The 52,275-nt window shown below is 34.0% G+C and overlaps 6 protein-coding genes across 9 annotated transcripts; 5 read left to right on the forward strand and 1 right to left on the reverse strand.

The window, feature by feature from the left end:
* Positions 1-1,974: 1,974 nt before the first annotated feature.
* On the forward strand, positions 1,975-7,904 carry LOC126697137 (protein GRAVITROPIC IN THE LIGHT 1). 2 transcript variants are annotated; one of them, XM_050394002.1, is made up of 3 exons: positions 1,975-2,142; positions 2,461-2,517; positions 6,330-7,904. In XM_050394002.1, the coding sequence occupies exon 3, from the start codon at positions 6,393-6,395 to the stop codon at positions 7,659-7,661; it is 1,269 nt and encodes a 422-aa protein (XP_050249959.1). In that variant the 5' UTR covers positions 1,975-2,142; positions 2,461-2,517; positions 6,330-6,392; the 3' UTR covers positions 7,662-7,904. The 2 variants fall into 2 exon arrangements, with proteins under 2 accessions (XP_050249959.1, XP_050249960.1); XM_050394003.1 differs by lacking the exon at positions 2,461-2,517 and having other exon boundaries at positions 1,977-2,142.
* A 1,498-nt stretch (positions 7,905-9,402) lies between these two features.
* LOC126696507 (cation/H(+) antiporter 2-like) lies at positions 9,403-12,528 on the reverse strand. Its single transcript, XM_050393233.1, has 4 exons — positions 12,376-12,528; positions 11,238-12,230; positions 9,989-10,929; positions 9,403-9,685 (listed from the first exon to the last, which is right to left on the reverse strand). The coding sequence occupies exons 1-4, from the start codon at positions 12,526-12,528 to the stop codon at positions 9,403-9,405; spliced, it is 2,370 nt and encodes a 789-aa protein (XP_050249190.1).
* Positions 12,529-13,727: 1,199 nt separating this feature from the next.
* LOC126694048 (pectinesterase inhibitor 9-like) lies at positions 13,728-14,661 on the forward strand. Its single transcript, XM_050390072.1, has one exon. It carries the CDS (start codon positions 13,780-13,782, stop codon positions 14,407-14,409), a length of 630 nt encoding a protein of 209 aa, XP_050246029.1. The 5' UTR covers positions 13,728-13,779; the 3' UTR covers positions 14,410-14,661.
* Positions 14,662-16,739: 2,078 nt separating this feature from the next.
* LOC126697139 (phosphoglucan phosphatase DSP4, amyloplastic) lies at positions 16,740-25,468 on the forward strand. The gene is made up of 14 exons (XM_050394004.1): positions 16,740-16,902; positions 17,011-17,080; positions 17,161-17,205; positions 17,971-18,073; positions 18,280-18,356; positions 18,452-18,528; positions 18,701-18,781; positions 19,950-20,082; positions 20,327-20,386; positions 21,069-21,125; positions 22,055-22,150; positions 23,759-23,818; positions 24,449-24,556; positions 25,147-25,468. Exons 1-14 carry the CDS (start codon positions 16,877-16,879, stop codon positions 25,279-25,281), a joined length of 1,128 nt encoding a protein of 375 aa, XP_050249961.1. The 5' UTR covers positions 16,740-16,876; the 3' UTR covers positions 25,282-25,468.
* A 1,712-nt stretch (positions 25,469-27,180) lies between these two features.
* Positions 27,181-36,926, forward strand: LOC126697140 (uncharacterized). Of its 2 annotated transcripts, none has more exons than XM_050394005.1 (14): positions 27,181-27,872; positions 29,304-29,390; positions 29,848-29,951; positions 30,145-30,195; positions 30,692-30,863; positions 30,954-31,274; positions 32,070-32,273; positions 32,379-32,891; positions 33,061-33,270; positions 33,772-33,960; positions 34,248-34,420; positions 34,943-35,095; positions 35,465-35,546; positions 35,632-36,926. In XM_050394005.1, the coding sequence occupies exons 1-14, from the start codon at positions 27,420-27,422 to the stop codon at positions 36,055-36,057; spliced, it is 3,138 nt and encodes a 1,045-aa protein (XP_050249962.1). In that variant the 5' UTR covers positions 27,181-27,419; the 3' UTR covers positions 36,058-36,926. The 2 variants fall into 2 exon arrangements, with proteins under 2 accessions (XP_050249962.1, XP_050249963.1); XM_050394006.1 differs by having other exon boundaries at positions 27,184-27,872; positions 34,251-34,420.
* A 2,795-nt stretch (positions 36,927-39,721) lies between these two features.
* LOC126697141 (uncharacterized) lies at positions 39,722-46,295 on the forward strand. Of its 2 annotated transcripts, none has more exons than XM_050394007.1 (6): positions 39,722-39,875; positions 41,903-42,071; positions 43,227-44,053; positions 44,131-44,336; positions 45,585-45,757; positions 45,890-46,295. In XM_050394007.1, exons 2-6 carry the CDS (start codon positions 41,938-41,940, stop codon positions 45,993-45,995), a joined length of 1,446 nt encoding a protein of 481 aa, XP_050249964.1. In that variant the 5' UTR covers positions 39,722-39,875; positions 41,903-41,937; the 3' UTR covers positions 45,996-46,295. The 2 variants fall into 2 exon arrangements, with proteins under 2 accessions (XP_050249964.1, XP_050249966.1); XM_050394009.1 differs by lacking the exon at positions 39,722-39,875 and adding an exon at positions 40,950-40,972.
* Positions 46,296-52,275: the final 5,980 nt, after the last annotated feature.

Here is a 52,275-nt window from a genome sequence, read left to right on the forward strand (position 1 = left end):
GTGGGTCTTATTGCATTTTTTTGTACTATTTATAAGTTCTATTATATTATTTCAACTAACATTTACCTTTATCTACCATACTTTAAAAAAGAATTTAATTTTAACAAAATAAACAAATCTAAAAAAGACTAATTAATGAAATTACTCTAATAGCCGTAACTCGTAAGATTGCGTGTAAGAACCATGAAGCCACGGTTAGGTGAGTGTTTATATATATATATATATATATATATATATAAATATATTTTTTTTTATTACGTTTTCCCAAAAATAAAGGGGAGATTTTTTACCAAGAAAAAAGAAAAAGAAAAAAAAAGGTTTTACTGCATACTAATATACAATAATTGCTGCATACTTTTTTTTTTTTTTTTTTTTTTTTTTGAGATACTAAGTAATTGTTGCATATTTGTATATAGCAATTGCTTAATATAGGGTTATGTGACAATAAAAAGAAATTGACAAGTGTTTAAGGGATCACATTACCCAGGAACGTTGAACACATGCTAATTTTTTTACTGCCATATAACCTTAAATACAACAATTGCGGTATACAAATATGTGGCAAAACTTTTCAAAAAAAACAATGGGATATACTTATCCACCAGCTACTGTCTAGAAAGAATTTAATGATTAGTAATTATTTGTAAAACCATGCTCTCTTTTTTTTGATTGCTTCTGAAACACATAACATGTTTGTAATGGTGGCAAGATGATGTCTCTCTTTGAGTATGGTGTACAAAATTTTCTCATTCCTCATCTCCTTCTTTGTTTGATATATACGATCTGCTAATGTTTATCTTTTTCGTTTTTTCAAAGGATTATGGCTATATGAGAATCCATAATTTTATGTGAATATTATTCAGCTTGCACACAACTACTACATGGGTGCACCGGTTAATTAAATTAAGATGTAAATAAGATAAAATAAAAATATTCATTTCCTTTTTACACAAACAATAATATTTAAATTAAATAATAATATATTGCACTGATAATAAACCTGGACATAGTTTCAAAAAAAAAAAAAAAAAAAAAACCTGGACAATAAGATAGATAAAAAAAATTAAAGAAAAATTATCATAAGTTACGGGACAGAAACACATTGTGTAAGACAATATGTTTTATTACCCAAATTGTAATGGATTATTTGAACTTTTGAAACCATCGCATTTTCAAAATTAATAAAATAAATTCTAAAATTTTAAAAAGGGTCATGCTAATGAGTGCATTGAGAGTACTCATTAATAATCCATTTTAGGAAAGTTTTGATATCACTTTTATAGGAAATGAAAAAAACTGTCAAAATATTAATTACTTTTTTTTTTTTTTTTTTTTTTCTATAAAAGCTTTTTTTAAATAAATTATTAATCAGTACTCTAAGTGCACTCGTTAACATTTTCCTTTTAAAAAATATCAAATTAAACTCTATAATTTTAAAAGTAATAATAAAGGATATTTGTTGTATCATTAAAAACTTATTAAAAAAATCATTAAATATTAAAAACGTGTTGGCTATTTGATTATCAATGGAGCAATTAGTGCTCTTGAGAAAAAAAGCAAAAAAGGCAGAATAATTAATACTCCTCAACTGCATTTGTTGACAAAGAGAGCCAAATTTATTCGGTCCCAAAAGATCTAGAATATTATTTATAAAAGAAGAAATATCTAAAATACAAATTAAAAAAATTAAAAAAATTAAAGTTTTTTATTTTTATTTTTTTCCTTGGCCAAACTGCTAAAGTGAAAGGACAAAATGAAAAAAAGGGACAAACAGTGTTGTCCTTATTCTTTGATTCCTTTACAATAAAAAATAAAAAATCAGACTTGCCCCAACACTTTATCAGATTTATCAGAAACTAGTAAAAAAAAAAAAATTATATTTTTATTTTATTTTTAAAATTTTTAACTCAGCCAAAAAAAAGAAAAGCAATATGTAGAAAAAGAAAAGCAAAGCCAAGAAGAGTACAGAAAAAGTGAAAAGCAATTCATTATTACAGTTTTCTGTCTGTTTCTTTTATACTATTGTTTTAGGGTTTACTTTTGTTTTTTTATTTTTGTCTAAAAAACCTTAACCAGGTTTGCTTTGATTTTACCTTTGTGTCTTTACCCTGGAGCGAGATCTCCGGCGAAATATCCGACTAGGTAAATAAATACTTCACCTTGTCTCCCTGTTTGTTTTCCTAGAAAATTTCGTTGATTTGTTTGTTTCCTGAAAAAATTTGCGGGAAAAATACTCCAAAGCTAGTATTTTTACTCTTTTTTCCACCATTGGAGAGTTGGGTCTCTGTTGTTCTCTTTTTTTTTTTCTTTTTTTTGTTAATTGCTGGAGTCTATTTGAAAATTCACGATGAGTTATGGAGTAATTGATGTTCGTCTACACTAGAATATGAATGTTTATTCTGTGAATGATTATATTTTATATTTTATTTGTTTCTTCTTGTTCTCTGGGTTACATTTTAGGTCAAAGAGTATTATGTTTGCTGGACAAATTCTGTTCCCGTTTTGCAATCTTTTCAGGTAGGCAGCTCAGCTCATTCCCTTTTTACATTTATTTTTCTTTTGTATAATCGGGCTTTTTTATTGGGCTTTTGTATTATTAGTAAGTGATTAAAAAAAAAAGAGAGGATTTTTTCCATTTTGGGTATTTAGTATTTACTTAACATAAGCTGTTAGTTGTAATTTCCTTCTAAGATTTTATCTTTTACTCACTCATCACAAGGTTCATTTGTATCTGAAAAGTTTTGTGGTTATATCTATGAAAGTTTTACAAATTGCTTCAACTCCTTTAACAGCATTCATAACTTGACTTAGTATCACTATGTATTTTACACAATTTTATGGTTTGAAGTTAATCATTTCCCCTTGTTGCCACTAAATGGTCATTGGTTTCATTAAATGCAATGGCAAGATTGTAGAGTGTCTGAACTTGTTTCAAGGCATTCTCATATGCAAATTCTATTGTGGATCTGGCCAAGTTTACTTTGTAGTTTGTAATAGTACAGAAATCAATCTTCTAAGTTCTATACATGTGATTGTGATTGATACCCTTTTTTATGTAGACCAGCTGTCTCATTGGTCTTGGTTAAACACCTGCATTTGTCGTGCTTTGCGCGGTGTTTAATTTAGCTGCATCATTAGCATCTTGTTCTGATGTGGTCAGTATAAATGCTAGTTTATTATGAAGTTTACTCTTAGCAGTGTTCAGATGATCCAAATACTTATTAGAAAATTTAATTTGTGGTTCAAAAGGAGTCTATCTTTTTGTAGGTAATGTTTGTAATCACAATCTGTTGTGGTATATTATAGCATAAGAGAGGTACTTGCTGAGTAGTGATTTGATTATGAACCTGCTGTGATTTTTGTTTTTTGATAATTAAAGAAAACTTTATGCAAATTCATAAAAAGGAGTCACCCAAGTATACAGGAAGTATACAGTAGGGGACCAAAACAGTCAAATACACAAATTACAAGCATCCATCAAATCATAAACCGAAAAAATAGAATGACTTCCTATGATAGACATCAAATCCAATAGTGTCTTAAAGAAGAAAAGTTTTAAGTCGGCTATAGTTGTTTTAGAATCTTCAAAACACCGGTTGTTTCTCTCCTGCCAAATGCACCACATCAAACAATGAGGGACAACCATCTAGATAAAACACCATTACAATGGTGACCAAATTTTCCTTGCCAACATGCTAGGAGCTCAACCAGTCTTTAGCATTGCCCAATATATACCAAACGAGATGAACACCATAGACCACAACTCAAAAACAATAGGACAATGTAATAAAAGATGATCTATTGACTCTCTATTACTTTTTCACATATAACACCAATCCATAATCAACATCTTCCTCTTACGTAAATTATCAATAGCCAAAATATTTCTCAAAGCCACAGTCCAAATGAACCTGCTGTGATTTAGTTGACAAATTGTGGAGACCATGTACTTAAATCACCGGGAAATTACTGGGAACATAAAGAATTTGATTATCTTAGTTGATTCATGCTGCTCAAATGTTGCCTATGAGATTTGATGAAAATTTGGTGGTGTGGTGTCACAAAGAAAAGAGAGGTGGAGGGGCCATGATGGTTAGAACTTAAGTGATTTGTTGGCCATTCATGGTTACCAAAAACTAAAATGTCTCTTAGGGGGTAGACAACTTATATTATTATGTTTTCAATTTATATCTGGAATAAATTACTAAATAGTATGGTTTCAGTAGAGGCATCTACTTCCTTAAACCTGGAGCATGCATGAAAAGTCATGTGACATCGGTTATTTCTTGTATTTTAGATTTGGTGTTGTTATTCTAGCAATGCCGTCTAAGTAGAGCTTGGCCTTTGCTTGGTACTTGCAACTACATTGGCTGCGTTGAGAATCAAAGGGTGTTGACAAATACTTGTGCTCAAGTGTCCTGATAACACTGTACGGGGTGAACACATGCCAAAGGGGCCGTGTTAGTTTTGGTCATTAAGATTTAACTTGGAGTTTGCATGGTTAGAGACCTCTCTTATGGCATAAGGAATATCTTGAATAGGAATCTTGGACTTGCATTGACAGTCTTACATGGTTTTTATTTATTTATTTATTTTTTATGTCAAATGTAAATTATTTTTAATTTTACGAGGCTTGATTCCCTGTCTCGTTGGGTATGCTTTGCTATTAGAATTGTTCTTGCTGCATCCTCCTTATTTTCCTTATAGCTTTCATTTTTGGGATCCATTACATCCGTATGAGCAATTCAATTCCACTCTTTCCTTTTACATGAGATTTATGTCTTGGAAGATGGGTGCTAAATGTCCTTTGGAAGAAGTTGAAGTGATAATAAGAGATAATATAAATTATGCACTTTGAAATCTGTAGTCTTAGATTTACTTACTCCAAAAAAGGAGAAAAAAGAAAAAGAAAAAAGAGGAGAAATCTGTTAGATTTCACCTTGAGATTCCAAAACCTTGGTCAGTGGTTCTAGGCATTGAGGGCTTCTGTTATGTTGGAAATTAGCATCCTTTGTGGTCACTGTGCTTCTTAAGGATGAGTTCAACACGTGCAAATGCTTCAAGGCCTGAAGTGCCCATTGTACATGAGTATACCTGCATTTTTGAAAAATACCTTAGGCTATGTAGTGAGAGCTTATTTTTTTTTATTGAAATTCTTGCTACATGTTCACCTTTCTTCAATCAAGTTTGATAGGTCTAACCTGTAATGTGTACAGATATATACAGTGGCAATTTCAAGTATATGTTAGTGTTTTGAAGATGTGGAGTGCACATCAAATCAATTGCTAACATCTTTCATTAGTTCTCTTTATGAGTGGTCCTTTGCTTTGGGTCTCACAGATAGTACTTCTATTCAAAATTTCATAGAGTCAATTTATATGTAAATATTTTTCAATTGTAATTCTTTAGGCTACTTCATTTTTTTTTTTTTTTTTTCATGAAGTAGTCTCTTTGCAAGTTATTCTTATGTATATATATATGTTAGTATTTTGGGTCCAAGGTACTTGCTTATTTTTGTAGTTACTACCTCTATATTTCTGTGTATTTTAAATATGGTCTGATACTCTCTTGGCAACTCAGCACAGTAAAATTTTAAAATTTGTTAGTAGTGCTTTAACAATCAATCATCCAAAGTGATTTGTTTTGATCGAGGTCAACTCCCAGTATTCCTAGTTCTGACAATTTCCGAAAAGCATCAAGATGATTAACCGCACCTTGGATTCACACGTATAATCTATGGCGAGCAAATATTGCTGGCTTTGCATGCAATCTGCCAGTTACAGAATTTGGAGTGGTACCTACATTGTCTGAGAACATTCTAAATTTAATTCTGACTTCTGTTTTTACTCCCTTTCCTAGTTTGTGGAGACTGATAGCTGATTCCCACGTAATGCTTTTTTCTGTTCAATAAACCGGATCCTTTAGTAACAATTCAGGAACATGGAATATTATCAGTGACTCAAATAGCAGGAATATTGGGATCTGATTTTGGAACAGTCTTGTCACGTAACAAAAATCACATTTGGTTCATTAGGTTCATGAGATTCTCTGGCAGCTCGTTCAACCGTGAACTGTAACATTTTTTGGATTTTTATTTTACTCTTTCTAAATGAACCAAGCCAACTAGAATCTTTCTTCAGCCATATTGAAGAAATAGAGCTTTGTTCAATGTATTTGTCTATAAGCAGGCTTTTCTGTATTTGTGGCGATCCAAAAGCAGTCCCCTCTTTTTTTTTTTTTTTTTTTTTTGGGAATAACTGCTTTGCTTTTGTTTTATGACACTATCAATTTTCAGCTGATGCCAATACAACTTTTATGGAAATTTGCAGGTTGTGTAACATTGGTGTTTTCTCTGAAGGAAGCCTATTCAATTTACCCTGCTGGAAGTAGCTATGCTACCCACTGGAGCAAAAGACTCCCAACTCCGTGAGAGCAACAGTCAGAAAGTCCACCCACAACCCATGGAAGAGGCCATGAATCAGAAGCCAGAAGCTGTGGAAGCCCTGATATCCAAGATTTTTACGAACATCTCCTCTTTGAAGTCAGCTTACATCCAGCTTCAAGCTGCTCATACTCCCTATGACCCTGAAAAAATCCAAGCTGCTGATAAACAAGTAATTTCTGAGTTGAAGAACCTATCTGAACTCAAGCACTTTTACAGGGAGCACAACCCCAAATCAGTATGTGCTTCTCCACAGGATTCTCGCTTAGCTGCGGAGATCCAAGAACAACAGAGTCTGCTGAAAACCTATGAGGTTATGGTGAAGAAATTTCAGTCTGAAATTCAGAACAAAGATTCTGAGATTAATCAGTTGCAGCAGCAGATTGAGGAGGCATGCCAGAGGCGGGGAAAACTGGAAAAGAATCTTAAGCTGAGGGGCTTGTCAACAAAAGAATCTGAAAGTTCTACAGATGAAAATGGATTTTTCCCTGTAGATCTAACCCCCGATCTGTTTACATCTGCTGTAGAAGCTGCTTTCAAAGCCATTCATGATTTTTCTAAGCCATTGATCAACATGATGAAAGCAGCTGGGTGGGATCTCGATGCTGCAGCTAACTCAATTGAACCTAATGTCGTTTATGCAAAGAGAGCTCATAAAAAGTATGCTTTTGAGTCTCATATATGCCAGAGAATGTTCAGTGGGTTTCAGCAAGAAAGCTTTGCCATCAAATCAGACAATCTAACGGTCACTACAGATGGCTTCTTCAAACAGTTTCTTGCTCTAAGGGAGATGGATCCGTTGGATGTACTAGGGCAAAATCCAGACTCGATTTTTGGGAAATTTTGCAGGAGCAAGTACCTAGTGGTGGTTCACCCAAAAATGGAGGCATCCTTCTTTGGAAATCTTGATCAGCGAAATTACGTAATGGGGGGTGGACATCCAAGGACCCCTTTTTACCAAGCTTTTCTAAAACTGGCAAAATCCATCTGGCTTTTACATAGGCTGGCTTATTCGTTTGAGCCCAATGTCAAGGTATTTCAGGTTAAGAGAGGGAGTGAGTTTTCAGAGGTTTATATGGATAGTGTTGTGAAGAATTTGATAATGGATGAAAGTGATCAAAAGCCCAAGGTTGGACTAATGGTTATGCCTGGTTTTTGGATTGGGGGCAGTGTGATTCAGAGTAGAGTTTATCTCTCAGGCATGAAGGTTGCTGAATAACTCAAGTGTGTCTATGCTAATCTTTGTCCAGATGTGTATGTTGTGTGTTTAATATGGCCTGTTGTCTTTTCCTATTATATTATCTTATGTAATTGTTATTGCTGGTTGTTTGTTGAAAGGAGCTTCCTTTTGTTTATAACGATGTGAGTTATTGTAGAAGTAGATGTAGTAATTTGTTTAGCTAATCTTATAAGTGCTACTTGAACATCACCTTGGGAGAAGGAAATTCCCTTTCACTGTTCAGGTCATATTTGCCAACACTATTTGCTTCAAAAGACCATCTTGACTGGTTAAATAATTTAAACAAATACTAATTTAACTATTAATAATATATTTAGAACTCATTAAATCATTTAAACAAGTAATTTATCTATTAAGTGCCCGTTTGTGATGCACTTTTAAGTTAGTTTATTGCTTTTTTTTTTTTTTTTTTTTTTTTAATTTTTTTTATTTGCTGGTTTTGCGTGAGTTATATGCTTATTTCATTTAACCTTTTTTTATTTGTAATATTTTCAACAAAAAGTTAGATAAATTATTTTTAAATGGACATTTAAGTTATATGATTAAATGCACCTATAATAATAGATTGGAAGATTTTCAAGTTTGGACTGAAATTCAGTCCATAATACAAACAAATAGGATTTGGGCGAATCATGTGGTATTTATCTATTAGAATCCATTGGAAAAAAGGGAGGAAATGGTTCATTATTATACATTACACGAGACCCACATGCAATAGATTGACTTTGAATCTTTGATTGAGTTCGTCGGTGTTTTATGCTGAAAGATCACTCTTAGTTCCTCACGTGATTGTTGAGGTGCCACCACTTGCAATACAGCTTTAAACTACATACTATATTGTTAAGACTTTAAATTCATGTCTCTAGAATCTCTGAACCTTGGTTTCAATACTTTGTTGGCTAAACAAGTTTTATCTATAATACTAGAGGACCATTGCCGTGGGCATCGCGGGCACTCTCAGTTGGGTTTTGACGCAACAACTAGGAATAAATTATAGTGAATGGCCCCAAGTTGTCGTTCTTGGTCAAAGCTTTGTAGAAGAATGGTGATAGATACACACGAAGTTGAAATCGTGTTTTGACTGTTTCATAATTATAACTGAAATCATGTGTACGGTTGTGTGCAACAAGCTGTGTACAACAATAATTAGCATTCATAGAATATACTACTTTCATTAACTCATCATCGATTAGTTTATTATTTGATGATAATAGAATGGACTGAATTTTTCTCTAAATTGGTTTGAAAGAAATTTCCTTCAACCCACTACATGACAATTCATAAAACCTTCCTCATGTACTTTTAATGGCATTAACTATTTTATGGTCATGTGGTTTGTTTAACTGATGTAATGACTCATGTGAGTTAATACACCTAAATGATTTTATGAATCGTCATGTAATGAGTTAGAAGAGATTCTTCTAACCCGATTTGGAGGAAAGCTTTATCAAAAAAAGAATTACGAACTTTATGAGTATTTTTACATTTATAATAAACTTTTACACAAGACTATATTTATAATGCCAAAGTTCAATTTATATACAATATGAAACATGGGTGACATTACATTCCAGTAACTAATCATATACAATATGTTCTTGGCTCCACCCCTTCTGTTTTTTGTGACGTTTTAGCGCTTGAGCAAGCTAGGATTTTGGCTTCTTAGCTGTTGTTTCAGGTTCCTTTGTTAATAAAATTGTTGATTATCAAAAGAAAAAGACTAGTCATCTAAAGCGTCTTTCTTTGCGTGCCTATGTTGTTGAACGACCAAAACTGAGCCGTTGATATTGAAATCTGAAGAAGCCAAGAAATCTCCAATTGTTCCAAGCTCAGGACACTCCTCCCAGTCACAAATACCAGTTGTTAGTGGTGAGTTTCCTCGCCCACCTTTCCCAACTATGAATAATGAATACATATCTCCAATGTCTTTTAGAGCTGCCGCTGTCTGTGCCGCATTGTTCACATACTTCTCCACATATCCAACTTGACCCGATGTCACATACCTTAAAACAACATATTCACAGTCATATAAAACCAAGGAGAAAGTAGTAGGATTAGACAAATAAATCAAGTTAAAAACACATGCAAGCACAAGCATGCATGCTACAAATAAGGAAAATTTCAATTTAAAATGGACCCATTTTATAGTTCAAATTAAATACTACGAATTTAAGAGTTCGTGTTACTCTATAAACTAATTCATCTAGAAATAAAATCATAACTGCAAGATAGACTCTCTCTAAATTCAGTGAAATGGAGTGGATCTGTTTCCTATAGATATTAAATGAAAATGGTTAATGGTGTACCTATTATAGAACTCGGACAAGAAGGCATTGTCAATTTCGTTTACGTCATTCCCCTTCTCTAGTATTGATAGTTTCACAAACATTCCATCATCTTCATCTGATGAATCATCAATCTGGGAATTGCGTACATTTGATGATGATGATGCTGGTAGGAACCTTATGACAGTCAAATTTACGCGGGGATGAGCAGCAATGCGTCTACTCCAAGCAATAGCTTCACGATCATCTGGACCACCAAAGAAAAGAGTTGCCATATGTTGCACAGTGTCAGAGCCAAGTAGTTGTAAGAACCCGGGGACACCATCAATGCCTCGACTCACAATAATACCAACTGAGCATGGAGCATGGCGAAGAACCTTTTGGTTTGTAGTCCTAATCCCTTCCTTCCCAATATCCATTTTTCCATCAATTCTTTGGTGCTTATGAAAAGGGAGAAGAATAATTGATACCCTTAAGTCCTCAGCGCTATTACACACATCCTCGTACAAAGTTGCAATGGATGACACTGCTTTAGTTACGCGGACCAAAATTTTTGTTTCAGAAGTAAAGTTGTCCACGGCTTCATTGATTTCTAGTGCATCATTTCCACCATAGTCTTCATCGTCGCTAAGTTCATCAGCTTCTAGTTCATGATAGGACACATTGGTCCTACGCTTTGGGAGTAGCTCTATTAGCTGCATCAAATAAGGGGTGATAGGTGCTTTCTGAGACCCACTTAATGCTGATACAAGTGAAAGTATGGCTGATAGGGGACGAGGTCCATATACACAAGCTAGCATCCTAAGCTCTTCTTTATCTGGATCATGTATTTCAAGTTCTGTATGAATATTTCCCAACAAGTTTTCTTGTTTTCTCATTAGCAAAGCCACCACCGGCCCTGATATTATTGTGTTAATCACGATTGATATGAGCAACAAATTGTAAGATCTTGGACTCCACGTCTGCAACAATAGCCAAAGCATATCCCACTTAGACTTTGCCAGTCACACACACACACACACACACATATATATATATATATACACACTTGAAAAGACAGACTTAAAGAGATAATGAATGTAAATCCTGTCTCACTTTATACACTGTAGTAAGCCATGTGGCCATGTGTGTGATTTTCTTCCATAAACTATGATTATTTTATGAGAAAAAGAAAAAAAAAAATGTGACAGATAAAGTGGAAGACATAGAGTGGGACAGAGGAATTTTATTTAGAGGTGATGTATAAATGATTTCAATTAAGTAAACTTACCATAAGTATCTTTGAGGAGGACCCTATGAACAGAAGATCAGCATGGCCTTTTAGGTTCATTATGAAACCGAGAAGCACCCCCTTATTCAGTGGAATCTTTAGATAACGGCAAACAATAAGAGTGCCACTAATCTTGCAGCCAATGCTCAACAAAACCATAATGACAACAATAAGTACATTGTTCCAACTATTCAAAAATCTTCCATTAAATTGGAACCCAATGTAGCCAAAGTAAATGGGAAGAATGAAGTTGTGAACTGAAAAGTTGAGTTTGTGTATTAGTGTCCTTGCCGCTTTACCCCGCTTAGGGAACATTAGGCCAATGGCAAAACAACTGACTATGCTGTTAAAACTCGCCCATTCCACATACATCGCGCTACCTATAACAAGTGATAAGATAACGAAGAGCTCGGTATGCTTCAAGTACTTCTGGTTATTGTCCCGTTTATTGAACCAATCAGCTAAGTACTTGTTTATAAAAATGATAACCACATCAAGTAGCACACAATAGATACCATATTTGTACACCTTATTTGCATGGATAGCAAGAACGAGATTAAAAATCGCCAAGCATGTCATTTCAATTATGAGTGAAGAAATTATTGCCAATCGCCCAATGTCTGAGGTATCAAACTTTAACTCTGCAGCCAAACGAATCACAACCGGAGAAGCTGTGTATGCTAAGAGTAAAACGATGATTGCCACGAACATTGTCTTTTGGCCTTGGACTTCTAACTCATGGTGTAAAAAGGCAGAGGTTGCTAGGCCAAAGATCATGCCTATTATGGCACCACCGAATGCAATGGCTGTCACCACAACTACGTTATTGCGCCTTACATAAGGAATGTCAGTCTCCAACCCAATTAGGAACATGAATATGATACGGCAAAAGAGACCAAAAATTTCATAGAAATCTGCACCAGTGCTCTGATAAAAGAACCTGTTCACTAGAGGAATATTTGACAACCCTGTAGGACCTAGCACCAATCCAGCCTATATCATATAAAACAAAACCAACATGTGTCAACTGGTTGTGACACATTTTATAACCTTAAAAACTATTCACATTGAAAGTTGCAGATTCATAAACATGCATGTTAATTTGTGTGTGTTAATGTGTATGTGTTGTGAAACTTACGAAAATTTGAGCAATGGGTCCAGGTTGACCCAAGCCCTTGAGCAATAGGTGGAAGAAGTGTGAGATGACAAGAATGCCAGACACTTGCATGCCCATTGAGGTGAGAGGATTGAACAAATTTTCTTGACAAGCTATGCGGTGGGTAGCGTCCATTGTGTTAAGATTGCAAGAGGAACAAGAATTAAGGAAGACAAAGAAAAATGAAAAAAATTACATGCAATTGGTAAATATTGTCATGGTTTATGACACAGGCTTTTATATGTTGTGATACTCTGTTACATGGTTCAGATCCTCTTTTTACTGATGGAGGATCGGTAGAAATCTAAGGTCTTTGACCTTTTCTTAGCTTACTCATCAAGTCCATGTATTAATGCTCCTTTTTATTTTTAAGTGAAAATATTTTTAGGCAAAACTGTTTTCAGCAGTAAACATTTTCAAAGAATATGAATTATTTAATTATGTTTGGTTGTGCTCCTAGAAATGATTTGAAAACGTTTTCCTTTATTCGACTTACCCAAAAAAATCTTTTTAAAAAGGGTTAAATTTGATAATTTCTTTGGCTAAATTGCAAACTACACCCCTAAAGTTTAGGGAGTGTTTGAATTTTATACCTTAAAGTTTCAAAATTGGATTTTGATCCCTGAAGTTTTATTCCGTTTACCTCCTCCATCCACATTTTCTGTTAAGTGCCACATAAATCTGTCACACGTGTTTAATTTGTCCAATAAAATAATACCACATCATTTTTGTAGCATAAAAAAATTAAAAATGACATGACATAATAAAAATGACATCACATCATTTTATTGAATGAATTAAACACGCATGACAGACTTATGCGACACTTAACGGAAAATATGAATTGAGAGGCTACTGGTGTAACATCAATTTCTTATAAGACACTATTGATTACTTATTCAGCCAAAAAAAAAAAAAAAGACACTACTGATTACTTTTATTGTACACTCACCAATTGCAACTTCCCACCTCAACATTTCTGAAATAAAAAAATTGTGTATCTAAATTGATTGAAACGCAAAATAGAATCATTGACCAGCATTTTTGCACGTGCTGTGTTCCTAGAAGTTTTTAATTTTAGTAATCTAGGTAAGCCTGTTCCATGAAGGATTTGTTACTTCCTTGTTAGGGTTCTAAGATACTAAGCAAAAGCAATACTTATCCTGAATGCCAATCCATTTTATTTGACCAACCAGTTGCAAATATAATACTCTTTTATTTGGTTTGCCCTCAACTCAATACACCATTATTTTTGCTTAATTTAAGCACGTAAAGAGCAAGTTAAATCATAGTAGAACATGTTACAACCCCTATATAAGCCCCCTCAAACCATGACATTTTTCTCAAGGAGAATTATTAATCTTTTGTGTTGAGATTGCAAAAAAAATGGCACAACTTAGCCTTTACTTGCTAGTCATCATGGTCTCTCTCTTTTGCAATTCAAGCTTAGCTGAACCAGCCTTTGCTAGACATTCTCAATCAAATGGCTACATCAAGGATTCATGTCGTATCACCCGCTATCCATCTCTGTGTCTCCAATGCCTCTCTAGCTATGGCAACAGTACTACTATCCAAAGCCCGGAACAACTTGCTCAAGTCGCCTTGTCTGTGAGCCTATACAGAGCACAATACACAAGAGCATACATGCTTAAAGTTGCTAAGGAACTTGAGTCAAGCAAGGCCAAGGGGTACTACCAAACTGTGAAAGATTGCTTGGCAGAAATCAATGATAGTGTAGACCAACTTAGCCAATCGATTAGGGAGCTACGTCGCTTGGGGCAAGAAACTGTGGCAAATGACATCTTTTGGCACATAAGTAACGTTGAGACATGGGTTAGTGCTGCCCTTACTGATGCAAGTACTTGTTTGGATGAGTTTCCGGGGCATAACATGGGAAAATTGAAGGCTACGATTAAGGGAAAGGTGTTGAATGTAGCACAAGTCACAAGCAATGCATTAGCTTTGTTTCATAGATATGCTGCTGCAAAGTATAGAGAAGCTAATAAGAAGCCATAAGGGCTAGCCTTGCTGCCTTTTGAGGCTATGTGTTTCCCTCTTGTAATGGATCAATCTTGTTCTATGTTTCATTTGCTTTGTTGTTGTAATTAATATGTAGTTATGAAATATACTTAATCAAGAAATGTGAATATGAAGTTTTGTTTGTCCTCGAGTTTGTCTCTATGTTTACCAAGCTATATGTATGTACTTATGGGAAATTTAATAAAAGTTTAAAGATCTATATCAAGAAATTCATTCCTCAACTTTAAAGATCTGTATTTATGAGGTCACATGATTGAAGATCCAGTACTTGAGGCGAAAAGATAGGTGAAAGACTTCAAATTGTGAAACAGTTTTTATGAGTTTCTAGTTTGTCAGAAATTTATGAATTGTATAATATTTTTGGCATATATTTATGAATAAATTAAATTACTTCAAGGGCTGAAATCCGAATAGTTCTCAACACCTCAGTTCAATTTTTTTTCCTGGACCAATGACCATATCAGTAATTCCCTTAATAATTGAAGGTGGATGGTGTTATTTCAAAATTGTCCTCAACAGTGCCAAATGTTAAATTTAGGATAATGGGGCTCATTTATTAAGTCCAAATAATTGAATTTTTTTTTTGGGTGACCAGAATTGAATTACTTATTAGTTTGTCTAAGTCTAACTTGATCCCAAGTTGTTGATAACAATGCAAACTCAAGAGTAAGTTGTGGTATATCCATTATTGTACACGAGACTTTGAGTTTAAGCCACCCCTTGAATTCAAACTTCAAAGTTCACATGCAGTCTTCAGTCTTCACCAATATTCGATTGTCCAGCTGAATAGGCTTACATTAGCTGGTGCCTTGGGAGAGCTTTGCTTTAGTTATCAGCTATTAAATTCAGCCATTATTGGTGCCAAGTCTTGCGTTTTCCACCTTCCTTTTTCACAGTATTCTCTTAGATTCGATAGAATTCCAATCTGTTATATTGTATTTACTTTATATTATCAGATCTAATACACCAATTAATTTTTGGTGTAGGTCGGGATTGACCCCATATCTCTTATCCAACAAGAAAGACATCTAAGTATAATCCAATATTTTTTGCACATTTTAAGCCAAAGATAAAAACAAATTTTATAAAAGGAAGCACTGGTTGGGACTATAGAGCTTTAGACAAAATACCATCACGCAAGCATTCCTGTAGCCATGCTTCCAAACAATAGTGCAGCATGATGGTTATTCAAAATTGAAATCTGCATAAAAATCTCATAACATGCCAATTTTCATTTTCTTTTTGTTTGTAACCAAGTATGATCACATGACAGTAGCTTATACCCCTTTATATGCTTAGAAGTTATTGTTATTATTATATCCGAAAAATGTTAAGAATGTCACTCTTTGGCTGACCATCGAAACAAAATATCAAAAACCACTTGAATATGATATTTCATAATTTCATTTCTTTAATCCATCTTTTGAAAATATCATAAACGAATGATTCACAATTCTTGTACATTGGCAATCAAAGATAGCTGGACTTGAACAGTAAAACTTTTTTTTTGGGGGACTAAGTTTAAATTGAGGCAATTAATCATTGAATTTAATCCCAAAATTAGGTTTGGTGACACAACTTAATCAATTGGTTTGATCTAAACTTGGTTTTAAACATCATGGATGTGATTAGTAATTTAGTATATTAGAGGTGATAACAAGTTCATTGATCTCAAGCTTTATTGTCAACCCACCAATTGATTTGATAGTATCTAGTTTGAAATTCTTCAAACCACTACCAACCAGACACATGTAGGTTGTCGACCATATGATCCATATGGTAAGATTAAATTGGTGATTGGAATAGTTGAACCTGCAAGTCTCTTGTCAATTTTGGTGACAGCACGTGAGGATAGGAACAACAACATGGTTGTGACTAAGGAAGCACAAAAGTGGGCAAAGCGCTTCAAACAAGTCAGGTTTATTAGATTTTCATACAACAAACCCAATACTAGGCTCAATTTGATTTGGTTTTAGACCAATGCCAACTTGATTCTGATTAAACTAGCTTCTACAGCTAACTTCATACTAGGTGCTTCTAGGCCGGACAGGTTTTATTTCACAAGGTAAATAAAAAATAAATAAATAAATTCTAGATTTACATTTCTAAATTCCCATGATTTCAGTATTTCACCTCAAAGTCCAATATACAATCAACATCATCTACATAACTTTATTATATAGGCAACAAAATAAATAAATAAATATATTTGTGATATTTTATTATGTACAAAAAGAAACGAAAAGGGAATGAATGGCATTTTGGCGAATCTCTAAAAAGACGATCCCTTTTTTCTATTCCACGACCCGACGCCTATAAATAAAGAAAATATCACAGTTCAAAATAATGCAATATCTTATTACACTCTCATCTCCTCTACTCTCTCTCTCGCTAGATATTTTCCACTCACTCTCACTCTCCGATCAGATATCACAGAGACACGATGTTTTGTCTTCAGAATCTTCCAAGGTCATCTTCTACTTTTTCTTCAATCTTTGCCCTAAATAATCATCTTTACTAGTATTTTTTTTTCTTCTTCTCAAAATCTCTCTGATTTTCTTCTTCTCCAAATCTCAGATCCTCTGCTTTGCCTTTGCAAAGCTCCAAAAGTCATCAGAGAAAACCTCCCTGCTCAGTCAATACACTGGTAACCTTCGTCTTCTACAACCTATGTGTATGTATGCGTTAAAATGTAACTTTGACAAATTTTTGAATGATTTAATGCAGGGAGTGATGAGTAATGTTAATCTACATCGAAGTATGGCGGTTAAGGTAACTTCAGAAACCTCAGATTCAGAAAATTTTATAATTATATTATGTTTTGTTTGGTTATCTCTGTAATTAGCATTGAATTTTTGTTACATATGATTTATAGCTTTGGCTTTTACTGTTTTACAGTTTTTGTTTTTGGGTGGTTTTGAGATATTGACGATGTTGTTCAAACGTGGTGTTACATGTTTTTGTGGGCTGATTTTCTTGTCTGAAATATCTTGGGATTTTTGTTTTTGTCGAATATATATATATATATATATATATAGTCTTCTATTGTAAATGATATCATGATATGTGCTATGTATGTGTGTGTGTGTGTAGCTAATGATTTTTAGCTCAAATGACATCTCCTTGCCTTGTAAGGGCAACGTGATGAGGTCCTGGGTTCAATACTCACTGATTGTGTGTGTGTGTGTGTGTTGTGTTGAGGTCCATTTTGATGAAGCCAAAATTTGACATTTTCATGGAGAGTGTGATTAAAGTTGTTGTTGGTAGATACTTGTCCATCATATATGGAGAATCTAAAGTTGTTTGCTGTCTTCGTGATGTAGTAGTTTTTATGTGCAAGAGAGGACAATCCATTAAAATCCATGTTTGCTTTGAAATCTGCCACCCTATGGATGGGACTAGCCATGTTAAACTTACTAGTGTTCATTTTCCCTTATGTAACTTTGGACATGTATTCTTTAGATGGATTATTTACAGTTGTAACGATTGCATTTAAAGGTTTCATGTAGAAGAATATTGGATATATTTTTTTTGTAGGCAATTTTGGGTCCTACGTCCAGTGCTGAGGCAAGCGATGCTAATTTAGAGGAGGAAAAATCGGAAACATATAGTAGCAACATGACAGAAGCTATGGGTGCTGGTAAGTTGTCACTCTGTGTTTCTAGTTTGATCATTAGGAAGTATAGGAGACAACTTGCATATGAGTGAATTTATCAACGAGTAGTTTTTAGCTATTTTGGCGGTCTATCTGCATATGATCTTAATGGCTTCCGGGGGGGGGGGGGGGGTCTTTGTTTTGTGTCTCTAGTTCATCTCATTATTCCTTTCTGACATGGTCTGTTACAGTCTTGACCTATAGGCATGAACTAGGAATAAACTACAACTTCATTCGTCCAGACTTGATTGTGGGATCATGCCTACAGGTGATCCTTGTTCCCAAATTTAATAATGTGGATCAGTTCTGCCATTTTTCATGTGACTATATGATTGTTGTCTTTTCCACACTGCCGATTGCCAGACTCCTGAAGATGTTGACAAGCTTCGTAGTATTGGAGTGAAAACGATTTTTTGCTTGCAGCAGAATTCAGACTTGGAGTATCCAAAACAATTTTCTCATTAAAGTGCCATTTGAGCTTATGATTAATAATATGCCATTGTCTTCTTTTTATAATTGCTAAATATGTAACTATTGATTATTTGAAATAGCTACTGGCAAGTTTGATTGAGCAAGAAAGTGTACTTTGAATTCCTTCACTAGTGTATCCAGATATTTTGGGGTTGACATCAATGGCATACGAGAATATGCTAAGACATATGATGACATTCAACACTTGCGTGCTGAGATAAGGTTAGTTATGGAAAGATTTTAGTTATACCTTAAGAAAAAAGATAGTAGTTGTGTTGATATTTTGAATTCCTATACTGAAAAGTGGTAATTTTGTCAACACTACTGAATTGTCCTGATAGATGTTGATTTTGACTTTTCACAGTTTCTTATGCAAACATGCCTTTTTTACAGCTTGAAGTTTATGTTGATTTGTTGAGTTTTCTGAAATGTTTATAGTGTAATGTGTCTTCTTGGTGTTAAAATCTGATGCAGGACAATGAACTCTCAAAAGGGGACTTGGTGTTTGAGTAAACAAAAATAACAAAGGATAGGAACTAGGAATTATCACCTAGGGTTTGCTTGGAATCACCACCAAGCATGTGATAAAGATAGGAACCCAGGAATCACCACCTAGGCTTGCTTGGAATCACCACAAAGCACTATAAGAAAACTTCAACCCAAATTTTAGAAATCCATGATCAACTGTTTACAAGAGTGAGACCAAAAGCCTTTTAATAGGCTTTGCAAATTACATCCAACATGGAAAGAAAATAAACTCAATGAGAATACATTATATAAGGAAATAAAAATAAAATAGCAATCAAATCTCTCTAATATCGTCAATCAATGTCAATCAGCATCATTCACAATCAACATTAATGGGTCCAATTTGGTGTCTGCAACAAAATCACTTTACTTAAGAACATGGAAGATGACAAATTATAGTAGACAAAATTCACTAGTTATTCTTGGATAAATGAATTTAAAGAGAAGGATTTGGATTAATATATTTAATTTAAAGGGCTTGATAAAGTGTGAAACTATAAAATTTTTTCTCTTGGTGAAATTTATGTAGGTGTTTGAACTTTGTTAATATATGGATTTGAAATGACTAGGTGTATGATGTCGCAAAAGCTTCAAAACTCACATCATCATGTGTTGTTAAATTTATATCAATCAATTTATATAAGCAATTTTTATTCAAATATCTTGATTTTAAATCCTCAAATCCAAATGCAAACTAGTTTATTTTGTTTCCATACACATTATTTGTTTGGGTCTTTACTTTATGCTATGCAGGGGTGCACGTTTTAAATTATCATGCTATATGTTTGTGCTGTATGTGTGCGAGTGAACATCATCTCTAGTACAATTCTTTACTACTGCAGCCTAACGTTTGATGTGGCAGGGACTTTGATGCATTTGATTTACGAGTAAGGCTTCCAGCTGTCGTTAGCAAATTACACAAGACCATAAATCGAAATGGAGGTGTGACATATGTACATTGCACTGCTGGACTTGGAAGAGCTCCTGCAGTTACGGTATGCATGTCAGTTTCATTCCTTAGATGTGATTTTATTCTAACCAAATTTCCTTCTTTAGCTGTATTCTCTGTCATATTTATGCAAGGATTGTGGATATTAGGCGGTGCCTGTAACGTTAAATTTTAGATACCTGCAATCACATTCATTAAAGGATACACATTTATCTCTCGACCACATTCATACTGGTCTGGTGATTTTATTCACTATTACAGATGTTTTGAAAGATTTTTTTGAATTTCAGTTGGCCTACATGTTCTGGGTTCAGGGCTATAAACTTATCGAAGCTTACAATTTGCTAATGGTAAACACTCCTTATCTAATGTTTTTTTAAAGGTTTGTGTGTATCTCCTTCTTAGATTATATGCTGCATGCTTTTATGTATTTCTGTCAAGGATATATAACAAAAATCAAGTTAATAAGTTCAATTATGGACTTTTGAAGACATGACAAGAAGTCCATGCATGCTCTGTTTCATGACCAAATTCAGTAACTTTTGAGTTTAATAAATTTTTTATATTGAATTGCTGTCACTAATTTCTCATTCAATAATAGCAGGGGGTAATTTTCATATTACTAATCATGGCATTCTATTTTTCTGGTATCTTGTTTTAAAAAATTATGGACTTTTAAAGGCATGACAAGAAGTCCATGCATGCTAAAGTTTCATGACCAAATTTAATAAATTTTAAGCTGATAATTTTTATTTTTTCTTTTTATTGAAGTGAAGTCATTAACTTCTCTCTCTCTCTCTCTCTGTGGATAAATTCTCACATGGGAGGGGGATTTGAATCCTGATTCTCCTTATAAAGGAGAACAATCAATACCACTAAGCTACAACGCTCTTGGTGATGTCATTAACTTCACTAACTAAGTTTTTATATTAAGAACTATATTAGATTATTGATAAAAAAGGCCAAAGAATGTTTTGGAAGCCTCAAATCTTCACAATGTTTCTGAAATATCTCATTGTTTCTTTCTTGTAGGGCAAACGCTCAAGCTTCCCTAAATTGGATGCTATAAAAAGTGCAACTGCTGATATTGTGAGTCACTTTACCTTTCTCTTATATTATTGGTGTAATGGTAGTCTAAAATACTAGTTTCTGGTTTTCTTCTCATTTATCTGAACTTTTCTAGTTATCACTCTTCTTGATCAGCTCACATATTATGATTAACACAATTTTAAGTAGAATTCTCACTTGATACTATGTATTGTGCTCTGGCCAATGAATACAAATAATGAATTATGCACTATATTTTATGCGAGGATTTTATTCGGCACACTGTCCTTGTTTTCCCTAAATTCTCTGGAAACAATTCTAACAGATTGTATCTTTGTTTTATCATGACATTAACATTTAATTATTTATATTTAAAAAAAGAAATCAAAATTAGTTTTCTTGTGCAAGTTAGGTATCCATTTGGAGTGTAGCTAGACACTTTTATTGAAATCAATCACTAGTCATCTACTGCTACTTGCTTAAAGGTCCTTTTATCCCCAACCCTTATGGTGTTGTACTTCTTTACTTTTTCCATCTTGATGACATCTTTTCACATTGGCTTCTTTGTTTAAGAATTTGGGACCATTTGTCACTGATTTCTTGTTTCTTTGCTTTTACAATAGTGGCTTTCAATTGCAAATGTTCATTAAGATAAAATCCTGATTATCAGTCCTGTCTTTGGAGTGACAACTAGTTCCTGTAGTTTGATTTAATATTTGCCAATTCTTACATTTATGGGGATAATCACATTAAGATTTTTGGCAAGAAACCCAAGAAGGGTGGAGATGTAAAGCTTTAGTTTATCCAATACAACATTTATTCTAGTCATTGATTACTATGGAATGACCTAGATAAGTAGCAGTGATTTTAAATTTATGAAAAAAAAATTTGTGTGTTTTCAGCAGCACTATTCTTTAGTTTTGTTTTCTTATGTTTAATTACATTCTCATTCATCATAAATCTTCTTAAAGCTTACAGGCCTCAGGAAGAAGGTGGTCACTTTGACATGGAAAAATCTTAATTGCTCAACGGTGGAAATTTCTGGACTTGATATTGGATGGGGTCAGGTAATGATCATTTATGTAAAACCAGCTTCTTGACTTCATCTTGGATGCATAATTAAAGCTTGCAAAAATGACTTGCGTAGCTTCTGTTACTCATAAAAATATGGAAGATCTGGAGTTTGTTATGACACCTGTCGCTCTTTTTAAAACATATAATGCTATTCGGTTTCATTGCAATTCCATGCAATTTTTGGACACTACTACTTGGAAGTATTGGTTTTATTTGCACACACACACACAAGAATGTTTTGAGTTAGATAAGTTGATACATGTTATAATTGGTGCTCTGACCTTAGAAAACATTTGGCTCTTCACATTGGGGCAACTAGTAAAGCTATTCTGGAATTACATCTGTGTTTGGTAAGACAGTTGAGAATCCATTTTTTTTTCCCCATAAAATTATATATATATATATATATATATCTGTCTCTTTGTGTGTGTGTGTGTGTCCTTTTATGAATGAAAAAACCCTCTAAACTCACATAAATAAACTTCTCAAATTTCTTTTACTCTTGATCATAACATAGACACTTTTAACAAAACATGAGTTACGCGTGAAAAGTTGCCCATAACTACACCCAAAATTTCCACAATTACACTGAAAAGGAATTAATCACGCTCAAAATTTCTACAATTTCTCACCACTAGTTGGCCACCATTGCCATTTACCTTCCCCATGGCCGTCATTAGCCCACCACTGCAAATATACCCACATAGCCCAAAGCTGAAAATCTTAATCCCAAAACAAAACCCCAATCCAAATCAAGCCTCCATCAAGAGTCTTTGGCAGCCTGTACTTCTCTTGAGCTCTGTAGTGTGTGTAGAGTGTGTCTAGCAACCTAGCCACCACAACCCCGCACATTTTGCCCATAGGAGTTTGATTAACAGTGAGGATTCAGTATGCTCTGCGACGCGCAACTAATCTGAGTGAAATTCTCCTATGTCATCAAAAAAAAAAATCCTCATGGCCTTGATCCCCATGGTTGATGACTTCAATGCCAGGTTAACAACAAGGCTCATGATGGGTTCATGATAGTAGTGATGGCGTTCATGACTCTGATCCTGTGGCTTGCAGTTGTTCTCCTGTTTCCTTTGCCTTCTGTGGCCTTGAAGAACCAAAGAAGATGGGGGGAATGAAAACATGAAAGAGGAAGAAAAAAGAGGAGGAGAAAGAGCCATTGGTGCCTTCTGGAATGTGTTTGTGGGTCCATTTGTTTTTAAGAAAAATGAGAAGTGTATAATGAGATTCCTCATTCTCATTCTGAATCATTTATAGAGGTTAGGGAGAATGCATTTTGAGAATCTACTACAAAGTAGAGTTAACAAAGTAGACCAAAATAATGCAAAATACATTTTCATGCCTAGAAAACTGCAAAATTGCATTCTTAGTAGATACAAACAAGAGCTAAGATGCAAAATATTAATTTCTTCTGTCTAGCCAATGCAAAAGATGAATGGAGAAAGGTTTTCTATGAAATCCTCAAGACATGCATTGGCAGCTGGATTTTTTTTTACCGTTAGAATCATCTACTATTTTATGTTAAGACTTGTTGGATAATGATTTCATGCTTTATTTTTTACTCACCATTTTGTCTTATGAACCTTCTGCAGAAAATACCTCTACAATTTGATGAGGAAGAAGGTTTGTGGTTTCTTAGGAGGGAATTGGCAGTAAGTGTATCTCATCATGCACTTCATTTGTGTCTTTTTGGTTCAAAATTTCTCTCTCTTCAAAATTGTTGTGCATTCAACACTTCGAAAAAAAAAAAAAACTGCTTTATCATTTGAGTTTCTTATTAGGTACCAATGCTGAAATAATCCATTAACGCACATGCCTAACTTCAACACTCAAGCTATAGAAATTATTCCATTATGATATTTAAGAATTATGTGCAAGGAAAGCATCTGGATTCACACCAGTATTGCATTGGTTTAATTTCTTGACTCCCAAGTTTTGTACATCACACACACACGCATGCGCGCGCACACACATATATGATATTGGACCACTAAAACCAATAGCCTTTTATCATTAGCACAGAATGGCTTAGGGTTCATTCCAGCTAATCCAAATTGGTTTGATTTTTTGGAGTGTCGAGATATACATTTTCCCAAATGAATTTAGCCTTAATCAAATTATATTTTCACAAACTCATTCCTGGTTCCTCTAGAAAGGATCTCTTGCAGTTCTGAATATAAAATGTTGCAATGGACTTACCAGTTTCTTGAAATCAAAATCCATGTGAAATTGTGAACGTAAACATGTTTAGAATTATGAGCCATAAGTGTATTGCTTTACAGGAAGGACGCTATGAGTACAAGTACATTGTTGATGGTGAATGGACAATCAATGAGAATGAGCTCGAAACCTCGGCCAACAAAGATGGCCATGTCAACAATTTTGTTCAAGTAAGGTTCAGCTATTTAGCATCATACCTTAAAAGGTAGCGGTAAAAAAAAAGGAACGGAAAAAAAAAAAAAAATCTAGTTCTACACTACCAATACCAATTGATCTGCATGTACACAATTTTTTCTGTGCTTGCATCCTGTGGGTTGCTTAGAGCTCTTTCAAAAAAGAAATCTCTCTCTCTTTTTCTGTAAATTAGTTTTCATAAATTCTCTTGGTCCAGGTTATTGAGTCATAGCTTATTGGGTTATATGGTCATCACATTTTCAGATTGGGAACTCAATATGTTCACTACTTTCTAGTTTGATTCCAATCTTTGGAGATTATTCATGATCCTATGCTCTTATGGCAAAATAAGTTTTTGAGAGAGTTCTATCCCCTTCACCTATATAGTTCTATCACACATTCAAATTCTTATTTCCAAAAACTGAATTTGGTTAGCCATGCTGTGTTCTCATCACTGTGGCCAAGTTTCATTGAGTTCCATCAAATTCCTGGTTCTTCATTCTCAAATCCCACCAATCCATGATGCATTCTATTCGTAAAAAGATAGTGCTTCTCTGTTGATGCTCTCATTTTCTCCTCTTTGCAGGTTTCCGATGATAATCCAGACGGTTTTAATGCTAATCTGCGGAGGAGGTTGACAGGTGATAATCCTGATCTATCAAAGGATGAACGACTGAAAATAAGACAGTTTCTTGAATCTGTTCCTGATGAAGAGCAGTGAATATAGCCAAGGCAGTTTCAACTTTCAAGTAGCCAGCATATATAATAAAAAAATGTAAAAAAAATTATCATCAATAATTGCGTGTATTGTTTATGAAATATTTTTAGTGTATAGTTAATAAATTGGGAAATACTTACCCAAATGAATAAATTGGGAAAAGACAGTATATAAGAAATTTTGTTCTCAACATATGGTATTGCTTTTGGTGACCCAGAAGTTTTTTCTTGGGCTAGCACTTGGTTCCTGCATTCATGACTAAACGGCAATTATTGCCCCAATATTTAAGCTCATGTATGTAGTTGGGTGACTTTGGGATTAGTAGGCTACCTATGCAAACCTAATTAATACTATTTAATGCCTGGAAGTTGCTCCTCATCAGTATGGCCTGTGTGACTAGATTGTATATTAAGAGGACATTCATGGTGTATCAATTTATAACTATTGATGATATAATGATATTTGGACAAAGTTTAGCTACAAAATTGGTTGTAGCTTAAGACTACAACCTTATTCAATAAAATAAATATTAATATATATTTTAAAAATTTAACCTTTGAATTTCATGTGCATTAAGCTCTTAATATAAAAGTCAAACTTTGTGTTAATCAGATATTATTTCCTGTATGATTTATAAATTTATATTTTATACATAATTTTAAACTACAAAAACTTGTAATTTAAATAATTTATTGATAACACAGCTATTGAATTTTAATTTTTTAGAAATTTTGTAGGCATAGAGGATATAAAAAAAAGATGTAATCTAATGGTGGATTTGTCAAAATTTATCTCTTAAAAAAAATATTGAATTAAGGTTGTATCTTTATGTTATAATCAATTTTATAGCTAAACTTTGTTCATGATATTTTCAATAGACTCTAGAGAATTTTCATATCTATGGTGTATCTTCAATTCCTCACAAGAGTTGCAACCAATAAAATATATTTCTGAAAAAAAAATTATTTTATTATGTTGTTTATTGGATAAACTTGCATTTCAGGATAGTAATCAAGAAAAGAACAATAGGGTGGATTTAAAAGTTAAAATTTAAAACCCTTTTTTAAGGATTAACTAGATAAAAGTATACTTTTAGATCTTATTTTTAGCTTAGTCAGTTTAAGAACAATAGGGTGGATTTTAAAATTAAAATTCAAAACCCTTTTTTTTTTTGGACTAACTAGAAAAAAAAAAGTATACTGTTAGAGCTTATTTTTAGCTTATTCAATTTATTTGGTTATTCCATTTATGTTTTAACTTTAAAAAAAATTGTACTTGTATTTTTTTTTTATAAATTATTTTTTTAAAATCCAATATGTCAATAGAAACAAACTCAATTGATGATGAATTTCTATTTATACACAAATTACTTATAACCAATTTGGCTCCACTTCTTGAACATATTTTGTAATCTTAATTCTTACCTAACTTCACTCTACTCCTTGTAATCTTGCAATTACTCACTAAACTTAAGAGTTACACTTATATTTCACATACACACACTCAACCCACAGCTTTCTATTTTTGGTGTGAATCTCAATAAATTGAGCTGTTTTGAGTAATTAATAAGTATAGCTGTATTAATTAACACAATGTCCTTGTTAAAGCTAGATATGGTTGCATTGTACCTAGCAAAATTGACAAAAACCCCAAAAGTCATTTTCAAGAATTTTTTCTATTCCCATAAAAAAAATAAATAAAAAAAAGAATATATTTTTCTACTTCAACAAAAAAGAAAACGCGTTTTCATTTTTACCTTTATAAGTAATTGGAAAGTGTGCCTTTTCTTTCAGCTTTCAAGTACCATTACCCAATCATTCCAAGAAAAAAAAAAAAAAAAAAAAAACCAAAAGATTAAAATAGAAAGTGCCGCTATAAAAGCACAGCTAAACAAAATATAAAAAAAAATAAATAAAAAAATAAAGAACTCGAACTCACAGAGTGAGTTCAATTCTTTCATTCACATTTGATTTGACAAACTTAAGCGATTTTTCTCTCTCTCTCTCTCTTTCTATCTTTCAATGCCAACTCTCACTGTTCGCATCTCAAATTTTCTTTTCTAACTCTCTTTTGATTTTTCTGTCACTTTCTCGAGAAAAAAAAAGAAAAGAAAAGAAAATAAATTTTTTTTTTCTATCTCTATGGGACGAAGCTCGTCTCCGCCTGAGACTGACGACAGTGGAGGCGGAGGAGAAGGCGGCGGCGCATTCCGCTCGATCCGCGGTCCTTTCCCTCTGAAGCGGAACCGAGTCAAGTCCGACTTGGACGATCGTCCGGTTCTTCACCGCAGTCGATCTCACCCGACCCGATTCAACCGCAAGAGTCTGCCCTGGCTGAAGGGGAAGAAGTCGGTGTTCTACTTCTTGGTGCTTCTTGCTGTGTTCCTCTACGCAATGTCGTCGATGGTGTTGCAGAGCTCGATCACGGCGGTTTTCAGGCAAGGAAGCGATCGGGGAGGCCGGGGGTCGAATAGAGAAGGATTGAGGATCGGCAGCACGTTGAAGTTCTTGCCGCCTAGGGTTTCGAGAAGCGACGGTCTCGATTCGCTGCGATCGGAGCCGAGGATTGGAGTTAGGGCACCGAGGCTCGCTCTTGTGAGTTTTTTTTTTTTTTTTTTGGCAGTTTCTTTTGATTTTTGAATCTGAGTTCTTGATTGCATGTTTGAACTCTATTTTGCTTCTATGTAATTAGTAAATCTCATTTATGTGAAAGCGTAAATTAAGTTTATGAGTTTGATTTTTAAGCATTTATTGCAATTGAATGAATAGGAGCTAGTTATGGCTTTAGTAAATAGTTCTTCCTTGATTGGAATTTCGGTTTATTTCCTTTTATTTTTTATAGTACATTGGAATTTCAAAGCTCACATTAATGCTCTGTTTGGTTAATGTGAAAACTGAACGGAAAAGAATGGCTATCCAAATGCTAATCTTATGTCTTATTTGATTTGGGTTTTTACTTCTTACACTTTCAAATGAGACATGTATATCTTCTAACATTTGAGTAAGAAGCACATTTTGCTTGATTGGAAAGATTCAGTTTCTAAAATGCTGTACAAGATTTTCCATAAGTAGTCATGTATTTATTTTATGATATATTTAGTTGTTATATTGCTAGTAAATGGGAACATTGTAAAGATCACTTGGGCTTTTGGGAATCCAATATCGGGTTGAAGTTACAGTTGTAGTAGAAAAATGGCATATTGTCAAGATGAGAATAAAAGATGCAAAGAATGGGGAAGGAGGGTCACTGTGGATTGGTATTGAAATAACTAATTTTGTACAAAAAGAAAAGAGAAAAGCAAATAAAAAAAGGTTAATATCTGCTTTAGAAGGCCATTAGAGTAAAAGATGATACTTGATATAGTGAGTGCTTTGATGGAATTAAACTCTAATGGAAAACAGGACTGTAGTCTTCCTAGATAATAAGCTCCCAAGATTGCACCTTTTCTTACTGACTAGAAGAGAGTTTACTTATTGGACCCCATAGGTTAACTTTGATATTATATTGTTAGTTTCTATGTAAGTATAAAAAGTTTTGACAGACAGGTGAAAAGGCCAAACTTTCTTTCTGTAATAGACCTCTGCTGGTGGCATGAAAGATCAAAGATGGATATTTTCTATAGTTAAATAAATTATTAATAAAAACTGTGAAATAATAGCACTTTCTCTTTGAGTTTATAAATTATTGAAGCAGCCAGAGCCCAAGGTCTTTGTTTTTGTAATGCTATCTCATATAATAATTCTTCTTTTCTTGAGATGCTTATGGTCCTTCTCTTTTATACCTATATATTTAAGCACGTTGAGGCCTGTCTTTTGGATGCAGTGTGGTGGTGAACTAAATAGTCTCTTTGATATCTCCATAGTTCAATTTTAGATGCTCAATTGATTAGTATGTAGAGGTGTTGTGGATTAATTTCATTCAGAACCATACCCTGCATGAAAAAGAATGTTAGTTGATTACTTTCTTCTGCATTAAAATGATTTGCATTTTTAATGTTAAAAATGACTTATTTTGATGAGTGTCAGATCTTAGGAAACATGGAGAAAAATCCGCAGTCGTTGATGTTGATCACCGTGATGAAGAATTTACAGAAACTGGGTTATGTGCTGAAGGTGAGTGTCTTACATTTCTGTATGATATTATCACTTTTGTTAGTCATAGCAATTGTTTCTCCATGTTATGGGAGAAACACGTTGAAATAGTTATTTAATAATCCACATAGTTGAGTGTAATAGGGGCATGTTGTTAGAGGTTTACGCATCCCTCATCAAAATCAGCCATTTAAAAGTATAGTTGGGGAGTTTTTATCTATGAGAAATGTTATATCCACAACATTTTTACAACAAATCCTAAGTGGCAGGTTGTTACTGGTTGTTATTGTTGGGGCAAAAAAGTAATCTTAGTGTTAGGTTCAAATTTGAACCAATAACAACTAACTACCTATGATTTGTTGTGAAAATGTTGTGGATGTAGTATCTCTCTTTATTTATTTATTTGTTATGCGCTGAACAGTTTTCCCAGCTGTTGGTTCTGAAAAGCTTATGCATTCTCATGATGACTGTCTGACAGATTTTTGCACTAGAAGATGGAAAAGCACGTTCAATGTGGGAGCAGATGGGTGGCTGGATTTCAATTTTAGGTCCTGAGCAATATGACCATATAGATTGGTTGATGTATGTTTGCCTTTTATTCTTTGGGGGTGGGGGGGTGTTTATTCTGTTTTATTATTATTTTTTGTGGTTGAGCAGGGGGCTCTTTTAAGGCTCATCCAGAGTGCAGTGAATTTTTGGTCAATGACTCTTTTTGACATTATTGTCCACCAGTTGGCTTATGTATGGCTTGTTGAACTCTGTTCTTTTCCTACAGTTTTGAAGGCATCATTGTTGATTCCGTAGAAGCAAAAGAGGCCATTTCAAGGTTTGTTGATAATCTCTTTGTAGTTCATGATGCTGATTCTTATGTTTGAGAGTTTTTCTCTTGCATGCGTTCCACAGATTGTATTATGCTTGATCTGCATGGGAATGGCATATCACTTCTACCTTTGCAGGCAATTCTTAAAAACAAATGATTTTTCCAGTGGTTGATGATTTGAGCTTTTGGGACTTTGATCTAGTTTGCACTACCAATGACGTTAAATTGAGCACACCCATAAGGGAGAAACAAGATGCTTTTTGGTCCACTGTTGATTATAGTGCAATTGACTGAAGCTGTTTGTTTTGAATTACATTTCTCTCTCTCTCTTTCTCTCTCTCTCTCTCTCCCCCAGTTTTATGGACACAAAGGATATACTTCGCTTCTGTCAGTTTAGGTTTTATGTGTTGTTTTGATTTTTTCTTTTTTTTCTTTTTCTTTTTCCATATATGCGTTAGTTTAGTTTGAGATGCTGTAATTAGTGCGTTTTATATTTATGCAGCCTTATGCAGGAGCCTTTTTGTTCAGTACCACTTGTATGGATAATTCAAGAAGATATCCTTGCAAATCGTCTTCTACAGTATGAGGAAATGGGTTGGAAGCATCTTGTTTCTCACTGGAAAACTACTTTTAGTAGAGCTAATGTCATTGTGTTTCCAGATTTCACTCTGCCGGTAAATCTGCTATCTTATGCAAATACGTACATGTCTTACTACCATGCTTCATTCTTTTTCTGTTCTCAATTTTGTTCTTTCTTGTATCAGATGTTATATAGTGTGCTTGATACTGGAAACTTCTTTGTGGTTCCTGGATCACCAGTAGATGTGTGGGCTGCTGAAAGCTACAGTAAGACCCAGTCCAAATACCAGTTAAGGAAGAACCGTGGATTCAGTACAGATGATATATTGGTCCTAGTTGTGGGAAGTTCTATCTTCTATAATGACCTATCCTGGGACTATGCTGTAGCGATGCATGCCATTGGACCACTGCTAACAAAATATGCAAGGAGGAAAGATGAAGGAGGCTCATTTAAATTTGTTTTTCTATGTGGTAATTCTACTGATGGATATGATGATGCTTTACAGGTAGTCAATTATTCATTGTTGCACTATAGAGATTATGCTCTTTTTCTGCTATAAATTTCACACTTTTTATCTCTCAACTGCTCTGTATACCTGCAAGTGCCTCTCTTTTCGAATGAGCGAATGGAAGATTCATAATTGAATTGTGTCTGACATAATGTCTGGCTAGTGTCTTCTTACATATCAAAAAAAAAAAGAAGAAGTTCTGGCTATCTAATTAACTAAATGACTACATCACATTGTTTTAAAAAAGTATGCCTCAAGCTTTTGAAAAAAAAAAAGGAATTTCAATTAGTTTATGGTTTCATCACAATATATTTTCTAAGTCAGATTGTAATGTTTGTTGTGAACTGTGAATCAAAATAGCCTAATTTATCTTCTATTTAGTTCCAGCAATATCTTCTTAGCAATGCACACACACGTTATTATTATTATTTTGCTGCTTGGTAGGTGAATAATATATCAGAAAGGATAATAAGAAACTTAGCGAGGCATCCCAGTCACATTATTTAAATAGAAAAAAGAAAAAGAAAAAGGTAAGTTGGCACCTCCTAGTCTCCTAAACAAGGAGGTCTAGGGTTCAATCCCCCAATCCCAACTTAATGTAGCCAAAAAATAAAAAATAAAATAAAAAAACAAAGAGAATATAGTAAAGCTAAGAACCAGCCATAGAAAAGTACAGATAATTTGTTGAAGCAGTCCTATGACAATTAGATTGCATACTAGACTCAGCTGCTGATGTGTTCAACTCACCTCATGACTTTCATTTGTGAATTAATTCTTGAATTTATTGCATAGGAAGTTGCTGCACGCCTGGGACTTCTTGATGGTTCTGTGAGGCGTTATGGCTTGAATAGTGATGTAAGTAGTGTGTTATTAATGGCTGACATTGTTCTCTACGGCTCTGACCAAGATGTACAGGGTTTTCCTCCTTTGCTTATCCGAGCAATGACCTTTGGAATCCCTGTTATTGCACCTGATTTTCCCATCTTGAAAAAATATGTGAGTTCTTTCAAGTTATTTTCCTTTTGGTTCATTGGTTGCTGTGTTGTTGGGGTTTCTTCAGTTCTCTTTCTTACATTTTCAAAGAGGTCTCTGAAATTACAGGTTGTTGATGGAATCCATGGAATTTTTTTCCCAAAACATAACCCTGATGCTTTGATGAGGGCTTTCTCACTTCTGATTTCAAATGGAAAACTTTCCAAGTTTGCTCAAAAAGTTGCTTCCTCTGGAAGATTGCTTGCTAAGAACATACTGGCATCAGAATGCATTACTGGATATGCGAGGCTACTGGAAAATGTACTCAATTTTTCATCAGATGCCACGCTGCCAGGTTCTATTTCTCAGCTTCAACAAGGGGCATGGGAGTGGAATCTGTTCAGGAAGGAAATAGAAATGAGAACTGTTGACATGCAAAACGTTGATGAGAAGGCTACTTTGCTGAGAAAGTACAGTGTTGTTTATGCTCTTGAAGAAGAGTTTACCAATTTTGTTTATTCAACCAACGGCTCTGCTAATGGAACGGGGATTCTGTCAGAAGATATGCTGACTAAACTAGATTGGGATGTTCTGAGGGTATTAGAAAGTTCTGAAGAGGATGAGAGGATAGAAATGGAGGAGGTAAGGTGTATCTTGCATTTACAGTGCCTTCCTTGGCCCCCTCCCTCCTCCCTCTCCAAAATAAACCCCCCACCCCTTGCAGGCAGGAAAAAAGAAAAAATAGTTTGTGTGTTTCAAGTCCTTTTCTTTAGAAGACAGCTAAAATCGATGATTATTTGTTGATCTGTAGCTTGAAGATAGAATGGAGAGAAACCTTGGAGCATGGGATGATCTTTATCGTAATGCTCGCAAAGCTGAAAAAGTTAAGTTTGAAGCAAACGAAAGGGATGAGGGAGAGCTTGAGAGGACAGGCCAGAATGTGTGCATTTACGAGATCTACAGTGGAGCTGGGTCCTGGCCATTCTTGCACCATGGTTCTTTGTACCGTGGTTTAAGTCTTGTGAGTTCCTTTTATTTATATTGCAACATTTATTTGGTCAATGTTTTCTTTATTTCATTTCCCTCCTGTTATCCTCCCTGAAGATCCTTTTTTTTTTTTTTTTTCCTTTAAATACAAATCATTCTTGATATATTCTGCTTAATGTATATAATTAGACCGTATAACCTTCTAGGATTTCTATTTTGTTGAGATTGCCTCCTACCCCTGGTAAGAATTAGAGAAATGAAAAAGAGAAAGAATGAAGTGAGAATTACCAGCCATGTCTTCTCACCCTATGGTTTTGCAATGTGAACTTTGTTTATCATTTAAGTGCTTTAATTTATATAATTTTTTTTATATATCTAAGAACAATGAATGATTTATTCCCCATTGAGATGAAACCTGCTTATTTGTTATTTTCGTTCAAAATTTAGGCTAGAAATGAAACTAGTATATATATTTTTTTAAATGGCTTGTTTCATATACATTCCTATTAAAATCATCTATAATTTAATCTGGCAGACTTTAAGAGAACGGAGGTTGAGATCAGATGATGTTAATGCAGCTGGGCGGCTTCCCTTTTTGAAAGACTCTTACTATCGGGATATTCTATGTGAGATTGGGGGAATGTTCTCTATTGCAAATAAGGTGGATGACATTCATCGAAGACCTTGGATAGGGTTTCAATCATGGCGTGCTGCTGGTAGGAAGGTATTTCTTATGTTGGTAGTCTATCTTTAAATATTTTTTAATTTTTCAGAGTTTCGTATATGAAATTCATGATTTTTGAATTTTTGTTTCTGGGGTGACCCTTTTAACTGAAGAAACTTTAAAATCTCAATTACAAAGTTGATAGTTAATGAATAAAGTAGTTTTATAGGATTCAAATTATTACATTTTTTTCAAATATGCTGCTGAACCTGGTATACTCTTCTTGAAATTCATTATCAGTTTTTTTTTTCGTAATTGTCATTATTGCTCATTCTCATTTCTTGAAGCAGGCTTCGTTGTCCTTAAAAGCTGAAAAAGTATTGGAAGAAACAATACGAGAGAACACTACAGGAGATGTAATATACTTTTGGGCACGGGTGGACAAGTATGGAGTCACAGGAAGCAATGACGTGCTCACTTTTTGGTCCATGTGTGACGTCTTAAATGGAGGACACTGCAGGCATGTTATTAGTATAATTTGTAATATAGTTATGTATGGATGGCTTAATGATTTGACTTTAATCCTGATGTGTACATGTTAATCCATTGTTTGGTAAGGGTGTGGCCATGTACGTCCTGTTGTATGTATGTACGTATGAAGGTGAACTTTCCAACAGTGACAGTAATGGCTGCTAATGGTGTACTTACAACCAATTTGATGGAATGGTTTTGAGTTGCCGTTGTAATTATGCATTCAATAAAGTTGCAGACTGTTGGACCATTAGACCCTAAAATTGCTTTGGCACTGTTGTTATAATCATACATGGAAAGGGTCGGTGCCACTTCCTCTTTAATAGTGTTAGTTTGGGGTATGGAAGGGCAGGGTTTTTCTATTTCCATAAATCCAGTGTGCTTTGACTAGCCTTGTTGGTTATTCTGTACCTCAATTATGGGGGTTAACTTGAAAATAAAATTATTTTTTAATATACAGATGGATGTTATTTTAGATGTGACTTATTTTTTGAAATCTAAATGCTTGCAGGTCTGCTTTTGAAGATGCATTCCGCCGGATGTATGGATTGCCATTGCATGTAGAAGCTCTTCCACCCATGCCAGAAGACGGTGGTTACTGGTCTGCTCTGCACAGCTGGGTGATGCCAACCCCTTCCTTTCTGGAGTTCATAATGTTTTCCCGGTAATTTACAGAGAATCAGAATCTGGAATTTTTCACCTGCAGTTTTCCATTTCTTTGTAGCACATAACGTTACAGTGAAAGCACTTGTAGTTTGACTGTAAATGAAACAACAATAACAACAAAGCCTTAGTCCCAAAAAAAACTTTGGGATTGGCTATGGATCCTCAACAGACTAATTGGGATTGAGATGCCCCAATGAGTAGGATCCATTCATGATAAGTGACTAAATTTACACTGGCCATCAACCTACTGCAACCTTCCTTTTTTCCATACTTGGGACTGGCTGCGAGCAAAAAATACAACACAAAGCACTAACATAGGAGAGGTTCTGTAAATGAAACTAACTGAATTTTTCCTATTGAGCTGCAGGATGTTTACCGATTCTCTTGATGCCTTGCACACCAACTCTGGTAAAATTAATACGTGCTTGTTGGGATCCTCAGAGCTTGAGGCAAGTAGTGTAGGTCTGAAATAGTTTGATTTTGTTATTGTGGGTGGGTAAAATTCCTTACCTTTGTTTGTTTTATGATCAACAGAAACAGCACTGTTATTGTCGTGTATTGGAACTCCTGGTCAATGTTTGGGCTTATCATAGTGCTAGGAATATGGTCTACATGGATCCACACACAGGTTCACTGGAAGAGCAGCACCCAGTTGAACAACGCAAGGGATTCATGTGGGCAAAATACTTTAATTTTACGTTGTTGAAGAGTATGGATGAAGATTTAGCAGAGGCTGCAGATGATGGTGATCATCCCCGTGAGATGTGGTTGTGGCCATTAACAGGGGAAGTGCATTGGCAAGGGATTTATGAAAGGGAGAGGGAGGAAAGATATAGGCTGAAGATGGATAAGAAGAGAAAAACAAGAGAGAAACTTCGTGAAAGGCAGAAGTACGGTTATAGGCAGAAGACACTTGCAGTTATTGATCCAAAAAAAAGGCAGAAGACAATTGCAGAATAGGAAGCATATAGTCAGAACTACTCAATTCTAACTCTGGAACACTTTTGACTCCTAACACGTTACTAAACCCATTTTTCTCCAACATGGGAATTGGAAAAGGCACTTTCAGACTGAGGAGAAGCTTCGTTCTAACTGCATCAGTAGTACATAAAAAATGATTCTGTTAGTATTTTCTCACTTTTACTCAATATACATAATACTCAAATGAAGTGGAGGGTAGACACGTAGCTTCCAAGCAATTGTGGCTCGCTAGCTTTCGAGGCCTTTTTACTCGGTCATTTCTAGCAGCACAGAGGATATTGGGTTTTGAGAGGGGTACCCAACATTCATTGATATTCTTTTATACAGTTGAAACCATTCAATTTAGTGAGTATAAAGTTGTATTCTTTCATTACTGTATATTCATTCAACAAGAGGAATGGCAATTTTGACGACAAAAATGGCTGATTTCATGCTTGGAGCTGGTTCTGTTTTGATTTCACTTTGTTTCTTCAGAAGTATAGTTGCTTGCTAGAATGGATCCAGATGTTTCTAGGAGCCACTAGGCACCAGTGACTCAGAAAAATGGTCATAACTTTTTATTGGGGTGGTGGGTGTTAAATACCTTGGTTCTACTTGTAAAGGAGAGCAGGATATTCTACTGAGTTATAAGGCTTTTGGCTTCATCATTTGAGTTATAGTTAACTATTATGATAGGTTGAAGGGTGGGGTTTTAAATACATTGGTTCTACTTGTAAAGGAGAGTAGGTTATTCTACAGAGTTATGAGGCTTTTGGCATCATTGAGTTATTAGTAATTATTATGATAGGTTGAAGTAGATTCTTGTATGTCTTTCATGTTTGATAATTATTTTAAGATATTTGATTTAATTCATTGTTCATATATATATTTATATATATACTTATTAGTTTGACATTGTATTTATAATTATAAGAATATTGTGAGAAGAATAAATAATTCTTATAAGATTATTTAAAGTAAATTGAATATGAGAACTTCACATTTCCTTATCAAATTTTTAATCAAAAGAAACGTGAGCGCATACTTATATTCTTGGACTTCAAGGGTCTGTTTGGATATCGTTTATATTGTTGAAAATTGAAAACTTGTTGCCGAAAACACTGTAACAAAATAATTTTTAAAAGGCAAAACATTGTTCACGCATTTTTTACAAGTTAGCTGGTCCATGAACGGTGCTGTGGAACCAGCCATAGAAAACGCAAAACGCGCGAAACTCCTCAGGCAAACGCACGCTAAGATTCTCTAGTATTACATTCTTAAGAATATAGATGTTGAAGGATGTTGGGAGGACCATGATTTGGCTCCCTACAACTGCTCTAAAAACAAATATGTGGGATCTACAACTGCTCTAAAAACAAATATGTGGGATGTGATGTCGAATGTTATAAAATACTTGAGTATGTAGCATTCGATAAGTAGTGTGGGGCTCAATAATTTATGGGCCCGGCCCGCTTGCTTATGGGGAGTCCACAGGTCCAAGCCGAAGAAGGCCATGGCCCAAGCTCAAAGATAAGAAGTACAAAATGGACCGGGGATACAGCCGAGGACAGCTTGGTCCTCGGCAGACCCATAGTCTCATTGATGAAAGTGACATACGGGCAAACCCTAAAGATCAGAAAATATTTCAGGGAAGTTGTCCTTAATACCCTTCACTGATAAGACTCTGCACCTAACAGAACCTGATTTTTAGGCTTTATTAACCATCCCCAACAATTTTGGGATTAGATTGACGGGACAAATATCAGTCCTGGAAAAGTTGACCCTACACGTGGACGAGGGACAGCAAACGTAGACTAGTATAAAAGGAAAGGTAAACTAATTAGAAAGGGGGGATCCCCATCTCACTTCCGGGGAAAAACTCCAGGGATGAGAACGCCCGGATAATATATGTACACCACCACGAAAAACCCACCGCCGGGTAACCGGAGAAAGGCATTAGTGCTCCTCGGACATAATCCGAGGAGTCTAATCCCTCAAGTTACAAAGTTGTAAGGCTTGGATATCCAGGCTGAAGCCTTCTCTTATCTGAGTTTCCCTAAAGTCCGGTTTGGCCCAACGCCCTGTGACCAAACGTTAGCCTTTCAAGCCCACTCTCTACAAATCTTATTGTGAGGGATCCTTCACGTGCGAGCCCAACGTCCTTGTTGGGCCGTTTGAGAATCGTTTCCCTACAAGTAGTATTAGATCTAAGGTCATTGGTATGAGTCATGAGAGTGTCATCATGAGGGAGGAATTATCGGGGGAACTACAATTTAGCTCTCTACGGTTGTTCTAAAAACAGGCCTACATGCTATAAAAGATTACAATTTAGCTCTCTATGGTTGTTCTTAAAACAGGCTTACATGCTATAAAAGACTAGAATGTATGTTTACTCGAAGCAAATGCTACTATAAGAGAAGGATTGATTTTGGTTTTTGTTTTGAGTTTAGATTAAGGGTTTTAAAATTCAAATTATAAGAACATGCATTAGTTTGATTTTGACCTAAAATTCAGGATATTTTTGCATTTTCTCTAAGATTAACACATTCTTTTGGTTATGCATTCACATTTACATACATGCGAGGACAATTTTTTCAAGATCAAACTACGTTGTTCTTTTTAAGCAATATTTAGACAAAGTCAATATATAAATAAATGGCCATGAGACAGATCGTCCAAGGCAAATGCTGCAAGCTTGCACCATCTCTCGCAAATTTTGCATTGCTAAATCGAGTGCGACATGTGCTGTGTTCAATCTATTTGGGCCGTGCTCTATTATAGTCATTTAATACAAATCCAAGCTTCTTGTTCTTGAAGGATTAGGCAACAAATGGGTTATGCTTTTTTTTTTTTTTTTTTGCCGAAACTATTATACTTATTATAGAGAAACCATACCACCAAGATAAGTAAAAGGATTACTTGTCTCCTTGTATGGCACGTTACATGTGTTGAGTTTTGCACACTTTTTTCCGTGTCAACAACGAAATTGTTAGGGTTCCGAATCTTTATAGGTATATAAATAAGAATTGTTGTAATATTGCATTTAGTTAATTAGTTAGTTAGCTAGTTATAATTCCAAGCATGTTAACCACATTTAACACATGTTGGAATTATTAATGCATATGAGGAATAATAGGACCATTAGGATAAGGTCATATGGGCCAATAGAATAGTATTATTGTTCTATAAATACCTACTTGTAATCATATTTACATTATTGAAGAATAAACTAATTTCTTAATGTATTAGTGCATCTCTCTTTCTGTTAATCTTTTCTCTCTCTATGAAGGGTGACTATCTCGAATTAAGTTAATTTCTTTACAATTCCTATTCATCCCCATTAAGAACTACCAGGTTCCTAACAAAAATCAACTTACTAAGTATAAGTTGTAATTCAACTCAACTTTTTAGTGTTTCCAATAAAGATGTCCAAATTTTCAAATCTCCACCCAATTGTGATTAAAGAATTTATCAAAAAACAACAAAAATCAACTCGTGAAGCTACCTCATAAATCATAAATGATTCAATGTCAAATTGGGCCTAAACTCAAATCCAAATGAAAGCCCAAGATGAGTACCCTATTTTCCCTTTTTACCACCCCAAACTTAAAAAAATTACCAAACTCCCGCCCTGCCTTGCTCTGGACCAATTGGAATTGGAAATTGCTTAATTATGGGTTACAGAATACAGACACTCAGGCTCACTACTTTCTAACCCCTTTTTTTACACTCTTCACCGTGTTCGCATTTGTCAGTAGGGTTTTTTAAAACCCCAAAAGCCTCTAATCTCTTTCTCTCTCTCTCTCTTCCATGTCCAGGTACTACTTTCACTCTCACCTACATTACTTCTTTGCTGCTAAGCTTCAGTTTTGTGTGTATCATTTCCTGGTTTTGTCCCCCCCATATGTTTTTTTTTCAGCTGAAATTCAATCTGGGCATCGTACTGATATCTTTTTTTTTTTTTTTGTCGATTTTGGTTGTTGGGTTTCCTATAATTTACCTCTTTTTTGTTGTGGATTATACTTGGGTCTGGTAACTATACTGTGTTTTTGAGTGTATTCATGTTTGGAATTGAACCTATCACTTTCGAGCTCTATTTTTGTGCTTAATTCTGTTATCATTTTCTCAATTTTGGTCCTGCCTCACATAATAATTCATTGTAAGCATTAGACTAATAGTGTTTGTTTCTTTATTTATTTATTTATTACTACCTCTTTTGTGTTGTGGGTCATATATGGGTCTGTTCATTTTTAAGTATTTGGCTTGGGTCTTATCCTGTGTGATTTCAACCACTATATGTGACTCTGATTGTCAATTCCTCATTTTAGTTACAAATTTTGACTTATTAAAATTTCTTCATGTAGTGCTGTGGTGTGGATGATGTTTTGGGCTTGTACGTGCTAAATGATTGTTATGTTGCTTTTTCTTTCTACTTGACATTTGTTTGGGATGTTGAATTTTTGGTTGGAAGAAATAACTCATATAATTGGCGCTAAAGTTTGAGCATGTTTAGTTAATTTGCTGAGTACATTTAGATGATTGAGTGAGCTAGAATTTGGAAATTTTGGAAACTTGTTTTTGGGTCATGAAAAAGTAATTACATCTACTCAATTGAGCCTACCTGAACAATTTGGTTTGATTAATGTGGGGAAGTTCTAGGGATAAGCCAAAAAGAGTGAAAGTCCATTGAGAGGATATAGTGTAACCCTTGCTAATGGAGGACTATGTAGTGAAAGAGGATAATTTTTGTTGTCATTTCTCAACCACTTTGTTTTATGGCTACTGATTTCTGCAATGTATGGTGTATCGACTAAAATTCAGTACTATACTCGAACATGACACCGGCAAGGTCCACCCTGTAGAGAGGAAAAAGGCCAATGTTATACACAAACTGATTGGAGATCAGTTTCAAAAGGTGATAACAAGTGATTCCAGGTTGAATTCTTTGTTTAATGCTTCATGGTTTTTCAGTTATCAAGCCAAAAAAATAAAGAAAAAAGAAAAGTAGGCCAAGAGAAAAGGAGAAGTTTTACCTGTGATATTTTCATATTCAATGCAACTGCATAAAGGCAGGAAGCTCCAAATAGTCTTAGAAAGATGCTCTCTGTGTTACTTGTGTGAACTTACTTACCGACCAGGAGGACACTATAAATAGATGACGGCAAAATCAAGTGCACCCCAAAAAATAAAATATTAGATCTTTGTGTGTGTCTGCACGTGAGTGTTTGTGTACGTGCCTAACATTTAAATTATGTATCGATAGTTCATATAAAGCTTGTGGTTGCACATATGTAATTAACTCTTGGTGTTCAATGATGTGGACACCTGTCACCGTTTTAATTACTATTTTATCCAATTATTATATATTTTTTTCCATGCACAATTGTATTTGTATTTCACATGAATGGGTTTTGTATAACATTGAATGATGTTTTCAAATCGGATCTATCTTGGAGGATTTTTTGTTTGATGATCATTGGATAATCTATTGTTCTGGTAATGACCCTCATTACTTTTTGTTAACATGAGAATTAAAATAAAGTATACAGTTGTGACTTACATGACTTAGTATTGAAAGTTGGCATCTTGAAACTCTGCGTGGAGTCTGTAGAATGTCCATTCACTAATTTTATCTGCTGACATGACTGCCTGACTAGTCTACAAAGAGGCCATGAACAGGGCCTTCAAAACCTGTACCATAAATTTCTACAAAGGAAAATCTTCATATTTTGGCTGCATTTAGATAGTCATGCTTATTTGATTTCTCGTGTTTCTAGCTTACACATGCCAGGAAAGGAAGATTTTTGTGAACACAATTGTCTGATACTGGTTGTGATGCATGTAGGTTTGCATGCTAAAGGCAGTACGCTTCTAAACATCATGCTTGCTGTGAAGGTTGGCTGTGTTGGGCAAACTTTTGCCCTAGCTAAAGGGAAGGAGTCTGAAGGGAGGAAGTCTCGGATTCGGCGTTCAAAGGAGGAGAGGAAGGCAATGGTTGAATCCTTTATAAAGAAGTAATTGAATTATAGTTTCCCTTTATTCAGAATATGGTATAGGTGGTATAAATTCATTTTCTAAATATCCCTAATCATTCCCACCACTCCCTCTATCCTTTCAAAAAGTGAATCTGGTGCACGCTCTTTTCTAGTATATTTTTCTCTTATGCTGTAATATATTATTATCATCTCTTAATTGCAGGAGCTGACAAAGTAATTGAGCAAGATGTGACAAGTTACCGATAATTTGAGTTGTGGGTCGTTTCTTTGATTGTTTATCATAAAAATCAGAGATTGACTCTAACCACCTGCTAATTAATTAAAATTTTTTTTTTTTTTTGGGGGAAATTTAAGGAAAGTAGGTTTGGTAGCATGTCTTAACTAACACTAAACTACGTAGATACATAAACGCAAAATGATATCATTTGTTTTGCTTTAAGACCAACTTTGAAGTGAGACTTTTCATAAGCATCCGTTTACTAATTATAAGAAAGTGGCTCTTTTTTCTGAAAATCTAGTAATATAAGCTATTGTTAAGCTTGATTGTGGAGTTCAACTGAATAACATGTGCATTCGGTAATACTTAGTTTCATATTTAACCAGGAGACTTCATTTTTTATTGATAGGCAAATGGATTGAACCTGTGACTTACCCTCCACACTTATTTGTGGAGTGTGGATATGCTATTGAATCTAGAGACCATTGGAGACTTCATTGCAGTGATGAAATCATTATAAGTTAATTAGAAGATTCATAATGTGAATGTGGTACATACAGAAATTTGCAAATTCACCTATTACAAAAGAGAAATTGGAGAACTGCTTATTATATTAGTCTACAATAAATTGTTTTGTCGGACTGGACTTATCCAAAAATTGTTTTGTAGGACTGGTTTTCTATTGGTGGATATTTCATAGGACATATACATTTTGTTTTTTAAAAGGATTATTTGTAACCTAAAGGTGCTTTTTTTTTTTTTTTTTTTTGTATCTAGGTCTATGTTTAGATTCTTTGGAACCTATTAAGTTGCAAATTGTTTTCTTTTACTTAATTAATTGCATGTTTTTGTAAATTGTAAGTCTGTTCAAGTTTCTAGGTTCCACTTGCTGTGCTCTTGAAAATAGGTATTTAAAAGCTGATTATACCCTTTATTTTTGGTAAACTTGCTTGCAGGTATCAAAAGACAAACAATGGGAGTTTTCCATCACTTAATCTCACTCACAAGGAAGTTGGTGGGTCTTTCTACACAGTACGGGAGATTGTTCGAGATATAATCCAGGAAAATAGAGTGCTGGGCCCTGCTATGTTAAGTCCAGAGGAGCAGAGCAGTTATCGGTTCTTGGAACAAGATCCACTCTTTTCAATGGCTACAGAACCTCAAATTCCTCCATCACTAATATCCAATGAAACTCATCTTTTATCCAATCATCACCAGGGTACAAGAGAAGAACTAGTCATAGTTTCTGATGGGCATGATACTGGACCTGACCATCAGATGTTTGAGCGAATTGTAAATGGAACTCAGGTAGATGTAAAAGACAAAAAATCTGATGAATCAACTTGTATCGAGTTGCAAGTAGATGAACCTTCTGAAGCAGAGAAACATCTTGAGGAAGAATGGGCTGCACCAATGGCCAAAATAACTCCTACAATAGAAAATGAAGAGCAAGTCTCTTTTTCTGATGGGCATTTCACTGAACCAGAAAATCGGATGCTTGACAACAGCCAGCTAGATGTTAAAAACAAAAACTCTATTGAGCTGACATGTACTGACTACCAAGTAGGTGAACCTTCAGAAGCAGATAGGAACACTGAAGAACTGGCAGCATCTAAGGCTAAAGTAAATCCTATAGTAGCAGATGTTATAGTAGAGACCTTTCCATTACAGCGTGTTACTAAGACAACCGATAGCTTGGGTGGGAGTTTAGGAGAATCAAAAATTTTAAATAATCCTGCAGGACAAAAAGAGAATGGAAAGCTGGAGTTGGAACCAGGCAATGGTAATTTTCTATCTGATGAAATGAATTCCACACAGAATTTTGTTTTGTTAAATGATAAAGCAGTGCAATCCTTTCAGGTATTTTGTTTGAGAGAAATTCAGGTTCAGTGGAAAAGGAAGTAGTAGATCTTTCAGAGCCATCATTGGAAAGCTCAAATTATTTAATCCCTGGAGAAGATACTAAGCATGATACTCAGAGCATTGAAGTCCTTGAAGCTAAAGTATCCAGTAATGATTTTGGAACCCAGTCGTCTGAGAACAGCCAGGATCTGACTGGAGCTAAGGTGAATCTTTTGTTCACTTCTACATGTATGTTTGCACGTGTGCATGCATGTGAAAAATTTTAGAATTCTTAATTTTTGCAAAACTGTATTGTTAGTGATTTGTAAATGAAATCAGGATTGCTGATTTATTTATTTGCTTTCTATTGGCCATATATGTGAAACACAAGTGAGGAGAAAAGTATTAATCATTAGGCACCATTAAACCTTCTGGGAACTCTGCATTTAAAATTTAAAATTGCCACCTGTTGGTAGTCTTATTTGTTCAAGCATTAATTATGCTATAGATATTAATCTAGTTTTGAGGCTTAAATTTCTTAGGTGATCATCTCAGTTTGGTGCTTGTATCTAGCCAATGGGATCTAGCTCAAATGCCGCATCCTTCCTTTGTAAGAGCAAGGTGGAGGGTGAGGTTGTGGGCTTAAGACCCACTGGGTTGATGTGTAATTACCTATAAAACAAGTCTGGTGCTTGTATCTAGTGCCTAGCTCATGCTTAAAGGTTGCTTTGCATATATAGGCATTTGCAGCGCTTCAATAAAAATGATATCATCTTCAAGTTATTATCTTTATCATTTTTCGTCTTTGAATGACAATGTCTTTTAGACTCCCTAGTAACCCCTAAATTTATACCTATAGTTGAAAATATACAACACTTCCTAGATAGTTATCTTTTCTATAAAACCTTTTGATGCCTCACTTCATATTCACCTTTTTCTTGCTTGATGTTGAGGGGTCTGAAAAATGTTTGCATGTGGTGCTTTTCTGAAATTGCGTGGTAAAATTTTGATGAATATTTAGTTAATGCCTGAAATTTCTAATCAATTTATCTAGCAAGATTTTCCAAATAAGATGTTTAGGCCTTGTGCTTGTGCTTGTTTGGGTCCCAACAACAATGCCTTGAAGCGCCCATGATATATGTGCCCATGATATTGGTCGTCAATTTTGTCATGTTATATCTTTTCAAAGTAGCTTGGGGTAGTTATCCAGTGTAAGAACATAATGATCTTGCAAATCTGCTGTCCGTTTAATCTCTCTGATTAACTCTTTTTTTTTTTTTTAATAAATAAATTAATTAATTTTTAATTCTATGCTGTCTGAATATTCTCTTTCTATAATGATCAAAATCTACCCATTGGCATTCTTTAGCTGAAACTAATTTATTCACTGAAGAGGTGATACACCTACTATGCACAAGAAACATATCTTAGCAAATTTATGTTATGAATTATCATTAATTATGCTTTTGCAGGCTGTTAATGCTCTAACTCCAAATGACAATATCAAGATTCTTGATGGCACTTGTACTGGCAGTAGCGGTGTAGATGAAAATACCCCAGAGACCATCATTAATCAACCTAAAGCTGATCTACATGGTGGCAACTCCCAGAGAGGAAGCAATCCAACTTTAGATAGAATAAACCTGTAAGCATCTCTAGTAAACCCATGTTGAAATTTGGCACTTAGATATGTAATGCTCTATTATTCGCAGATTTTGAGCATTTAAACGGGCTCATATATAATCATTGATTTGTCTTTTGCTTATTTTTTTGGCAGTGAATCTTGGGAAGGGACAACCAAAGCTGCCAAACCGGAAACTAATCCACTTTTGGCTACAATTAAAGCATTTATAGCTGCCTTTGTGAAATTTTGGTCTGAATAATCACCTTGTTAGTGTAGTTCTTTTGATTTTCTTTTTCCCCGACCGTGTCATGGATGAAGAATGTACCTGCCAGATAATGCTTAAATGCCACTTGGGTAAATCTAAAGTTGTGTGGTTGGCTTTCTTTTAGTTTGATGGTTTTTTTCCCCTCCCTGTTGTTTTGGCCATTTAAGGACACTTGAACATATGGACTACACCAAGGAGATATCACTTTATCAATCCTTAACAGGATGGTACTAAATTATGTAATACGATGCCAAGAGACTACCAATAAAGTGAGCTAGCATAGTTCTTGGGTGATTTCCTTGAAGGGACAAAAATCTCCATTCACCAGACAACTTTCATTTTTTTCTGGCATTTCTACGAAAGGAAACAAAGGATGTGTGTACATAAGTGATGGCTCTTTGGAATTATTATGCTGACATAATTTGGATATGTTGGTTGTGTTTGATTTGCATATCATTGTGACCTATGCTGGATCCTATCAAGTCATTGCTGTCTGTTTTTGAATTATTTTAGTCATTGCTAAGTAGTACCATTTTCTAACCTTACATGTGTATATATACACACACATATGAGATGGATTCAAGTTACATCTTTTATACACCGTAGATTTTTAAGAAATCTAATGGTTAGAAAATCGTTATAATCAATGTCATCTTTAAAATTAATTGATTTCTATATTAACTAACCTAATTAATTTAAGAGAATATTATATTATTTTCTTTTCTACTTTCTTTCTTTCTCTTAATTAATTCATCCCTAACCTTGCACAAGTGCCTATTCTCAACATTCTTAAGTTGCAGATTTTATTTTTCTTGCACAAGAAAGATAGCCTCTTTTTGTCATTTTTTGTTATTGTTAACTAAAATGTATTAGATGCTTCTAAGAATCCTGCAGTAACCCACCACTTCAATGTTTTCCTTATATTAATATTCTCCTCTACCAGTCCACCTAAATAAATTTCTCTCCCCTCTTTTTTTTTCTCCATTTCTATATTTTTCTTACATCCATTGTCAAAACCCAAAACCATATATGTCCATTTTCATTTTTATTGTATGGGTAGCTTGCTGTTTAGATTTCAAATCCACCAAACTAAGAAAAATAAAATAAAAAGACTAAATAAAAACTAAAATTAGTAGTGTCCAAAATTTCAAAACCCAATATTCAGACCCTACTCGCTTCTTTCACTATACACAATTTTTAACTTGTTTTTAACAAAAATGGACAGATGAGGAAGGAAAAAAAAAAACTAAATGATAATACCACCATATCGGTATGGGAGGAGAGGGGAAGATGATTGATTAGTGTGAGGCATTAAATGTGGGGAATTTAAGTAAAAGTAGCTAATTCGAGAAATTAATACTATACATTAATGACATGAGAGGGTGATTTTCTCACCCTTAGATTTAGTAAGAATCTACGGTGTATAAAATGTGTAACTCTGTATCTTGAACTAATCTCATATAAATATATATATATATATATATGTATATATATATATTTCATTATCTGATTCAAAAGTTCTTTGATAACTTTTATTTTTAGAGTCCATAGTTCATGTACCCGGTAGCAGCATTAGGGTTATATAAGTTGTAATGTTCGGTTAATTATTACAATTTACAGGTTGATATAGCAGACATGAGTACTGTAGACCCCGCTAATAATCTCACTTTAGGATATTTAAAATATTAAAAATGAAAAAAGGACCATGTTGCTAATTTTGCATTTCCCAACCCATGCAAAGGCAAGAATTTTGATCTTGGTTTCCATCTACAACTATAAGGAAAACCTGAAAGAGGGTAAATGTGAATTGTTGTTGAACAACTTCTTCCATTCTTGTAGTTGATTATTATTTTTTATTTTATTTTTGTTGTCGTGGAGTAAAAGATAGAATTGTAGTGGGCAACCATAGCACTTGACTTAGGTGGTAGTTTCTTGTTAAGGTTGCTGTTCTACCCAGCCCAATTGTTAAATTTTAATAAGGGTAAATAACACTTCATCTACACGTGATTTGGGTCAATATTTGTTAAACTATACTTTAAAAAGTTGTACTTTATGTGATGTTGTCCAAGGAAATATAGTTAAATCTTAGGTGAGTTAAAAATACAGCTATTTAAGTGAATTTTGGCCCTAAAAAGAAGTGGAAGAAAACATTTAAACTAGTGATCTTTGTTTCAGTGTTGCAAGAGACTTGATTATGAGTCGATTATGTTATTTATCGAGTCGAATAAAGTTCCAACTTTTTAAATATAGTCAATTTGGTAAAAAGTAAAAAACTTATTGTATTTTGTCTCACATTTTCCAAAAAATCAACAAAACTTTTATTCCAAAATAAAAAATAAAACTAGTTTTTTATTTATTTTAAATAAACTAACTTTTTTTTTTTGTCTTGCATTTAGTAAACGAGTTACCAAAATCTTTTGATACCAACCAAACAAAAGTGGACAAATCAAATTTGACTAAAGTTATTGAAAATAGAGATTGAATCTTTCACAAAAGCTTGAGAATCTAACAAGTGACAATGATGAAGAGAGAGAGATATGAGATAGAAATTGATTGATTGATTTTAATTTTTTTTGAGGAAAAGAAATTGATTGATTATAATTACAAATTACCACCGCACATTTTTGGTATGATGGTTACTCTACAAATATAAGTGCTTGTAGGTGTGGAGGCAAAAGTTGGGATTCAAATCTCTAGGAGGGAATTTCACACACACATATATATATATATATATATATATATACACTTAGAATAAAATTTCTATTTTGTATTAAAAAAAAATTACAAATCAAGTATTTATATACAATATAAACAAGAGAGATTACACAGAAATAATAAAACTAAATAAGGTTATTGTGCTGAATTAGCTGTTGCACAGTTACAATAGAACCCGCTAATCACGCACCTAATAACAGATTAACAATGGCCATAATAACAGTTAATTGCTAATGCTTTAAACGCTGCCGTATTGACTGGATTTATGACTTCTCATGTTATACCATAAACATTAATAAATGACACCGTTTGCAGTCTGGCTTTGTGTGTTAAATGGAACACCACCATTTTGTCTCTGAACTTCTTCTATATCTGTTAACAGTTACATGTGAGTAAAGTATAATTAGCTCTTAGAAAAAGATATGAAACTGTTAATCTTCTCTCTTAATAATAATATTAAGGTTCAAATTTAATTGAGTATCCTTGAAGGGATCATCATGTCCTCTCTTTAGACTTTAGAGCATTTTCACATGTCTCAAATTTCAGAGTGAAGATTAAAAAAGTTACAACTAGGATGAGCTGTATGAAGTAAATTGTAAACAGGCATAAAGCTGAAATCCCAAATAGCAATTGAAGTTTAATGCATGAGTTTTCTTACTTAGTGGTTATGGAAAATTGACATCCCAGCAGAAAGGTGAAAAGTGGAAGATGAGAGAGATTTGGAGTTTGGAGTATAAATATATTGAAAAATCTAAAATGGGAAAAGTTAATGGGTGCTCTAAGAGAAATTAGTTTAAGATATAGTTTTAGAATATTTTTATGAAAAAAATATATAATTAATTTTTTTTGATGGCTATTATATTTTCTATAAAAATTATGTCAAAACTGTCCTAAAATAGTTTATTAGTAATTGCCCAAAAAGCACCGTTAAACATGATCCATCTAATTACCGCACACTCTTGATATGATAGTTATTCTTCAAGTACAAAGTTCTTGTAGGGTGAAGGACAAAGGTCGGGGTTTAAGGGGGTGTTTGGTACATGTGTTTGAAAATATGTGTTTTATTGTTTGAAAACATGTGTGGAAATACGTGTGAGTGAAAAAGTATATGGAAATGTGTATAATATTGTTTAAAAACTGAAAATGTGTGTTTAAGTGAGTGTACCAAATCTTCTTCTTCTCAAAAAAAAAAAAAAAAAAGTGAGTGTACCAAACATCTCCCAAGTCTCTAAATGAGAATTTCACACATATATACATTTAGATTAAATTAAAGTAAAATTTTTATATTACATCAAGAAACACGACCCATCTAATATACCAGCTCTACTTGTGTCTAATATTAAACCTTTTTTTTTTTGGGTTTTTTTGAGAAAGGCCTAACATTAAACCTTGTTTAAAATGCAAAAATTAACTTCAGCCAGTTTCTAGGTTCTGAAGTAACATTCAACAACTTCGTTCCCTCTGCAGCAGTAATTAGGTAATCATGATCTCCACGAGATGGACGTGACATTTTGTCTTATTACACCTTTCTTTTAGCTACTGTAGTTATTGCCTTTATAAATTCAGTAGATACGCATTCAGTGGACACAATTCATTGCTTCTTCCCCAGTAACTCAAGGTGGGACCGGGCGGCGGTAAGTGTTGTTCAGGGGGTTCAAATGAACCCCCTGACTTGAAAATAAAAATATTATATATAACAAAAAAAATTTATTAGCCTACTTTACTTTAAAAAATATTTTTAAATACCGACTTAAATTTTATATATCTTAATCACTTATTAGTCCAACTCGAAATTAAACAATAACACAGGCCAACCTAGTTTAAAACTAAAACAACACAAATCAGTCATCTTAAAACCAACCAGTACAGATCATATAGATCTCTCTCTCATGAATCTCATCTCAGTTAATTATCTGACTATCTTGGTATCTTCCACTCTAAGAATAAAGAGTGAATATTTGTGAGTTGTGAGTATGTTTAATATTGATTATGGACATTTTTTAAATAATTTTTTTGGCTAAAATGTAAAACTGACCCTCTAACTTTTTTCGGATTTCATTTCAGTATGCTGACTTTACTTTCGTTCATTTCAGCCTTCTAAGTTTCAAATTTATTCAATTAAGGCATTTCCATTAATTTTTGTTAAAATTTTTTTTAAAAAAAATCTGGAAAATATCTTTCAATCATCAATTGAATTTTTTTTAATTTAAAAATTTTGAAGAAAAATTTATGAAATTGAAAAATTAACCATAACATATAACAAAAGTTGTTGGAGTTTTAATTGAACAAACTTGAAAGTTAGAGGACTGAAATGAAATCTAAAAAAACTTAAAGGGTCAGTTTTTCGTTTTACCTATTTTTTGTGTGTGAATTGTGATGTATGTGAATGTGTGCATGTATAGTACAAACATGATATAACTTTATATAATTTAATTTTTAGGAAACACAGAGGGATTGTAATGATTCAAAATATGAAAATTTGTAGAAAGAAATTGTAAAATTTTATGTATTTACATGTTTTTTTTTTTTGTTAGTAACTCGATATAGTCAAGTTTTATTTTAATTAAATTTTGTTTTAACTTATATTTTTCAATGAACCTTGTGGATAAAATTCTTAAAGTTGCCACAGAATTGAGTGCTTCGAAATTAGCAAAAATATAATATATTAAAAAAAAATCTCATTTTGCTTCTGCAAATTCATGATATTAATTTGATCATGAATTTCTGAGATGTCAGCAGGTAGTTGTCCCTCAAATCAACTGTTAAATTTTCTGTACTGTACTTATTCAGTTATTCGAGCGTTAGAATATATATATATATATATATATATTTATATATTTTTTCCAGTGCCCCCTTTCAACAACTTCAACTGTAAATTACAGTACGACGAAATAATTTTCTCCTCATTTTTAACATGATTATCCTATCCACCAAGTTGTACCATATCTACCCAAAAAATAAATTTATACCTTGCGCCTCCAAGGTAGTAGCCAATAAAACAAAACTAATTAAAGTGTGAGATTGAAGAGAGAGAGAGAGAAAGTAGTTTGGCCTGCAAATTACATTCATAGTGAAAAACCCTTGAACATGAACATCTTTATGTTAGATTTATGATTAAGTAATTAAATTTACTATTTTCTAATAGTTTAAACTTTTGGGACAATTGTTAATTTAACATGGTATCAAAGCAGAAAATCCTGAGTTTAATTCCTAGTTTTGCCTTATCTCCCATTTAAAATGTTAAATTCCCACTTGTTGGGCCTCCACTTATTAAGGGGAAGTTTAGTCCCACAAGTGAGAGAGGGTTAGACTTATGATTAAGTGATTAAATTCACCATGCTTTTGGGACAATCGGTAATTTAACACTTTACTATCTTGAATTGTGTGTATATATATATATAGAGAGAGAGAGAGAGACTAACCTTATAATACTTTACTTGCATTACAAGTAAGATTAAAATTATTTTGCTCACACCTATTACATTGAATCTAGACTAATTACAATGAACTTATCATACCATAAACCATTACACTCTAACAAACAAAATAAGAAAACCTC

The sequence above is a fragment of the Quercus robur genome, chromosome 8 (assembly GCF_932294415.1).
Source record: "Quercus robur chromosome 8, dhQueRobu3.1, whole genome shotgun sequence".
Classification (NCBI taxonomy): domain Eukaryota; kingdom Viridiplantae; phylum Streptophyta; class Magnoliopsida; order Fagales; family Fagaceae; genus Quercus; species Quercus robur.

Coding starts and splice junctions, on each gene's coding strand:
- LOC126694048 (XM_050390072.1), top strand. CDS start 13,780: ATGGCACAACTTAGCCTTTACTTGCTAGTCATCATGGTCTCTCTCTTT.
- LOC126697137 (XM_050394002.1), top strand. CDS start 6,393: ATGCTACCCACTGGAGCAAAAGACTCCCAACTCCGTGAGAGCAACAGT.
- LOC126696507 (XM_050393233.1), bottom strand. CDS start 12,528: ATGGACGCTACCCACCGCATAGCTTGTCAAGAAAATTTGTTCAATCCT. Junction 12,231..12,375: donor GACCCATTGCTCAAATTTTC/GTAAGTTTCACA, acceptor TATATGATATAG/GCTGGATTGGTGCTAGGTCC. Junction 9,686..9,988: donor TTGTCCGAGTTCTATAATAG/GTACACCATTAA, acceptor TGTTGTTTTAAG/GTATGTGACATCGGGTCAAG.
- LOC126697140 (XM_050394005.1), top strand. CDS start 27,420: ATGGGACGAAGCTCGTCTCCGCCTGAGACTGACGACAGTGGAGGCGGA. Junction 32,274..32,378: donor TTCCCATCTTGAAAAAATAT/GTGAGTTCTTTC, acceptor CTGAAATTACAG/GTTGTTGATGGAATCCATGG. Junction 35,547..35,631: donor TGGGATCCTCAGAGCTTGAG/GCAAGTAGTGTA, acceptor TATGATCAACAG/AAACAGCACTGTTATTGTCG.
- LOC126697141 (XM_050394007.1), top strand. CDS start 41,938: ATGCTTGCTGTGAAGGTTGGCTGTGTTGGGCAAACTTTTGCCCTAGCT. Junction 44,054..44,130: donor GGAGTTGGAACCAGGCAATG/GTAATTTTCTAT, acceptor CAATCCTTTCAG/GTATTTTGTTTGAGAGAAAT. Junction 45,758..45,889: donor ACTTTAGATAGAATAAACCT/GTAAGCATCTCT, acceptor TTTTTTTGGCAG/TGAATCTTGGGAAGGGACAA.
- LOC126697139 (XM_050394004.1), top strand. CDS start 16,877: ATGTTTTGTCTTCAGAATCTTCCAAG. Junction 18,074..18,279: donor GACAGAAGCTATGGGTGCTG/GTAAGTTGTCAC, acceptor GGTCTGTTACAG/TCTTGACCTATAGGCATGAA. Junction 20,387..21,068: donor AAGCTTACAATTTGCTAATG/GTAAACACTCCT, acceptor TCTTTCTTGTAG/GGCAAACGCTCAAGCTTCCC.